This window comes from Oncorhynchus masou, chromosome 32 (genome assembly GCF_036934945.1).
Source record: "Oncorhynchus masou masou isolate Uvic2021 chromosome 32, UVic_Omas_1.1, whole genome shotgun sequence".
NCBI lineage: Eukaryota > Metazoa > Chordata > Actinopteri > Salmoniformes > Salmonidae > Oncorhynchus > Oncorhynchus masou.
Window position 1 is genome coordinate 95,010,522 of NC_088243.1, and position 72,089 is coordinate 95,082,610.

The 72,089-nt window shown below is 45.5% G+C and overlaps 1 protein-coding gene and 1 pseudogene across 2 annotated transcripts in view; one reads left to right on the plus strand and one right to left on the minus strand.

Annotated features, from left to right (window-relative positions):
• The window catches only part of gpr174 (G protein-coupled receptor 174), an 88,357-nt gene extending 75,546 nt beyond the window's left edge, over nt 1-12,811 (plus strand). For both annotated transcript variants that reach the window (XM_064955497.1, XM_064955496.1), the window contains exon 3: nt 9,769-12,811. In XM_064955497.1, the coding sequence (XP_064811569.1) occupies nt 9,769-10,707 (939 nt within the window). In that variant the 3' untranslated portion in view covers nt 10,708-12,811. The remainder of the gene's footprint in view (nt 1-9,768) is intronic.
• A 19,350-nt stretch (nt 12,812-32,161) lies between these two features.
• On the minus strand, nt 32,162-57,073 carry LOC135527148 (integral membrane protein 2A-like; annotated as a pseudogene).
• Nucleotides 57,074-72,089: the final 15,016 nt, after the last annotated feature.

Consider the following 72,089-nt stretch of genomic DNA (forward strand, 5'->3'; position numbering starts at 1 on the left):
GCATATCCAGCAGTCTATTGTCTAGCTTGGTCATGTAGGGTACATATCCAGCAGTCTATGGTCTAGCTAGGCCATGTAGGGTACATGTCCAGCAGTCTATAGTCTAGAATGGCCATGTAGAGTACATATCCAGCAGTCTATAGTCTAGAATAGCCATGTAGGGTACATATCCAGCAGTCTATGGTCTACAATAGTCATGTTGGATACATATCCGGCAGTCTATGGTCTAGCTTGGCCATGTAGAGTACATATCCAGCAGTCTATAGTCTAGAATAGCAATGTAGGGTAAATACCCAGCAGTCTATAGTCCAGAAAAGCCATGTTGGATACATATCCGGCAGTCTATGGTCTAGCTTGGCCATGTAGGGTACATATCCAGCAGTCTATGGTCTAGAATAGCCAAATAGGGTACATATCCAGCAGTCTATAGTCTAGAATAGCCATGTAGGGTACATATCCAGCAGTCTATGGTCTAGAATAGCCATGTAGGGTACATATCCAGCAGTCTATGGTCTAGAATAGCCATGTAGGATACATTCCCGGCAGTCTATGATCTAGAATAGCCATGTAAGGTACCTACCCAGCAGTCTATGGTCTAGAATAGCCATGTAGGGTACATATCCAGCAGTCTATGGTCTAGCTTGGCCATGTAGAGTACATATCCAGCAGTCTATTGTCTAGAATAGCCATGTAGGGTACATAATCCAGCAGTCTATGGTCTAGAACAGCCATGTAGGGTACATATCCAGCAGTCTATGGTCTAGAATAGCCATGTAGGGTACATATCCAGCAGTCTATTGTCTATCTTGGCCATGTAGGGTACATATCCAGCAGTCTATGGTCTAGAATAGCCATGAAGGGTGCATATCCAGCAGTCTATTGTCTAGCTTGGCCATGTAGGGTACATATCCAGCAGTCTATGGTCTAGAATAGCCATGTAGGGTACATACCCAGCAGTCTATAGTCTAGAATAGCCATGTAGTGTACATATCCAGCAGTCAATGGTCTAGCTTGGCCATGTAGAGTACATAATCCAGCAGTCTATGGTCTAGAACAGCCATGTAGGGTACATATCCAGCAGTCTATGGTCTAGCTTGACCATGTAGGGTACATATCCAGCAGTCTATGGTCTAGAATAGCCATGTAGGGTACATATCCAGCAGTCCATGTAGGGTACATACCCAGCAGTCTACAGTCTAGAATAGTCATGTAGGATACATATCCAGCAGTCTATAGTCTAGAATAGCCATGTAGGGTACATATCCAGCAGTCTATGGTCTAGAATAGCCATGTTGGGTACATATCCAGCAGTCTATTGTCTAGCTTGGCCATGTAGAGTACATATCCAGCAGTCTATGGTCTAGAACAGCCATGTAGGGTACATATCCAGCAGTCTATGGTCTAGCTTGACCATGTAGGGTACATATCCAGCAGTCTATGGTCTAGAATAGCCATGTAGGGTACATATCCAGCAGTCTATTGTCTATCTTGGCCATGTAGGGTACATATCCAGCAGTCTATGGTCTAGAATAGCCATGAAGGGTGCATATCCAGCAGTCTATTGTCTAGCTTGGCCATGTAGGGTACATATCCAGCAGTCTATGGTCCAGCTAGGCCATGTAGGGTACATGTCCAGCAGTCTACGGTCTAGAATAGCCATGTAGGGTACATACCCGGCAGTCTATAGTCTAGAATAGCCATGTAGTGTACATATCCAGCAGTCTATGGTCTAGCTTGGCCATGTAGAGTACATATCCAGCAGTCTATTGTCTAGAATAGCCATGTAGGGTACATAATCCAGCAGTCTATGGTCTAGAACAGCCATGTAGGGTACATATCCAGCAGTCTATGGTCTAGCTTGACCATGTAGGGTACATATCCAGCAGTCTATGGTCTAGAATAGCCATGTAGGGTACATATCCAGCAGTCCATGTAGGGTACATACCCAGAAGTCTACAGTCTAGAATAGTCATGTAGGATACATATCCATCAGTCTATGGTCTAGCTGGCCATGTATGGTACATATCCAGCAGTCTTATAGTCTAGAATAGTCATGTAGGGTTCATACCCAGCAGTCTACGGTCAAGAATAGCCATGTAGGGTACATATCCAGCAGTCTATGGTCTAGAATAGCCATGTAGGGTACATATCCAGCAGTCTATGGTCTAGAATAGCCATGTAGGGTACATATCCAGCAGTCTATGGTCTAGCTTGACCATGTAGAGTACATAACCAGCAGTCTATGGTCTAGAATAGCCATGTAGGGTACATATCCAGCAGTCTATAGTCAAGCGTGGCCATGTAGGGTACATATCCAGAATCTGTAATCTACCTTTATTTTTATTTTTTTATTTCACCTTTATTTAACCAGGTAGGCTAGTTGAGAACAAGTTCTCAGTTACAACTGCGACCTGACCAAGATAAAGCATAGCAGTGTGAACAGACAACACAGAGTTCCACATGGAGTAAACAATTAACAAGTCAATAACACAGTAGACAAAAAAAGGGGAGTCTATATACAAAGGCATGAGGAGGTAGGCGAATAATTACAATATTGCAGATTAACACTGGAGTGATAAATGATCAGATGATCATGTACAGGTGGAGATATTGGTGTGCAAAAGAGCAGAAAAGTAAATAAATAATGTATAGGGTACATACCCAGCAGTCTACAGTCTAGAATAGCCATGTAGTGTATGTACAGCTGCAGCGATCGGTTAGCTGCTCAGATAGCTGATGTTTGAAGTTGGTGAGGGAGATAAAGGTCTCCAACTTCAGCGATTTTTGCAATTCGTTCCAGTCACAGGCAGCAGAGTACTGGAACGAAAGGCGGCCGAATGAGGTGTTGGCTTTAGGGATGATCAGTGAGATACACCTGCTGGAGCGCGTGCTATGGATGGGTGTTGCCATCGTGACCAGTGAACTGAGATAAGGCGGAGCTTTACCTAGCATGGCCTTGTAGATGACCTGGAGCCAGTGGTTCTTGCGATGAATATGTAGCGAGGGCAAGCCGACTAGAGCATACAAGTCGCAGTGGTGGGTAGTATAAGGTGCTTTAGTGACAAAACGGATGGCACTGTGATAAACTGCATCCAGTTTGCTGAGAAGAGTGTTGGAAGCAATTTTGTAGATGACATCGCCAAAGTCGAGGATCGGTAGGATAGTCAGTTTTACTAGGGTAAGCTTGGCAGCGTGAGTGAAGGAGGCTTTGTTACGGAATAGAAAGCCGACTCTTGATTTGATTTTCGATTGGAGATGTTTGATATGGTTCTGGAAGGAGAGTTTGCAGTCTAGCCAGACACCTAGGTACTTATAGGTGTCTACATATTCAAGGTCAGAACCATCCAGTGTGGTGATGCTAGTCGGGCATGCGGGTGTAGGCAGCGATCGGTTGAAAAGCATGCATTTGGTTTTACTAGCGTTTAAGAGCAGTTGGAGGCCACGGAAGGAGTATTGTATGGCATTGAAGCTCGTTTGGAGGTTAGATAGCACAGTGTCCAATGACGGGCCGAAAGTATATAGAATGGTGTCGTCTGCGTAGAGGTGGATCAGGGAATCGCCCGCAGCAAGAGCAACATCATTGATATATACAGAGAAAAGAGTCGGCCCGAGAATTGAACCCTGTGGCACCCCCATAGAGACTGCCAGAGGACCGGACAGCATGCCCTCCGATTTGACACACTGAACTCTGTCTGCAAAGTAATTGTTGAACCAGGCAAGGCAGTCATCCGAAAAACCGAGGCTACTGAGTCTGCCGATAAGAATATGGTGATTGACAGAGTCGAAAGCCTTGGCAAGGTCGATGAAGACAGCTGCACAGTACTGTCTTTTATCGATGGCGGTTATGATGTCGTTTAGTACCTTGAGTGTAGCTGAGGTGCACCCGTGACCGGCTCGGAAACCAGATTGCATAGCGGAGAAGGTACGGTGGGATTCGAGATGGTCAGTGACCTGTTTGTTGACTTGGCTTTCGAAGACCTTAGATAGGCAAGGCAGAATGGATATAGGTCTGTAACAGTTTGGGTCCAGGGTGTCTCCCCCTTTGAAGAGGGGGATGACTGCGGCAGCTTTCCAATCCTTGGGGATCTCAGACGATATGAAAGAGAGGTTGAACAGGCTGGTAATAGGGGTTGCGACAATGGCGGCGGATAGTTTCAGAAATAGAGGGTCCAGATTGTCAAGCCCAGCTGATTTTTACGGGTCCAGGTTTTGCAGCTCTTTCAGAACATCTGCTATCTGGATTTGGGTAAAGGAGAACCTGGAGAGGCTTGGGCGAGGAGCTGCGGGGGGGCCGGAGCTGTTGGCCGAGGTTGGAGTAGCCAGGCGGAAGGCATGGCCAGCCGTTGAGAAATGCTTGTTGAAGTTTTCAATAATCATGGATTTGTCGGTGGTGACCGTGTTCCCTAGCCTCAGTGCAGTGGGCAGCTGGGAGGAGGTGCTCTTGTTCTCCATGGACTTCACAGTGTCCCAGAACTTTTTGGAGTTGGAGCTACAGGATGCAAACTTCTGCCTGAAGAAGCTGGCCTTAGCTTTCCTGACTGACTGTGTGTATTGGTTCCTGACTTCCCTGAACAGTTGCATATCGTGGGGACTGTTCGATGCTATTGCAGTCCGCCACAGGATGTTTTTGTGCTGGTCGAGGGCAGTCAGGTCTGGAGTGAACCAAGGGCTGTATCTGTTCCTAGTTCTGCATTTTTTGAACGGAGCATGCTTATCTAAAATGGTGAGGAAGTTACTCTTAAAGAATGACCAGGCATCCTCAACTGACGGGATGAGGTCAATGTCCTTCCAGGGTACCCGGGCCAGGTCGATTAGAAAGGCCTGCTCACAGAAGTGTTTTAGGGAGCGTTTGACAGTGATGAGGGGTGGTCGTTTGACTGCGGCACCGTAGCGGATACAGGCAATGAGGCAGTGGTCGCTGAGATCCTGATTGAAGATAGCGGAGGTGTATTTGGAGGGCCAGTTGGTCAGGATGACGTCTATGAGGGTGCCCTTGCTTACAGAGTTAGGGTTGTACCTGGTGGGTTCCTTGATGATTTGTGTGAGATTGAGGGCATCTAGCTTAGATTGTAGGACTGCCGGGCTGTTAAGCATATCCCAGTTTAGGTCACCTAACAGAACAAACTCTGAAGCTAGATGGGGGGCAATCAATTCACAAATGGTGTCCAGGGCACAGCTGGGAGCTGAGGGGGGTCGGTAGCAGGCGGCAACAGTGAGCGACTTATTTCTGGAGAGAGTAATTTTCAGAATTTGTAGTTCGAACTGTTTGGGTATGGACCTGGAAAGTATGACATTACTTTGCAGGCTATCTCTGCAGTAGACTGCAACTCCTCCCCCTTTGGCAGTTCTATCTTGACGGAAGATGTTATAGTTGGGTATGGAAATCTCTGAATTTTTGGTGGCCATCCTGAGCCAGGATTCAGACACGGCAAGGACATCAGGGTTAGCAGAGTGTGCTAAAGCAGTGAGTAAAACAAACTTAGGGAGAAGGCTTCTGATGTTGACATGCATGAAACCAAGGCTTTTTCGATCACAGAAGTCAACAAATGAGGGTGCCTGGGGACATGCAGGGCCTGGGTTTACCTCCACATCACCCGCGGAACAGAGAAGGAGTAGTATGAGGGTGCGGCTAAAGGCTATCAAAACTGGTCGCCTAGAGCGTTGGGGACAGAGAATAAGAGGAGCAGGTATCTGGGCATGGTAGAATATATTCAGGGCATAATGCGCAGACAGGGGTATGGTGGGGTGCGAGTACGGCGGAGGTAAGCCCAGGCACTGGGTGATGATGAGAGAGGTTTTATCTCTGGACATGCTGGTTGTAATGGGTGAGGTCACCGCATATGTGGGAGGTGGGACAAAGGAGGTATCAGGGGTATGAGGAGTGGGACAAGGGGCTCCATTGTGAACTAAAACAATGATAACTAACCTGAGCAACAGTATACAAGGCATATTGACAATTGAGAGAGACATACAGGGAGGCATACAGTAATCACAGGTGTTGAACTGGGAAAGCTAGCTAAAACAGTGGGTGAGACAACAGCTAATCAGCTAGCATAACAACAGCAGGTAAAATGGCATTGACTAGGCAACAGGGCCGACAGATAAAACAAACAAGCAGAATGGAGTACCGTGATTAATGGACAGTCCAGCGTGCATCAGCTATGTAGCCAAGTGATCAGAGTCCAGGGGGCAGCGGTGGATGGGGCAGGGGGGCTGGACTGGCGAGTGTTATCCAGGTTAAAAAACTAACAATGACTAAATAGCTTGTAGCTAGTTAGCTGGTTAGCTTCTGGAGGTTCTTGAGTGTGTTCTAAAAATTAAAAATAATAGCGATTCCGTATCACATTGGGTGAGGCAGGTTTCCGGAAGGTATAAACAAATTTTTTAAAAATCGGGAAGAGATAGAAAGTACATATGGGCCACTGCGTGTTTGGGACGCGGCGATGCAGACGGTTAGCAGGCCTGTGCTAACAAGCTAACAGATTAGCAGGCCTGTGCTAACAAGCTAACAGATTAGCAGGCCGGGGTAAACAAGGTAGTAGTTAGCGGACCTGGGCTAAACAAGCTAGCAGTTAGCATGCCGAATTAGCAAGCAAGGAGATAGCGAGGGCTAGAGAGTTAGCCTTTGGAGGATGTCGCGATGGGGTGAGTCTGTTTATTCCTCTTCATGCAGTGACATCGATAGACCGGTCGTGGGGCCGGGTATTGTAGCCCAGGAGTATGCTATGAGCACAGGAGCTCTGGCCGGGCTAGCTTCAAGCTACGTGGGTGGAAACGCTGGCCAGGAGTAATCAACCAGGGTTGCGGTTTAGCTCGATAGCTAGTTGTGAAGATCCAGCTGAAAGATGTTCCGTTTGCGGTGGGAATCCGGGGTTAAAAAAATAAATAGGTCCGTTATGCTCTGGTTAGCGTCGCGTTGTTCGAACTGGCGAGAGCTTTCCGAGCTAAGGGTTAGCTGATGACCGGTTAGCTGAAGACCGCTAGCATAGCAGGTGGTTAGCTGGCTAGCTTCAGTTGAGGGGTTCCGGTTCTGAAGTAAATATAAATACTTTAGGAAAAGTAGCTACATTGGGTGAGGCGGGTTGCAGGAGAGTACTTGGAAGCGAGCAAAAATGTTTTTAAAGATATGCGAAGAAAAATATCTAAAACGAAAAAGAGACGATATTTACAGAGAGACGATACGACAGGACGACTTGGCCATGTAGGGTACATATCCAGCAGTCTATGGTCTAGAATAGCCATGTAGGGTACATATCCAGCAGTCTATGGTCTAGAATAGCCATGTAGGGTACATATCCAGCAGTCTATGGTCTAGAATAGCCATGTAGGGTACATATCCAGCAGTCTATGGTCTAGTCTAGCTACTGGGCTCCCGAGTGGCGCAGTGGTCTAAGACACTTCTTCTCAGTGCAAGAGGTGTAACTACAGTACCTGGTTTGAATCCAGGCTGCATCACATCCGGCTGTGATTCGGAGTCTCATAGGGCAGCACACAATTGGCCCAGTGTCATCCGGGTTTGTCAATGGTAGGCTGTCATTGTAAATAAGAAAATGTCTTCACTGAATTGCCTAGTTACATAAAGGTTACATAAGTAAAGAACAGGACGGTCCACTGTTTATGCTTTTCAACTTGCGTTATTGACTACGTTTCGATTCGAAACCACCACTGCACTGGGGACCAATGAACTCCAACCACAAATTCTGCATGATAGGGTCCGTTGGTAGGGCATGCAAACCATAGTATGTATAGGGATTTTCAGTCTTCCATGACCGTGATCCTTTGAATGCATTGGGGGCGATGAAACAACAAAGCCCCATTTAAGGGAAGCAGATGGGCACAATCGGAGCTAAGATTCTAATATTTGTGTTAACTCTACAAAGGTGTGTTCTGTGAGTGTCACTGAGTAGGCTGACACCCCATTTAATGGGTGCACAATCCATAGGTTAGGCTGTACCGTTTAAGTACAGCATATTCCCAATGCAAATCTAAAGTATATTACATCCACAGTGCAATTTCAACATATTTTTATTGTCTTTTGTTGAATTTATACAACAACATCCCAACCTTGTTTAGCATTATCTAGTCCAAATATGTAATTGTTCCACTATTTGTATCAGTTTGAATCACTTTCAATGGGGGACTTTTATATTCAAAGCGAACCGGAAATTATTGTGGCTACCTTCACACAAGGGTGCACAGCAGAGTTGAAAAATAGCCAACACATGGCAGAGTTGTTAGTTTGGCACTGTTGATCAGCACACATGTCAAGAAGACAAGAGCGTACTGGAATGTATTTAGGTTATTACTATTGAGTTGTTCTGATGCAAGCAAGCATTTGCACCCTGCAGTCATTGAAAAACAGGCCAGAGGCGCTGTTAACGTTAGCGAGCATTTTTTTATTTTTTTTTTGCAGTTTGGGTTGTGTTCTCTCTGACTTGAAATGTGTCTACTGTAGCCTGGACTGTGGAGTAGCTAGCTAGTTTTGCGAAATCCCATTGCATGAATAGTAAGGTAGCAGCATGACAATTTTTTCAACGTTTCGTGATGGTTTTGAACCGATGCACGTTAGCTAACGTGCTAGTTATGTTTTGTGGGAAACTGTAGGACTGGCATGTGGATGTAAACTAACTATTGTTAGCTAGCCTCAGCTGGCTCTAGCTACCTAGTTTCTGAAGTTATATGTGAAACAAACCGTCAATTAACAAATATACCTAGATACCTTTCTTTGCCTGTTCGTTAGCTGACTGATGTTAGCTAGCTAGCTACAGAGGCTAGCTGTTTATCTTTGTACAATCAAACTACCGTTACACAGCTACCTAGCCAATCAAAATATCTGTATGCATTTATAGATTAACCTCAGTTTGAACACCACCATTTCGCTAGCTATCTACAGCAGCCTAGGTTTGTTTACGTTTATAGATTAAAGTCATCTTGAACACCACCATTTCGCTAGCTATCTACAGTAGCCTAGGTTTGTTTACATTTATAGATTAACGTCATCTTGAACACCACCATTTCGCTAGCTATCTACAGTAGCCTAGGTTTGTTTACATTTATAGATTAACGTCATCTTGAACACCACCATTTCGCTAGCTATCTACAGTAGCCTAGGTTTGTTTACATTTATAGATTAACGTCATCTTGAACACCACCATTTCGCTAGCTATATACAGTAGGTTTGTTCACACTTCTTCTGACTGGCAGCCTGAAGTAAGCACCTGTGTTGTTGCCGAGCAACCGACCCGCTGTTAGGACTCTGGGCTTCATCCCGAAACAAAATGGAGCACCTCGTTGTTTCGCAATGGACGTAAATGTTCACATGACAGCGATAAATTATACATTTAATAAAAACTATTGCACCAACAAATTGAGTCAAAACCCTGCAAATTTTAAAGTCCAATGGTCACTTTATGGACGCTATAGTCTCGTTTTAATCTGACGTCTAGAATTTGAGTTTGTTAGACGTAGGTAATCATTTTAAAACTAAATAACAACCCTGTTAAAAAATCTGGTAAGTTTGTTGTATACCTTCAATTGGTTAGCACATTTTAATAGAGATTGGTGTCATATTGGCTTAGAAATGATAACAGGGACATTTGAATTTACTGAGCTTCATCCAATCCCTATATAGACGCGACTGACGTCAGGGTGTATGTTCCTCTCTGTATCTACCTGAACCTCACCTGTTTTAACCTCTCCTAACCTGTACATTGTAATACCTGTTGGATATATATATATTTAACTACCTGTATGTTCTGTCTCCTCCAGGTCCTCTCCCTACCTCTCCGTATCTACTACTACCTGAACCATACCTGGCCATTCGGCCAGCCTCTCTGCATGTTGTGTTTCTACCTGAAATACGTCAACATGTACGCCTCTATATTCTTCCTGGTGTGTGTGAGTGTGCGGCGCTGTGAGCTCATCATGCACCCGCTGAGGTACCGTTCCAACAGACGACGAGGGGACATGTGTGTATGTGCCGCTGGCTGGTTGCTGGTCTGTCTCGGCTGTCTGCCTTTCCCTCTGCTCCGAAACACCAGCCTGACCCCTGACCTCTACACTCACACTGCCCCCTATGACCTTACCCCTAACCCCTATGCCTCCAGTCCTAGCTCATATGCCCCAGCCCCCAACTCTTCCCCAACCCCTACACCTGGCCCTACCTCCCTGGTGGCGGTGTGTTTTGCGGAGCTCCCCATGCGTGAAGTCAGCCCTGCGGCCGGCTGGGCTCTGATGGTGGGGGCGGAGCTGGTTGGCTTCATCCTCCCTCTGATCCTAGTTCTGACCTGCGCCTGTCTGTCAGCCGGCAGCCTGCGAGTCCACAGGGGGGAGGGGGAGGGGGGAGGGGTGAAGGACCATGGGGAGAAGAAGAGGGCGTTGAGGATGGTGTTGAGCTGTGCCGGGGTGTTCCTGCTCTGCTTCTCCCCATACCATGTCACCATGCCACTAGACTTTCTGGCAAAGGCCGATGCCCTGGGGAGCTGTGAGGTCAGAGAGATGGTGCTGCGATGCCATCCTGTCACCCTCTGTCTTGCCAGTCTCAACTCAGGACTGGACCCTCTCATGTATTACTTTACTACAGATGAGTTTAGGAGAAGATTCAGCAGGCCAGAAATACCTGAAAGCTTCAGTCTGGCTCCAAGACTATCCTGTACTAGTGGTGGGGGGGAGAAGGACCTGCCTCTGACACCTGAACCTGACCTATAACCCCTCAGCAGGCCAGCGATACCTGAGCGCTTCAGTCTGGCTCCAATAATCTCCTGTACTAGTGGTGGGGGGAGCAAGGACTTGCCTCTAACCCCTGACCTCTAACCCTGACCCCAAGACTGTCCTGTACTGGTGGAGTCTGTACATATCCAGCAGTCTATGGTCTAGAATAGCCATGTAGGGTACATATCCAGCAGTCTATGGTCTAGAATAGCCATGTAGGGTACATATCCAGCAGTCTATGGTGGAGTAACAACAATATAGATATATATATATATAACATCTAGAGGTCAGGGTTCACCCTGACCTCTAACCCCAAGACTGTCCTGTTCTGCCATGGACAGCAAGGCATGGGGGGAAAGAGAAACAAGGACAAAGACTGAACCCTGACCTCTAACCACAAAATTGTCCTGTTCTGCTGTGGACAGCAAGTCATGGGTGAAGAGGGGAAACAAGGACAAAGGGAACAAGGAGAGCGTTTCAAATGTGAACTAAAGACAGTTTATTACTCCAAATGTGGACATCTGCTGGACTGGTTTTGGAACTGCCGGTCTGTGGTAAAAAATGAGCGTTCATCTCAGCCTAGACTGCCTTTCAGTCCCTAGACTTGTTGGTCCTGGTGGAGATATGGATCACCCCAGTGAACACTGCTACTCCAGTTGCCCTGTCTTTATCTGACTCTCATAGTCCGAGAGCATCTGGTCATCACTGTGGTGGCACAGTGCTACTCATTTCTCATAATGGGAGATTTTCTACTTTCTCCCTCACCTGTCCATCTCCTCATTTGAATTCCATGCTGTCAATGTCACTTGTCAACTAAAGCTTAACATTGTTTTAATCTATCGCCCATCAGGTTCCCTTAGAGAGTTCCTCAATGAGCTTGACACCTTGATAACCTCATTTCGTGACAATGGCTCACCGCAATCTCCTTTTCTTTCTCCCTTTCCTCCAACCATAACCACTCAGCCCCTACCTAGATGGTCATGCACTGTCGTAATCTTTTCTGTCTCTCTCCCACTACTCTCTCCTCTTCTATCCTATCTTCTCTCCCTTCTGCTAAATCCTTCTCCCTCCTGTCTCCATATTCTGCCTCTTCGACCCGACTCTTTTTCTGCATCCTATGACTCTCACTGTCTCCTTTCCACCGGCCGGCTCCCAACCGGCTCAGGCTTCCCTTCCTGCTCCGTGGCTGAGTGACTCATTACGAGCTTACAGAACAGGGCTGCAGACAGCTGAATGACTCATTAGGAGCTTACAGAACAGGGCTGCAGGCAGCTGAATGACTCATTAGGATCTTACAGAACAGGGCTGCAGGCAGCTGAATGACTCATTAGGAGCTTACAGAACAGGGCTGCAGGCTGCTGAATGACTCATTAGGAGCTTACAGAACAGGGCTGCAGGCAGCTGAATGACTCATTAGGAGCTTACAGAACAGGGCTGCAGGCAGCTGAGTGAAAATGGAGGAAAACTAAATCATTATTTTACTCCCTCTTCTCTACCTTCTGTTCCTCTGTATCTGCTGCTAACGCCACTTTCTATCACTCTAAATTTAAGATTCTGCCTCTAACCCTAGGAAACTATTTTCCTCGCCTTAATCCCCCTCCCTCCTTCCTCCTCCCTCTCTGCAGACGACTTTGTCAACCACTTTGAACAGAAGGTTGACAACATCTACTCCTCATTCACTATTGAATCCACTGGTCCCAGAACTACCCTACGCCTGGACTTTTTTTTCGCCAGATGAAATCCTGCGACTAGTGATTTCCGTCCGCCCGACAATCTGCCCGCTCAACCCCACACCCTCCTCCCTTCTCCAGACCATCTCTGGAGACCTTCTCCTATTCGTCATTTCCCTCATCAACTCATCCCTGATCACAGGCTGCATCCCCTCTGACTTCAAAATGGCAGAGTCACTCCCCTCCTCAAGAAACCAACAATTGACATCAGAAACTAGGGAACGATATTCTAGATCCTAACTAGTCAGGCTTCAAGACGGGTCACTCAACCCAGACTGCTCTCCTCTGTGTCACGGATGCTCTCCACACTTCCAAACTGACTCTCTCTCGGTTCTCATCCTCTTAGATCTTTCCGCTGCCTTATCGTGAACCATCAGATCCTCCTCTCAACCCTCTCAGGGCTGAGTGTCTCAGGCTCTGCCTCCTCTCCATCCTCTCAGGGCTGAGTGTCTCAGGCTCTGCCTCCTCTCAACCCTCTCAGGGCTGGGCGTCTCAGGCTCTGCCTCCTCCCCATCATCTCAAGGCTGGGCATCTCAGGCTCTGCCTCCTCTCCATCCTCTCAGGGCTGGGCGTCTCAGGCTCTGCCTCCTCCCCATCATCTCAAAGCTGGGCGTCTCAGGCTCTGCCTCCTCTCAACCCTCTCAGGGCTGGGCGTCTCAGGCTCTGCCTCCTCTCTACCCTCTCAGGGCTGGGCGTCTCAGGCTCTGCCTCCTCCCCATCATCTCAAGGCTGGGCGTCTCAGGCTCTGCCTCCTCTCAACCCTCTCAGGGCTGGGCGTCTCAGGCTCTGCCTCCTCTCCATCATCTCAGGGCTGGGCGTCTCAGGCTCTGACTCCTCTCCATCATCTCAGGGCTGGGCGTCTCAGGCTCTGCCTCCTCTCTACCCTCTCAGGGCTGGGCGTCTCAGGCTCTGCCTCCTCTCCCTCCTCTCAGGGCTGGGCGTCTCAGGCTCTACCTCCTCCCCATCATCTCAAGGCTGGGCGTCTCAGGCTCTGCCTCCTCTCAACCCTCTCAGGGCTGAGTGTCTCAGGCTCTGCCTCCTCTCCATCATCTCAGGGCTGGGCGTCTCAGGCTCTGCCTCCTCTCCATCATCTCAAGGCTGGGCGTATCAGGCTCTGCCTCCTCTCAACCCTCTCAGGGCTGAGTGTCTCAGGCTCTGCCTCCTCTCCATCATCTCAGGGCTGAGTGTCTCAGGCTCTGCCTCCTCTCAACCCTCTCAGGGCTGGGCGTCTCAGGCTCTGCCTCCTCCCCATCATCTCAAGGCTGGGCGTATCAGGCTCTGCCTCCTCTCAACCCTCTCAGGGCTGAGTGTCTCAGGCTCTGCCTCCTCTCCATCATCTCAGGGCTGGGCGTCTCAGGCTCTGCCTCCTCTCCATCATCTCAGGGCTGAGTGTCTCAGGCTCTGCCTCCTTTCTACCCTCTCAGGGCTGGGCGTCTCAGGCTCTGCCTCCTCCCCATCATCTCAAGGCTGGGCGTCTCAGGCTCTGCCTCCTCTCAACCCTCTCAGGGCTGAGTGTCTCAGGCTCTGCCTCCTCTCCATCATCTCAGGGCTGGGCGTCTCAGGCTCTGCCTCCTCTCCATCATCTCAGGGCTGGGCGTCTCAGGCTCTGCCTCCTCTCCATCATCTCAGGGCTGGGCGTCTCAGTCTCTGCCTCCTCTCAACCCTCTCAGGGCTGGGCGTCTCAGGCTCTGCCTCCTCTCCATCATCTCAGGGCTGGGCGTCTCAGGCTCTGACTCCTCTCCATCATCTCAGGGCTGGGCATCTCAGGCTCTGCCTCCTCTCCATCCTCTCAGGGCTGGGCGTCTCAGGCTCTGCCTCCTCCCCATCATCTCAGGGCTGGGCATCTCAGGCTCTGCCTCCTCTCCATCATCTCAGGGCTGGGCGTCTCAGGCTCTGCCTCCTCTCCATCATCTCAGGGCTGGGCGTCTCAGGCTCTGCCTCCTCTCCATCATCTCAGGGCTGGGTGTCTCAGGCTCTGCCTCCTCTCCATCATCTCAAGGCTGGGCGTCTCAGGCTCTGCCTCCTCTCAACCCTCTCAGGGCTGAGTGTCTCAGGCTCTGCCTCCTCTCCATCATCTCAGGGCTGGGCGTCTCAGGCTCTGCCTCCTCTCCATCATCTCAGGGCTGGGCGTCTCAGGTTCTGCACACTACTGAATTGCATACTACCTGGCAGGCTCCTCCTACCATGTGATGTGGAGAGGTTCTGTTTCTGTACCACGCGCTCTCACTACTGGTGTCCCCAGGGTTCGTTGTAGGCCCTCTCCTCTTCTCTCTATAGACCAAGTCACTCAGCCACCCCCTTCGCACACACAGTTGGCAACACGCATCTCTGTGTGCCACCTCAACCTCGACAAGACAGAGCTGCTCTTCCTCCAGCTGGAAGGCCTGCTGCTCCAAGACCTCGCCATCATGATTGACAACATCACAGAGTCTGCCTCCCAGAGTGCAAAGAACCTTGGCATGAATCCAGGCCCTTGTCATCTCCAGTCTGGACTACTGCAACTCGCTGTTGGCTGGGCTCCCCGTTTGTGCCATCAAAGCCCTGAAATGTATCCAGAATGCCGCAGCCCACCTGGTGTTCAACCTTGCCAGGTTCTCCCATGTGACACCACTCCTCCGCACACTCCAATGGCTTCCAGTTGAAGCTTGCATCCACTACAAGACCATGGTACTTGTCTACGGAGCAGCAAGAGTAACTACCACTCCCTACCTCCAGGCTTTGGTCAAACCCTACACCAACCCATCCACTACAAGACCATGGTACTTGTCTACGAAGCAGCAAGATGAACTGCCCCTCCTTACCTTCAGGCTATGCTGAAACCCTACACCCCAACCCAAGCACTCCACTTTTCCACCTCTGGTCTCTTGGCCCTCCCACCCCTATGGCAACTCTCGCTCAGCCCAGTCAAAGCTCTTCTCTGTTCTGGCACCCCAGTGGTGGAACCAGTTCCCCTTGAAGCTAGGACAGCAGTCCCTGCCCATCTTCCCATAACATCTGAAGCCCTACCTCTTCCAAGAGTATCATAAAATTATCCTACACCCCCCCCCCAAATTAAAATAACCATTCGTGAACTAACACTCACAAGTTTTACCCCCCCCCCAAATAACACTGACTTTGCTAATAGCTACATTATTAAGGAATCATCTACTTAGTATGACTGAGCTATATGTTTGTCCCACCTAGCTAACCCTATCCCTATCTTGAGATGATGCACTAACTGTAAGTCACTCTGGATAAGAGCTTAATGACTAAAATGTCGATGTAAATCTGCTGGACACTGAAGTTCAGCTGAATCTGGAGAGAAATGATTCTGTGAATATTAAGCTTGCTAACTGTTAAGTCTCGAAGAAGAGCTTTTAACTGTAAATACTTTGGACCGTGCTGAAATGCCTGAGGTTAATTAAAACATATTTTTTTCGATCCGTTTCTCTTTCATTTCATTAAATGACCCACCTCACCTACAGATGGAACATACAACACCAGATGAAGTGATAGTTTTCTGGAAGATCTTCCAAACTGAAACCTGTCAGTCAGCCAGTCAGTGGAAAAACACAGTCACATCTCGCACTTCTGTCTCTGCATGGTGTCTCTGCCTACTGATGCCTCAGTCTCTGTGAACCAGATAAAAAGCATGGTGGATTATCGGTGACGAGAAGTCAGAGGCTTTCTGTAGGGACACTGAGGAGTACAGTGCATTCGGAAAGTATTCAGACCCCTTCACTTTCTCCACATTTTGTTACGATACAGCCTTGTTCTAAAATGCATAAAATTAAAACATTTCCTCATCAATACCCCATAATGACAAAGCGAAAACAGGTTTTAGACATTTTTGCAAATGTATTAAAATGTAAAAACTTTCTTTACATAAGTATTCAGACCCTTTGCTATGAGACTTGAAATTGAGCTCAGGTGCATCCTGTTTCCATTGATCATCCTTGAGCTGTTTCTACAACTTGATTGGAGTCCACCTGTGATAAATTCAATTGACTGGACATGATGTGGAAATGCACACACCTTTCTATATAAGGTCCCAAAATTGACAGTGCATGTCAGAGCAAAAACCAAGCCATGACGTCGAAGGAATTGTCCGTAGAGCTCCGAGACATGATTGTGTCGAGGCACAGACCTGGGGAAGGGTGCCAAAAAAAATCTGCAGCATTTTAGGTCCCCAAGAACACAGGGGCCACCTTCATTCTTAAATGTAAAAGGTTTGGAAATACTTGGAATGCCAAGTGTCACGTCTGGACGAAACCAGGCACCAGCATGGTGGTGGCAGATCCTTGAAGAAAACCTGCTCCAGAGTGCTCAGGACCTCAGACTGGGGCAAAGGTTCACCTTACAACAGGACAAGTCTCTGAATGCCCTTGGGTGGCCCAGCCAGAGCCCTGACTTCAACCCGATCGAACATCTCTGGAGAGACCTGAAATAGCTGTGCAGCGAAGCTCCCCATCCAACCTGATAGAGCTTGAGAGGATCTGCATAGAATAACGGGACTAACTCCCCAAATACAGGTGTGCCAAGATTGTAGCGTCACACCAAAAAAGACTCGATGCTGAAATCGCTGCCAAAAGTGCTTCAACAAAGTACTGAGTAAAGGGTCTGAAAACTTATGTAAATGTGATATATCTAGTTTTTGTATATATTTGCAAAAATTTCTAAAAACCTGTTTTTGCTTTGTCATTATGGGGTATTGTGTGTAGATTGACGAGGGGAAAAATGTAATCCATTTTAGAACAAGGCTGTAACGTAATAAATACGGAAAAAGTCCAGGGGTCTAAATACTTTCCGAATGTATGCCTGTCAACGTTCTGGTTGGTGTAGGTGTAGAGAAATATCAAACTGTCACACTAGCAAGCTGTGGTTTCCTGTTGCTGATGTTGTTATCGTCGTAAAAACTACAGCTTACCTCAGTCTCATGTAACATCAGTATCTCAGTCTATACTAACTTCAGAATCTCAGTCTGACCTTAACTTCAGAATCTAACACACTAACCCTAACTCCAATATCTAACACATAAACAATAACTCCACTATCTGACTCCAATATCTAACACATAAACACTAACTCCACTATCTGACTCCAATATCTAACACATAAACACTAACTTCAGTATCTGACTCCAGTATCTAAAACAATAACCCTAACTTCATAAACCCTAACATCAGTATCTAACACACTAACCCCAACTTCAGTATCTGACTCCAGTATCTAAGACACTAACCCTAACTTCAGTGTCTGACTCCAGTATCTAAGACACTAACCCTAACTTCAGTGTCTGACTCCAGTATCTAAGACACTAACCCCAACTTCAGTATCTGACTCCAGTATCTAAGACACTAACCCTAACTTCAGTATCTGACTCCAGTATCTAAGACACTAACCCTAACTTCAGTATCTGACTCCAGTATCTAAGACACTAACCCCAGCTTCAGTATCTGACTTCAGTATCTAAGACACTAACCCCAGCTTCAGTATCTGACTTCAGTATCAAAAACACTAACCCCAACTTCAGTATCTGACTCTAGTATCTAAAACACTAACCCTAAATTCAGTGTCTGACTCCAGTATCTAAGACACTAACCCCAACTTCAGTATCTGACTCCAGTATCTAAAACACTAACCCTAACTTCATAAACCCTAACATCAGTATCTAACACACTAACCCCAGCTTCAGTATCTGACTCCAGTATCTAAGACACTAACCCCAACTTCAGTGTCTGACTACAGTATCTAAAACACTAACCCTAAATTCAGTGTCTGACTCCAGTATCTAAGACACTAACCCCAACTTCAGTATCTGACTCCAGTATCTAAAACACTAACCCTAAATTCAGTGTCTGACTCCAGTATCTAAGACACTAACCCCAACTTCAGTATCTGACTCCAGTATCTAAAACACTAACCCTAAATTCAGTGTCTGACTCCAGTATCTAAGACACTAACCCCAACTTCAGTGTCTGACTCCAGTATCTAAGACACTAACCCCAACTTCAGTATCTGACTCCAGTATCTAAAACACTAACCCCAACTTCAGTGTCTGACTTCAGTATCTAAGACACTAACCCCAACTTCAGGATCTGACTCCAGTATCTAAGACACTAACCCTAACTTCAGTATCTGACTCCAGTATATAAAAAACACTAACCCTAACTTCAATATCTGACTCTAGTATCTAAAACACTGACCCTAACTTCAGTTTTTGACTTCAGTATCAACAAAACTAACCCCAACTTCAGTATCTGACTTCAGCATCTAAAACACTAACCCCAGCTTCAGTATCTGACTTCAGTATCTAAGACACTAACCCCAACTTCAGAATCTGACTCCAGTATCTAAGACACTAACCCTAACTTCAGTATCTGACTCCAGTATCTAAGACACTAACCCCAGCTTCAGTATCTGACTCCAGTATCTAACACACTAACCCCAACTTCAGTATATGACTCCAGTATCTGACTTCAGTATCTAAGACACTAACCCCAACTTCAGAATCTGACTTCAGTATCTGACTTCAGTATCTAAGACACTAACCCCAACTTCAGGATCTGACTCCAGTATCTGACTCGAGTATCTAAAACACTAACCCCAACTTCAATATCTGACTTCAGTATCTAAGACACTAACCCTAACTTCAGTATCTGACTCCAGTATATAAAAAACACTAACCCTAACTTCAATATCTGACTTCAGTATCTAAAACACTAACCCTAACTTCAGTATTTGACTTCAGTATCAAAAACACTAACCCCAACTTCAGTATCTGACTCTAGTATCTAAAACACTGACCCTAACTTCAGTTTTTGACTTCAGTATCAACAAAACTAACCCCAACTTCAGTATCTGACTTCAGCATCTAAAACACTAACCCCAGCTTCAGTATCTGACTTCAGTATCTAAGACACTAACCCCAACTTCAGAATCTGACTCCAGTATCTAAGACACTAACCCTAACTTCAGTATCTGACTCCAGTATCTAAGACACTAACCCCAGCTTCAGTATCTGACTCCAGTATCTAACACACTAACCCCAACTTCAGTATATGACTCCAGTATCTGACTTCAGTATCTAAGACACTAACCCCAACTTCAGAATCTGACTCCAGTATCTGACTTCAGTATCTAAGACACTAACCCCAACTTCAGAATCTGACTTCAGTATCTGACTTCAGTATCTAAGACACTAACCCCAACTTCAGTATCTGACTTCAGTATCTAACTTCAGTATATGACTCCAGTATCTGACTTCAGTATCTAAGACACTATCCCTAACTTAAGTATCTGACTCCAGTATCTAAGACACTAACCCTAACTTCAGTATCTAACTTCAGTATATGACTCCAGTATCTGACTTCAGTATCTAAGACACTATCCCTAACTTCAGTATCTGACTCACTGACAGTTAATTTGTTCATGGATATTTCCAATTTCCTTTAATCTTGACAAGTCCAAACAAGGAAATAAATAGTTTTATAATTATTCTAGTTGAAAATCGTAACTAAAATTGGTTAAACTCATTTTCTTCTTTATGGTTTCCAAATTGGGCCTAACCCTAAACAACAACTGAACAAAGTTGGCTTGCACTACCTGCCTAGCTAGCATTAGCCTGCTAAACTTATTGCTGACTAGCTAGCAAGCTGGCTGACTAACGAGCTACCTAGCCCTACCTGGCTACTGTCTATAGTCATTCTAGCTAGTGAAAGTAAGTTAGTCCCTCATGCTAGCTAGTAGTAGCTAGCTAGTGGAAGCAAGTTAACGTTAGTCCCTCAACCTGCTACAAGATGAAGTGGCCCAGCCAGAGGAATCCCCGAGCTGACAAGGTAAAAATCTGTCGTTCTGCCCGGGAACAAGGCAGTTAACCCACTGTTCCTATGCCATCATTGTAAACAAGAATTTGCTCTTCACTGACTTGCCTATTTAAACAAAGGTAAAAAATAAAATTAAAAATGAATTAAAAAAAACAGCTGCAGAAAGGTACGATTTCTACATTCGTTTCTGTATCTAACGTTGCTAGATCTTCTGTCTGGTTGGTGCTTATTGAATCTGTAGGCTAATAAAGAGCTGCAATTACTGTAATTAGTATTTGATTCTTTGCATAGCTATTTCTTACACATTCAATACAACAATATCCGGTTACACTTCACACAATTCTGATATTGTGTGTGGGGGGGGGGGGGGTTCAGAATGTGCATGGAAAATGAGGTACATCAGCCAATAGAGAAAGTTAATCATACTTTTTATTGATGTGGGTATAAGTCCCAACCTCATTTCATGCTTACTGAAAGGCAGATGTAGAAAAGGCATAATGGTGAGGATATTACATGAATTGCTACGGCAACTGGCCTACTTTTCTGAATGTATACCTACCACCTTGTGAATGTTGACCTTTAAAAAGGTTAACATTCACAAGGTCGTGGGGCCAGACGGATTACCAGGACGTGTACTCTGAGCATGCACTGACCAACTGGCAAGTGTCTTCACTGACATTTCCAACCTCTTCCTGTCTGAGTCTGTGATACCAACATGTTTCAAGCAGACTAACATAGTCCCTGTGCCCAAGAACACTAAGGTAACCTGCCAAAATGAATACGACCCAGTGCACTCAGGTCTGTAGCCATGAAGTGCTTTGAAAGGCTGACATGGCTCACATCAACCATTATCCCTGAAACCCTAGACCCACTCCAATTTGCATACTGCCCCAACAGATCCACAGATTATGCAAGCTCTATTGCACTCCACACTGCCCTTTCACACCTGGACAAAAGGAACACCTATGTGAGAATGTTATTCATTGACTACAGTTCAGTGTTGAACACCATAGTGCCCTCATCACTAAGCTAAAGACCCTGGGACTAAACACCTCCCTCTGCAACTGGATCCTGGACTTCCTGATGGGCCGTCCCCGGGTGGTAAGGGTAGGTAACAACACATCCGCCACGCTGATCCTCAACACGGGGGCCCCCGGCGGTGTGTGCTCAGTGCCCTCCTGTACTCCCTGTTGACCCACGACTGCATGGCCAAACATGACTCCAACATGATCATCAAGACTGGGGCCCCACAAGGGTGCGTTCTGAGCCCTCTCCTGTACTCCCTGTTCACCCACGACTGCGTGGCCACGCACGCCTCCAACTCAATCATCAAGTTTGCGGACGACACAACAGTGGTAGGCTTGATTACCAACAACGACGAGACGGCCTACAGGGAGGAGGTGAGGGCCCTCGGAGTGTGGTGTCAGGAAAATAACCTCACACTCAACGTCAACAAAACTAAGGAGATGATTGTGGACTTCAGGAAACAGCAGAGGGAACACCCCCCTATCCACATCGATGGAACAGTAGTGGAGAGAGTAGCAAGTTTTAAGTTCCTCGGCATACACATCACAGACAAACTGAATTGGTCCACTCACACAGACAGCATCGTGAAGAAGGCGCAGCAGTGCCTCTTCAACCTCAGGAGGCTGAAGAAATTCGGCTTGTCACCAAAAGCACTCACAAACTTCTACAGATGCACAATCGAGAGCATCCTGGCGGGCTGTATCACCGCCTGGTACGGCAACTGCTCCGCCCTCAACCGCAAGGCTCTCCAGAGGGTAGTGAGGTCTGCACAACGCATCACCGGGGGCAAACTACCTGCCCTCCAGGACACCTACACCACCCGATGTTACAGGAAGGCCATAAAGATCATCAAGGACATCAACCACCCGAGCCACTGCCTGTTCACCCCGCTATCATCCAGAAGGCGAGGTCAGTACAGGTGCATCAAAGCTGGGACCGAGAGACTGAAAAACAGCTTCTATCTCAAGGCCATCAGACTGTTAAACAGCCACCACTAACATTGAGTGGCTGCTGCCAACACACTGACACTGACTCAACTCCAGCCACTTTAATAATGGGAATTGATGGGAAATGATGTAAATATATCACTAGCCACTTTAAACAATGCTACGTTATATAATGTTACTTACCCTACATTATTCATCTCATATGCATACGTATATACTGTATTCTATATCATCGACTGCATCCTTATGTAATACATGTATCACTAGCCACTTTAACTATGCCACTTTGTTTACATACTCATCTCATATGTATATACTGTACTCGATACCATCTACTGTATCTTGCCTATGCGGCTCTGTACCATCACTCATTCATATATCCTTATGTACATATTCTTTATCCCCTTACACTGTGTATAAGACAGTAGTTTTGGAATTGTTAGTTAGATTACTTGTTGGTTATTACTGCATTGTCGGAACTAGAAGCACAAGCATTTCGCTACACTCGCATTAACATCTGCTAACCATGTGTATGTGACAAATAAATTTGATTTGATTTGAAGTTTGCAGACGACACAACAGTGGTAGGCCTGATCACCAGCAACGATGAGACAGCCTACAAGGAGGAGGTCAGAGACCTGGCCTGGTGGTGCTAGAATAACAACCTCTCCCTCAACGTAACTTAGACTTAGGAGATGATTGAAGACTTCAGAGGAAGGCCCTAAAAATTAGTAAAATTGTTTTACCCCCAAGCCATAAGACTCCTGAACAGGTAATCAAATGGCTACCCGGACTATTTGCATTGTGTGACCCCCCAACCCCTCTTTTACACTGCTGCTACTCTCTGTTTATCATATATGCATAGTCACTTTAACTATACATTCATGTACATACTACCTCAATTGGGCAACCAACCAGTGCTCCTGCAGTTGGCTAACTGGGCTATCTGCATTGTGTTCCACCCACCACCTGCCAAACACTCTTTTACGCTACTGCTACTCTCTGTTCATCATATATGCAGAGTCACTATAACCACATCTACATGTACATACTTCTTCAAGGACGTGTATATATTACCTCAATCAGCCTGACTAACCAGTGCCTGTATTTAGCTTCACTCCTGTATATAGCCTCTCTAATGTATATAGCCTCACTACTGTTATTTTTCACTGTCTTTTTACTGTTGTTTTTATTTCTTTACTTACCTATTGTTCACCTAATTCCTTTTTTGCACTGCTGTTTAGAGCCTGTAAGTAAGCATTTTACTGTAAGGTCTACACCTGCTGTATTCGGAGCACGTGACAAATAAACTGATTTGATTTGATCATTAAGTTTGCCGATGACACAACAGTGGTAGGCCTGATCACCGACAACGATGATAAGGAGGAGGTCAGAGACCTGGCCTGGTGGTGCCAGGACAAAAACATATCCTTCAATGTGATAAGACAAAGGAGATGATGGTGGACTACAGGAAAAGGAGGACCGAGCTCCCATTCTCCTAAACAGGGCTGTAGTGGAGAGGAATGAGAGTTTCAAGTTCCTTGGTGTCCACAACACAACCCTAAAAATTGGCCGACTCTAAAAATGGTCAAATACTCCAGCCACCCTAGTCATAGACTGTTCTCTCTGCTACCACACGGGCAGTGGTACCGGAGCACCAAGTCTAGGTCCAAGAGGCTTCTAAACAACTTCAAACCCCAAGACTCTTGAACATCTAATCAAATGGCTACCCAGACTATTTGCATTGCCCCCCTCTTTTACACTGCCGCTACTCTCTGTTTATTATCAATGCAAAGTCAATTTAATAACTCTACCTAGATGTACATATTACCTCGACTAACCGTGCCCACACTCCTCTTTCTATTCTGGTTAGAGCCAGTTTGCGCTGTTCTGTGAAAGGAGTTTTACACAGCGTTGTATGAGATCTTCAGTTTCTTGTCAATTTCTCACATAGAATAGCCTTCATTTCTCAGAACAAGAATAGACTGACGAGAATCAGAAGAAAGAACAGAAGAAAGTTCTTTGTTTCTGGCCATTTTGAGCCTGTACTCAACTAGTCTAAAGAAGGCCAGTTTATTGCTTCATTAATCAGTATAACAGTTTCAAGTTGTTTTAACATAATTGCGAAAGGGTTTTCTAATTGGCCTTTTAAAATGATGAACTTGGATTAGCTAACAACGTGCCATTGGAACACAGGAGTGATGGTTGCTGATAATGGGCCTCTGTACGCCTATGTAGATTTTCCATAAAAAAATCTGCCGTTTCCAGCTACAAAAGTCATTTACAACATTAACAATGTTTACACTGTATTTCTGATGTAATGTTATGGTATTTTAATGGACAAAAAATGTGCCTTTCTTTCAAAAACAAGAACATTTCTAAGTGACCCAAAAAGTGTGAACGGTAGTGTACATATTCACACAACTAACCAGTGCCCTGCACATAGACTCTGTACCGGTGACCCCCTGTATATAGTCTCATTACTAACCGATACCCCCTGTATAAAGTCTCCACATTGATATAGTATATATCTCCACATTGACTCTGGAACCCCCTGTATATAGTCTCCCCCTTGTATGTAGTCTCATTGACTTGTACCGTAACACCCTGTATATATCCTCCACATTGACTCTGTACCGGTACCCCCTGTATATAGTCTCCACATTGACTCTGACTCTAGTCTCCACATTGACTCTGTACTGGTACCCCCTGTATATAGTCTCCACATTGACTCTGTACTGGTACCCCCTGTATATAGTCTCCACATTGACTCTGTACTGGTACTGTATATATCCTCCCCCTGTGTATGTAGTCTCCACATTGACTCTGTACCGTAACACCCTGTATATATCCTCCACATTGACTCTGTACCGGTACCCCCTGTATATAGTCTCCACATTGACTCTGACTCTGTATATGTCTCCACATTGACTCTGTACCCCCTGTATATAGTCTCCACATTGACTCTGTACTGGTACCCCCTGTCTCCACATTGGTACCCCCTGTATATATCCTCCACATTGACTCTGTACCGGTACCCCCTCTCCACATTGACTCTGTACCCCCTGTATATAGCCTCCACATTGACTCTGTACCGGTACCCCCTGTATATAGTCTCCACATTGACTCTGAACTGTAACAACCTGTATATTGCCTCCACATTGACTCTGTACCGGTACCCCCTGTATATAGTCTCCACATTCACTCTGTACCGTAACACCCTGTATATAGTCTCCACATTGACTCTGTACCGTAACACCCTGTATAAAGTCTCCACATTGACTCTGTACTGGTACCCCCTGTATATAGTCTCCACATTGACTCTGTACCGTAACACCCTGTATATAGTCTCCAGTGACTCCACCCCCTGTATATAGTCTCCACATTCACTCTGTACCGTAACACCCTGTATATAGTCTCCACATTGACTCTGTACCGTAACACCCTGTATATAGCCTCCACATTGACTCTGTACCGTAACACCCTGTATATAGCCTCCACATTGACCCTGTACTGGTACTCCCTGTATATAGTCTCCACATTGACTCTGTACCGTAACACCCTGTATATAGCCTGCACATTCTGTTTTCTCCCCCTGTTCTCTGCCATTGGTAATTGGTCATCTGTTTTGTTACTAAAGCACCTTATACCACCCACCACTGCGACTTGTATGCTCTAGTCGGCTGGCCCTCGCTACATATTCATCGCCAGACCCACTGGCTCCAGGTCATCTAAAAGTCCATGCTAGGTAAAGCTCCGCCTTATCTCAGTTCACTGGTCACGATGGCAACACCCACCCATAGCACGCGCTCCAGCAGGTGTATCTCACTGATCATCCCTAAAGCCAACACCTCATTTGGCCTTTCCTTCCAGTTCTCTGCTGCCTGTGACTGGAAGGAATTGCAAAAATTGCTGAAGTTGGAGACTTTTATCTCCCTCACCAACTTTAAACATCTGCTATCTGAGCAGCTAACTGATCTCTGCAGCTGTTCATTGTCCATCGGTAAATAGCCCACCCAATTTTCCTACCTCATCCCCATACTGTTTTTATTTATTTACTTTTCTGCTCTTTTGCACACCAGTATCTCTACCTGCACATGACCATCTGATCATTTATCACTCCAGTGTTAATCTGCAAAATTGTAGTTATTCGCCTACCTCTTCCGCCTTTTGCACACAATTTATATAGACTTGTTTTTTCTTTTTTTCTACTGTGTTATTGACTTGTTTATTGTTTACGCCATGTGTAACTCTGTGTTGTTGTCTGTTCACACTGCTATGCTTTATCTTGGCCAGGTCGCAGTTGTAAATGAGAACTTGTTCTCAACTAGCCTACCTGGTTAAATAAATAAATAATAAATAAAATTGGTCTGCTCAGTCACTGAAGGTGCATTACTGCCACCTGCTGGATCACAAAAATACTGCCACTGTAATTCATTACATTACCCCTCTTACATTCCTACTGTTGATCTCAACCTTCAAAGAAACAATGCAAATTAAGGGCATTTAATTAAGTTGGACATTAAGGGTGTCATTTCTAATGCTATCAAGTTGCCAACACTGATAGGAAGGTGAGTGTTGAGCCAATATCTTCTCTGTATCTACCTGCAGACTCAGAGGGATCAGGTAGTAGCTCCTCTGTTATCCTGGTCAAATGAATTGTAGAAAATTCCTATGACATTCTGAATCACAATCTAGCTTTATTGTGGCCATTTGGGTCAAAATAGTGCCCAGCAAAATTCTACAAAAACCATACGAGAGCTTTTTACACCTAAGTCTTACTTCCAGCTTTGTAATTGCTTTTGTAATTACTATGCTATGGGGAGAAGCCACAACATTTTGGATACTGAAGTTGAAAATACTAAAAAGAAAAGTGACGGAGTTTCTAGACCAAGGGCACGATTTACTACAAAAAATACCACATTGGTACAAATTGTTGAAATTAGGACAGACTGGTGTGTTTTACTAAGCCAAAACCAACTGGAAAATGGGCTTTATGCTCAAGTTACCCTCTAAAACGTAGAGTTCCAAGTGTTATCTGTCAACTTTCAGTGAAAAAAAGCACACTTGAAGCAAATGTCAATATTTAATGAAACCAATTTAATCAAAGAGCAGTTGAACAAGAGGAAGCAAAGTTTGAGAAAAGGGGGATAAAGTGGGTGATGTTTGCCAGCGTGGGATTGGTGCCAACAGCAAAGCAACTTCCCCTAATCAAATCAAACTTTATTTGTCACATGCGCTGAATAGAACAAGTGTAGACTTCACCGTGAAATGCTTCATTACAAGCCCTTAACAACAGTGCAGTTCAAGAAGAAGAAAATATTTACCAAGTAGACTAAAATAAAAAGTAACACAATAAGAATAACAATAACGAGGCTATATACAGGGGGCAGGGGTACAGGCTAGTTGAGGTAATCTGTACATGTAGGTGGGGGCGAAGTGACTATGCATAGACAACAAACAACAGCAAGTAGCAGCAGTGTACAAAAGGAGAGGGGGGTCAATGTAAATTGTTCGGTGGCAATTTTATGAATTGTTCAGCAGTCTTACGGCTTGGGGTAATAAGCTGTTGAAGAGCCTTTTGGTCCTAGATTTGGTACTCCGGTACCGCTTGCCGTGCAGTAGCAGAGAAAACAGTCTATAAATTGGGTGACTGGAGTCTCTGACAACTATATGGGCTTTCCTCTGACACCGCCTATTTTATAGGTCCTGGATGGCAGGAAGCTTGGCCCCAGTGATGTACTGGGCTGTTCGCACTACCCTCTGTAGCGCCTTACGGTCAGATGCCGAGCAGTTGCCATACCAGGCGCTGATGCAACCGGTGGTGCAGCTGTAGAACCTTTTGAGGATCTGAGGACCCATGCCAAATCTTTTAGTTTCCTTAGGGGGAAAAGGTTTTTTCGTGCCCTCTTCACGACTGTCTTGGTATGTTTGGACCATAATAGTTTGTTGGTGATGTGAACCCCAAGGAACTTGAAACTCTTGAACCGCTCCACTACAGCCCCATCAACGTTATGTTCGCCCTGCCTTTTCCTATAGTCCACAATCATCTCCTTAGTCTTGCTCACATTGAGGGAGAGATTGTTGTCCATGCACCACACGGCCAGTACTTGTTGGTGATCAGGCCTACCACTGTTGTGTCATCAGCAAACTGAATGATGGTGTTGGAGTCGTGTTTGGCCACACAGTCGTGGGTGAACAGGCAATACAGAAGGGGACTAAGTACACACCCCTGAGGGGCCCCAGTATTAAGGATCAGCGTGGCAGACGTGTTGTTGCCTACTCTTACCACCTGGGAGCGGCCCGTCAGGAAATCCAGGAACCAGTTGCAGAGGGAGGTGTTTAGTCCCAGAGTCCATAGCTTAGTGATGAGCTTCGTGGGCACTATGGTGTTCAACGCTGAGCTGTAATCAATGCACAGCATTCTCACATAGGTGTTCCTTTTGTCCAGGTGAGAAAGAGCATTGTGGAGTGTGAGATTGATTGCGTCATCTGTAGATCTGTTGGGACGGTATGTGAATTGGAGTGGGTCTAGGGTGTCCGGGAGGATGCTGTTGATGTGAGCCATGAGCCAGCCTTTCCAAGCACGTCATGGCTGCTGACGTGAGTACCACGGGGTGGTAATTATTTAGGCAGGTTACTTTCGCTTCCCTGGGCACAGGGACTATGGTGGTCTGCTTGAAACATGTAGGTATTACAGACTCGGTCAGGGAGAGGTTGAAAATGTCAGTGAAGACACTTGACAGTTGGTCCACCCATGCTTTGAGTCCATGTCCTGGTAATCCGTCTGGCCCCACTGATTTGTGGATGTTGACCTGTTGAAAGGTTTTGTTTCATCGGCTACTGAGAGCATTATAACACAGCTGGTGCTCTCATGTATGCTTCAGTTTGCTTGCCTTGAAGTGAGCATAACAGGCATTTAGCTTGTCTGGTACGGCTCACGTCACTGGGCAGCTCGCATCTGGGTTTCCCTTTGTAGTCCATAATAGTTTTCAAGCCCTGCCACATCCGACAAGCATAGTAGGATTCAATCTTAATCCTGTGGTGAAGCTTGTTTGATGGTTTGTCTGATGGCATAGCAGTATTTCTTATAAGCGTCCGGATTAGTCACATGCTCCTTGAAAGCAGCAGCTCTAGCCTTTAGCTCGATGCGCATGTTGCTGTAATCCATCGCTTCTGGTTGGAATATGTACGTACATTCACTGTGGGGACGATGTCATCGATGTTGTTGAAAATGTCAGTAAAGACACCTGCCAGTTAGTCAGCACATGCCCGGAGCACACGTCCTGGTAATCCATCTGGCCCCACAGCCTTGTGTATGTTGACCTGTTTAAAGGTCTTACTCGCGTTGGCTACGGAGATCGTGATCACACAGTCGTCCGGAACAGCTGATGCTCTCATGCATGCCTCAGTGTTGCTTCCCTCGAAGCGAGCATGGAAGTGATTTAGCTCGTCTGGTGGGCTCATGTCACTGGGCAGCTCACAGCTGTGCTTTCCTTAGTAGTCTGTAATAGTTTGCAAGCCCTGCCACATAAGACGAGCGTCGGGGCCCGTGTAGTATGATTCGATCTTAGCCCTGTATTGACGCTTTACCTGTTTGATGGTTCGTCGCAGGGCATAGCAGGATTTCTTGTAAGCTTCCGTGTTAAAGTCCTGCATCTTGAAAGCGGCAGCTCTAGCCTTTAGTTCAAGTGCGAATGTTGCCTGTAATCCATGGCTTCTGGTTGGGATATGTACGTACACTCACTGTGGGGACGACGTCATCGATGCACTTTTTGATGAAGCCGATGACTGAGGTGGTTTATTCCTCAATTCCATTGGATGAATCCCGGAACATATTCCAGTCTCTGCTAGCCAAACAGTCCTGTAGTGTAGCATCCGCATCATCTGACCACTTCTGTATTAAGATGTGCTTCCTGCTTTAGTTTTTATTGAAAGTGGGAATCAGGAGGATAGAATTATAGTCAGATTTGCCAAATGGAGGGCGGGGGAGAGCTTGTATGCATCTCTGTGTGTGGAGTGGTCTAGGATTTATTTTTCCCTGGTTGTCCGAGAAATTATTTTTGGTCATAAGAGACGGTAGCAGCAACATTATGTACAGATTAAGTTATGTACAGATTAAGTTACACAAAATGCATTTTGTTTTTTTACAGTATAGCACAATTGGTTGGGAGAATATAAAACGTCAGCGATGTTCTTCGGCGTCATCTTCAAAATGTATGTATCCTGGAGAGAAAGAGAACAGATGGCAGGAGGGATCATTCAAATGATGTGAAAGGGATGCAGTATTGGCAGGAGGGATCATTCAAATGATGTGAAAGGGCAGTATTCTAACACACAGGTAACCTGTAAATAGCCTGATGTGGACACCAATTAAGAAGCAAACTATGTCAGTGTCTAGGAGTCATCTATAGGTAACGCCACATGAGAAAGCAAACCTACAGTCATGGGGTCAGTCATGGTGCTTCTTGCCGTGTAGGACCTTGAGAGCTTCTGGATAGGACTGGACTGTGTGAATTGTCTGGATAGGGCTGAGTGACTGGGCTGTGTGAATGGTCTGGATAGGGCTGAGTGACTGGACTGTGTGAATGGTCTGGATAGGGCTGAGTGACTGGGCTGTGTGAATGGTCTGGATAGGGCTGAGTGACTGGACAGGGTGAATGGTCTGGATAGGGCTGAGTGACTGGGCTGTGTGAATGGTCTGGATAGGGCTGAGTGACTGGGCTGTGTGAATGGTCTGGATAGGGCTGAGTGACTGGACTGTGTGAATGGTCTGGACGGGCTGTGACTGGGTGAACGGCACCGCAGTACTGTGTGAATGGTCTGGATAGGGCTGAGTGACTGGACAAGGGTGAATGGTCTGGATCCAGTGACTGGGCTGTGTGAATCCCTGGATGAGGAAGTGAATGGTCTGTATAGGGCTGAGTGACTGGACTGTGTGAATGGTCTGGATAGGGCTGGAGTGACTGGGCTGTGTGAATGGTCTGGATAGGGCTGAGTGACTGGACAGGGTGAATGGTCTGGATAGGGCTGAGTGACTGGGCTGTGTGAATGGTCTGGATAGGGCTGAGTGACTGGGCTGTGTGAATGGTCTGGATAGGACTGAGTGAATGGTCTGTATAGGGCTGAGTGACTGGACTGTGTGAATGGTCTGGAAGGGCTGAGTGACTGGGCTGTGTGAATGGTCTGGATAGGGCTGAGTGACTGGATAGGGTGAATGGTCTGGATAGGGCTGAGTGACTTAAATGTAAATGGTCTGGATAGGGCTGAGTGATTGGACTGTGTGAATGGTCTGGATAGGGCTGAGTGACTGGGCTGTGTGAATGGTCTGGATAGGACTGAGTGAATGGTCTGGATAGGGCTGAGTGACTGGACTGTGTGAATGGTCTGGATAGGGCTGAGTGACTGGGCTGTGTGAATGGTCTGGATAGGGCTGAGTGACTGGACAGGGTGAATGGTCTGGATAGGGCTGAGTGACTGGGCTGTGTGAATGGTCTGGATAGGGCTGAGTGATTGGACTGTGTGAATGGTCTGGATAGGGCTGAGTGACTGGACTGTGTGAATGGTCTGGATAGGACTGAGTGAATGGTCTGGATAGGGCTGAGTGACTGGACTGTGTGAATGGTCTGGATAGGGCTGAGTGACTGGGCTGTGTGAATGGTCTGGATAGGGCTGAGTGACTGGACTTGGTGAATGGTCTGGATAGGACTGAGTGAATGGTCTCCAGCAGCTATGATGCTCAACACTGAACTATACCACTACAACAATCTACATGAGCGGCATGGGTGTCAGTTATGACAGATCCCGGACGAGCCCCCACTTATGTTACGAATCCCTTTTGGCCCGACAGTCTAGGGGGATGGTAATGAGACCCGTAACATAACTCATACAAATTCTAATAGTGACAAAGTAAAAGTGAGAACGAAATAACTACGACAACTGAAATCTACACACGGTAATGGGGGGAGCAGGAAAAGGGGCTGAGCTGGACCCAAGGAAATAAATAATAATATTCAAAAACACCCCTGGGCTAGACTAGCCTACTTTAACAACAGCTAACTAACTAACCAAAAATACAGTGGGTGGTCCGCCCAGTTCTAACTAGTGTATTTAACAAAGTTTACCTACGGGTAGTGTATGCCCATGGGCGACTTGTCTTGGTTCCCCCTTTTCCCACCAGCAAACAAACAAACACCATAACCAAAACAATACTCGCAGGTGATGACAAAGTGCTATGGAGATGCTCAAACAAAAGAGAGGTCAAAACACAAAGAGAGAGTGAAACAGAGAGACCTACAGACATGGCATTTACAGAGAGATTGAGCTCCACAGCAAACAACTGACAGGGTTTTTAAACAAAGGGAAAGGAATGGTGATTGGGTAGGAAACAGGAGGAGGTGTGTTTTCTGTTTGATGATTGGTGACTGATTGGGGAGTGATGATTTTCACCTGTGAGGGGAGAAGGAGAGAAAAGAATCACACACACACACAGGATACACACACAGGATACTTGTATCCGTAACACGGACCGAGAAACAACCTCGTACATTTGCAATAACTTCAATTCATTTTAGCATCACGAAAATGCCGACATTTAGAAATGTCCCAGAGTCGCAAGACTAGGTGCATTGCGACCACCTCGGACCATATAGACGGACCCCAATGTTTCTGTCCGATAGCTCATTCAAGGACCCCGTAGCAAGGCATGGAAAGAAGTGGATTTTCAGCATCAATAAGGGTCTTGCTCGGGCACCAAATGACCTATCGAGCCGAAACTTGGAATTCCAGTTCGCCTCAAATAGGCCTACACATAACATCAGAACTGGACCCGCAGCTAGAACGTAACTACGTGTTTTACGTTTTTATTATGGTTTGAACAGAAGGCGTTATGAATTTTGGGCCAGCTCTGAAGTATGTGATATTTGGCTACTAAACAAGTTGGAAAAAGTGGGTTTGGTGTCAGTTTGGTGTCAGAATGATATCTAATTGACTGATGGACGGTGACTTGCTGGTGACTATTGTTCATTTGCAATATGTTTAAACAGTGAGGTACCATCACCAAAGTGACATTCTGAAATCAACCCAGACTCCCTAAATTGTATCAGCATATCGATTGCGCCACCAGGGCTGGCAAAACCTTGGATCATTGTTATTCTAACTTCCGCGACGCATATAAGGCCCTGCCCCGCCCTCCTTTCGGAAAAGCTGACCACGACTCCATTTTGCTGATCCCTGCCTACAGACAGAAACTAAAACAAGAAGCTCCCACGCTGAGGTCTGCCCAACGCTGGTCCGACCAAGCTGATTCCACACTCCAAGACTGCTTCCATCACGTGGACTGGGACATGTTTCATATTGCGTCAGACAATAACATTGACGAATATGCTTATTCGTAGTGCTAGTTCATTAGAACGTGCGTTGAAGATGTCGTTCCCATAACAACGATTAAAACATTCCCTAACCAGAAACCGTGGATTGATGGCAGCATTCGTGTGAAACTGAAAGCGCGAACCACTGCTTTTAATCAGGGCAAGGTAACTGGTAACATGACTGAATACAAACAGTGCAGCTATTCCCTCAGCAAGGCTATCAAACAAACTTAGCGTCAGTATAGAGACAAAGTAGAATCTCAATTCAACGGCTCAGACACAAGAGGTATGTGGCAGGGTCTACAGTCAATCACGGACTACAAGAAGAAATCCAGCAAAGTCACGGACCAGGATGTCTTGCTCCCAGGCAGACTAAATAACTTTTTTGCCTGCTTTGAGGACAATACAGTGCCACTGACACGGCCTGCAACGAAAACATGCGGTCTCTCCTTCACTGCAGCCGAGGTGAGTAAAACATTTAAACGTGTTAACCCTCACAAGGCTGCAGGCCCAGACGGCATCCCCAGCCGCGCCCTCAGAGCATGCGCAGACCAGCTGGCTGGTGTGTTTACGGACATATTCAATCAATCCCTATACCAGTCTGCTGTTCCCACATGCTTCAAGAGGGCCAGCATTGTTCCTGTTCCCAAGAAAGCTAAGGTAACTGAGCTAAACGACTACCACCCCGTAGCACTCACTTCCGTCATCATGAAGTGCTTTGAGAGAATAGTCAAGGACCATATCACCTCCACCCTACCTGACACCCTAGACCCACTCCAATTTGCTTATCGCCCAAATAGGTCGACAGACGACGCAATCTCAACCACACTGCACACTGCCCTAACCCATCTGGTGTCAGGACAATAACCTCACACTCAACGTCAACAAAATTAAGGAGATGATTGTGGACTTCAGGAAACAGCAGAGGGAACACCCCCTATCCACATCGACTATTACACTCAACGACTCGATTAGTTTAGTGTTAGCTAGCTACATAGTTGTCTTTGCTGTCTTCGTATCCAAGGTAATTGTGTAGTTTAGAGTGTGTAGACTTAGAGTGATTATCTTAATTTACCGAGGTTAGCTAGCCAGCTATTTGTCGTCCTTAACGTAGGAGTCACTGCTAGCTAGCTAGCCAACAGCTAGAATAGAAGATAGGACCAGAACAGTCATCTAATCTTTTAGAACAGAGGACAAGGACAGTAGTCTGTTAAAGAAGAGGACCAGAACAGTAGTCTGTTATCCAGAACAGTAGTCTGTTATAGAAGAGGACCAGAACAGTAGTTGAATGTTATAGAAGAGAGGACCAGAACAGTAGTCTGTTATAGAAGAGAGGACCAGAACAGTAGTCTGTTATAGAAGAGGACCAGAACAGTAGTCTGTTAAAGAAGAGGACCAGAACAGTAGTCTGTTATAGAAGAGAGGACCAGAACAGTAGTCTGTTATAGAAGAGGACCAGAACAGTAGTCTGTTATAGAAGAGAGGACCAGAACAGTAGTCTGTTAAAGAAGAGGACCAGAACAGTAGTCTGTTATAGAAAGAGGACCAGAACAGTAGTCTGTTATAGAGAGGACCAGAACAGTAGTCTGTTATAGAAGAGAGGACCAGAACAGTAGTCTAATGTTATAGAAGAGAGGACCAGAACAGTAGTCTGTTATAGAAGAGAGGACCAGAACAGTAGTCTGTTATAGATGAGAGGAACAGAACAGTAGTCTGTTATAGAGAGGACCAGAACAGTAGTTGACTGTTATAGAAGAGAGGACCAGAACAGTAGTCTGTTATAGAAGAGAGGACCAGAACAGTAGTCTGTTATAGAAGAGAGGACCAGAACAGTAGTCTGTTATAGAAGAGAGGACCAGAACAGTAGTCTGTTATAGAAGAGAGGAACAGAACAGTAGTCTGTTATAGAAGAGAGGACCAGAACAGTAGTCTGTTATAGAAGAGAGGACCAGAACAGTAGTCTGTTATAGAAGAGAGGACCAGAACAGTAGTCTGTTATAGAAGAGAGGAACAGAACAGTCGTCTAATGTTATAGAAGAGAGGACCAGAACAGTAGTCGGTTATAGAAGAGAGGAACAGAACAGTAGTCTGTTATAGAAGAGAGGACCAGAACAGTAGTCTGTTATAGAAGAGAGGACCAGAACAGTAGTCTGTTATAGAAGAGAGGACCAGAACAGTAGTCTGTTATAGAAGAGAGGAACAGAACAGTCAGTCTAATGTTATAGAAGAGAGGACCAGAACAGTAGTCGGTTATAGAAGAGTGGACCAGAAGATTAGTCTAATGTTCCAGTAGAGAGGACCAGAACAGTAGTCTGTTAAGGAAGAGAGGACCAGAACAGTAGTCTAATGTTATAGAAGAGAGGACCAGAACAGTAGTCTGGTATAGAAGAGAGGACCAGAACAGAAGTATAATGTTCATAAAAGAGAGGACCAGAACAGTAGTCTGTCATAGAAGAGAGGACCAGAACAGTAGTCTAGTGTTATAGAAGAGAGGACCAGAACAGTAGTCTGGTATAGAAGAGAGGACCAGAACAGAAGTATAATGTTCATAAAAGAGAGGACCAGAACAGTAGTCTGTCATAGAAGAGAGGACCAGAACAGTAGTCTAGTGTTATAGAAGAGAGGACCAGAACAGTAGTCTGTTATAGAAGAGAGGACGAGCACAGTAGTCTAATGTTATAGAACAGAGGACCAGAAGAGTCGTCTAATGTTATAGAAGAGAGTACCAGAACAGTAATCTAAGGTTCTAGAAGAGAGGACCAGAAGAGTAGTCTGATGTTCCAGTAGAGAGGAACAGAACAGTTGTCTAATGTTATAGAAGAGAGGACTATAACACTAGTCTGTTATAGAAGAGAGGACCAGAACAGTAGTCTGGTATAGAAGAGAGGACCAGAACAGAAGTCTGGTATAGAGGAGAGGACCAGAACAGTAATCTGGCATAGAAGAGATGACCATAACAGTAGTCTGTTCTAGAAGAGAGGACCAGAACAGTAGTCTGGTATAGAAGAGAGGACCAGAACAGTAGTCAAATGTTATAGAAGAGAGGACCAGAACAGTAATCTAATGTTATAGAAGAGATGACCAGAACAGTAGTCTAATGTTATAGAAGAGAGGACCAGAACAGTAGTCTGATATAGAAGAGAGGACCAGAACAGTAGTCTAATGTTCTAGTAGAGAGGACCAGAAGAGTAGTCAAATGGAATAGAAGAGAGGACTAGAACAGTAGTCTAATGTTATAGAAGAGAGGTCCAGAACAGTAGTCTAATGTTATAGAAGAGATGAACAGAACAGAAGTCTAATGTTATAGAAGAGAGGACCAGAACAGTAGTCTGGTATAGAAGAGAGGACCAGAACAGTAGTCTGGTATAGAAGAGAGGACCAGAACAGTAGTCTGGTATAGAAGAGAGGACCAGAACAGAAGTCTAATGTTCAGGAAGAGAGGATCAGAACAGTAGTCTTTCATAGAAGAGAGGACCAGAACAGTAGTCTAATGTTATAGAAGAGAGGACGAGCACAGTAGTCTAATGTTATAGAACAGAGGACCAGAAGAGTCGTCTAATGTTATAGAAGAGAGTACCAGAACAGTAATCTAAGGTTCTAGAAGAGAGGACCAGAAGAGTAGTCTGATGTTCCAGTAGAGAGGAACAGAACAGTTGTCTAATGTTATAGAAGAGAGGACTATAACACTAGTCTGTTATAGACGAGAGGACCAGAACAGTAGTCTAATGTTATAGAAGAGAGGACCAGAACAGTAGTCTAATACAGAAGAGAGGACCAGAAAATTAGTCTAATTTTACAGAAGAGAGGACCAGAACAGTAGTCTAATATTCAAGTAGAGAGGACCAGAACAGTAGTCTGTTATAGAAGAGAGGACCAGAACAGTTGTCTGATATAGAAGAGAGGACCAGAACAGTAGTCTAATGTTATAGAAGAGAGGACCAGAACAGTAATCTAATGTTCTAGAAGAGAGGACCAGAACAGTAGTCTGGTATAGAAGAGAGGACCAGAACAGTAGTCTAATACAGAAGAGAGGACCAGAAAATTAGTCTAATTTTACAGAAGAGAGGACCAGAACAGTAGTCTAATATTCAAGTAGAGAGGACCAGAACAGTAGTCTGTTATAGAAGAGAGGACCAGAACAGTTGTCTGATATAGAAGAGAGGACCAGAACAGTAGTCTAATGTTATAGAAGAGAGGACCAGAACAGTAATCTAATGTTCTAGAAGAGAGGACCAGAACAGTAGTCTAATGTTATAGAAGAGAGGACCAGAAAAGTTTTCTGATATAGAAGAGAGGACCAGAACAGTAATCTAATGTTCTAGTAGAGAGGACCAGAAGAGTAGTCAAATGGAATAGAAGAGAGGCCTAGAACAGTAGTCTAATGTGAAAGAAGAGAGGACCAGAACAGTAGTCTAATGTTATTGGAGAGAGGACCAGAACAGTAGTCTAATATAGAAGAGAGGACCAGAACAGTAGTCTAATTTTATAGAAGAGAGGACCAGAACAGTAGTCTGGTGGAGAAAGAGAACCAGAACAGTAGTCTGATATAGAAGACAGAACCAGAACAGTAGTCTGTTATAGAAGAGAGGACCAGAACAGTAGTCTAATGTTATAGAAGAGGACCAGAACAGTAATCTAATGTTCTAGAAGAGAGGACCAGAACAGTAGTCTGGTATAGAAGACAGAACCAGAACAGTAGTCTGTTATAGAAGAGAGGACCAGAACAGTAGTCTAATGTTATAGAAGAGAGGACCAGAACAGTAATCTAATGTTATAGAAGAGAGGACCAGAACAGTAATCTAATGTTCTAGAAGAGAGGACCAGAACAGTAGTCTAATGTTATAGAAGAGAGGACCAGAACAGTTGTCTGGTATAGAAGAGAGGACCAGAACAGAAGTCAAATGTTCAGGAAGAGAGGACCAGAACAGTAGTCTGTCATAGAAGAGAGGACCAGAACAGTAGTCTAGTGTTATAGAAGAGAGGACCAGAACAGTAGTCTGTTATAGAAGAGAGGACCAGAACAGTAGTCTAATGTTATAGAAAGCACAGTAGTCTAATGTTATAGAAGAGAGGACCAGAACAGTAGTCTAATGTTATAGAAGAGAGGACCAAAACAGTAGTCTAATGTTAATGTTTTCCGGTTCCGGGTTGGAGCGAATCTACACTTCGGTCCGCAGGTAGTATAACTTTTCATTACATTTCATTATAGTACAACGGTTTGATTTGTCTAATCTTAGCAATTTCTTCTTAGCTAGCTACATAGCCCTCTTTGTATCAAAGATAATTGCGTAATTATCGTATTTCGTCGTCCTAACGTAGTCTACACTGCTTTCTGCCCAGCAGCTAGCTAACGTCCACTAGCACAGCAGCTAGCTAACGTCCACTAGCACTGTAGAAACTATTACACTCAACGACTCGATTAGTGTAGTTTTAGCTAGCTACATAGTTGTCTTTGCTGTCTTCGTATCCAAGGTAATTGTGTAGTTTAGAGTGTGTAGACTTAGAGTGATTATCTTAATTTACCGAGGTTAGCTAGCCAGCTATTTGTCGTCCTTAACGTAGGAGTCACTGCTAGCTAGCTAGCCAACAGCTAGCCAACGTCTTCCGAATTAAACTTCAACAACCCGGTCAACATTCCGCTTCGATCCACAGGTAGTATCACATTCTCATTTCACTTCATTACAGTACAACGGTTTGATTTGTTTGATCGTAGCTAGCTAGCTACATAGGCGTCTGTGTATCTAAGACAATTGTGTAGTCTGGAGCGATTTTCTAGGTTAGCTAGCCAGCTATTGTCGTTCTTTTAACGTAACGTTACGTAATCAACACTGCTAGCTAGCCAGCTAGCCCCGAATAGCAGCACTGTAGAAACTATTACACTCGACGGAACGACTTGATTAGTGTAGTGTCAACAACGTAGCCACTGCCAGCTAGCCTACTCCAGCAGTACTGTATCATTTCAATCATTTTAGTCAATAAGATTCTTGCTACGTAAGCTTAACGTTCTGAACATTCGATAAGTGTAGTCCACTTGTCATTCCAATCTCCTTTGCATTAGCGTAGCCTCTTCTGTAGCCTGTCAACTATGTGTCTATCTATCCCTGTTCTCTCCTCTCTGCACAGACCATACAAACGCTCCACACCGCGTGGCCGCGGCCACCCTAATCTGGTGGTCCCAGCGCGCACGACCCACGTGGAGTTCCAGGTCTCCGGTAGCCTCTGGAACTGCCGATCTGCGGCCAACAAGGCAGAGTTCATCTCAGCCTATGCCTCCCTCCAGTCCCTCAACTTCTTGGCACTGACGGAAACATGGATCACCACAGACAACACTGCTACTCCTACTGCTCTCTCTTCGTCCGCCCACGTGTTCTCGCACACCCGAGAGCTTCTGGTCAGCGGGGTGGTGGCACCGGGATCCTCATCTCTCCCAAGTGGTCATTCTCTCTTTCTCCCCTTACCCATCTGTCTATTGCCTCCTTTGAATTCCATGCTGTCACAGTTACCAGCCCTTTCAAGCTTAACATCCTTATCATTTATCGCCCTCCAGGTTCCTCGTAGAGTTCATCAATGAGCTTGATGCCTTGATAAGCTCCTTTCCTGAGGACGGCTCACCTCTCACAGTCCTGGGCGACTTTAACCTCCCCACGTCTACCTTTGACTCATTCCTCTCTGCCTCCTTCTTTCCACTCCTCTCCTCTTTTGACCTCACCCTCTCACCTTCCCCCCTACTCACAAGGCAGGCAATACGCTCGGACCTCATCTTTACTAGATGCTGTTCTTCCACTAACCTCATTGCAACTCCCTCCAAGTCTCCGACCACTACCTTGTATCCTTTTCCTCTCGCTCTCATCCAACACTTCCCACACTGCCCCTACTCGGATGGTATCGCGCCGTCCCAACCTTCGCTCTCTCTCCCCCGCTACTCTCTCCTCTTCCATCCTATCATCTCTTCCCTCTGCTCATACCTTCTCCAACCTATCTCCTGATTCTGCCTCCTCAACCCTCCTCTCTTCCCTTTCTGCATCCTTTGACTCTCTATGTCCCCTATCCTCCAGGCCGGCTCGGTCCTCCCCTCCCGCTCCGTGGCTCGACGACTCATTGCGAGCTCACAGAACAGTGCTCCGGGCAGCCGAGCGGAAATGGAGGAAAACTCGCCTCCCCTGCGGACCTGGCATCCTTTCACTCCCTCCTCTCTACATTTTCCTCCTCTGTCTCTGCTGCTAAAGCCACGTTCTTCCACTCTAAATTCCAAGCATCTGCCTCTAACCCTAGGAAGCTCTTTGCCACCTTCTCCTCTCTCCTGAATCCTCCTCCCCCTCCCCCCTCCTCCCTCTCTGCAGATGACTTCGTCAACCATTTTGAAAAGAAGGTCGACGACATCCGATCCTCGTTTGCTAAGTCAAACGACACCGCTGGTTCTGCTCACACTGCCCTACCCTGTGCTCTGACCTCTTTCTCCCTCTCTCTCCAGATGAAATCTCGCTTCTTGTGACGGCCGGCCGCCCAACAACCTGCCCACTTGTCCCTATCCCCTCCTCTCTTCTCCAGACCATTTCCGGAGACCTTCTCCCTTACCTCACCTCGCTCATCAACTCATCCCTGACCGCTGGCTACGTCCCTTCCGTCTTCAAGAGAGCGAGAGTTGCACCCCTTCTGAAAAAACCTACACTCGATCCCTCCGATGTCAACAACTACAGACCAGTATCCCTTCTTTCTTTTCTCTCCAAAACTCTTGAACGTGCTGTCCTTGGCCAGCTCTCCCGCTATCTCTCTCAGAATGACCTTCTTGATCCAAATCAGTCAGGTTTCAAGACTAGTCATTCAACTGAGACTGCTCTTCTCTGTATCACGGAGGCGCTCCTCACTGCTAAAGCTAACTCTCTCTCCTCTGCTCTCATCCTTCTAGACCTATCGGCTGCCTTCGACACTGTGAACCATCAGATCCTCCTCTCCACCCTCTCCGAGTTGGGCATCTCCGGTGCGGCCCACGCTTGGATTGCGTCCTACCTGACAGGTCGCTCCTACCTGACAGGTCGCTCCTACCAGGTGGCGTGGCGAGAATCTGTCTCCTCGCCACGCGCTCTCACCACTGGTGTCCCCAGGGCTCTGTTCTAGGCCCTCTCCTATTCTCGCTATACACCAAGTCACTTGGCTCTGTCATAACCTCACATGGTCTCTCCTATCATTGCTATGCAGACGACACACAATTAATCTTCTCCTTTCCCCCTTCTGATGACCAGGTGGCGAATCGCATCTCTGCATGTCTGGCAGACATATCAGTGTGGATGACGGATCACCACCTCAAGCTGAACCTCGGCAAGACGGAGCTGCTCTTCCTCCCAGGGAAGGACTGCCCGTTCCATGATCTCGCCATCACGGTTGACAACTCCATTGTTTCCTCCTCCCAGAGCGCTAATAACCTTGGCGTGATCCTGGACAACACCCTGTCGTTCTCAACTAACATCAAGGCGGTGGCCCGTTCCTGTAGGTTCATGCTCTACAACATCCGCAGATACGCCCCTGCCTCACACAGGAAGCGGCGCAGGTCCTAATCCAGGCACTTGTCATCTCCCGTCTGGATTACTGCAACTCGCTGTTGGCTGGGCTCCCTGGCTGTGCCATTAAACCCCTACAACTCATCCAGAACGCCGCAGCCCGTCTGGTGTTCAACCTTCCCAAGTTCTCTCACGTCACCCCGCTCCTCCGCTCTCTCCACTGGCTTCCAGTTGAAGCTCGCATCCGCTACAAGACCATGGTGCTTGCCTACGGAGCTGTGAGGGGAACGGCACCGCAGTACCTCCAGGCTCTGATCAGGCCCTACACCCAAACAAGGGCACTGCGTTCATCCACCTCTGGCCTGCTCGCCTCCCTACCACTGATGAAGTACAGTTCCCACTCAGCCCAGTCAAAACTGTTCGCTGCTCTGGCCCCCCAATGGTGGAACAAACTCCCTCACGACGCCAGGACAGCGGAGTCAATCACCACCTTCCGGAGACACCTGAAACCCCACCTCTTCAAGGAATACCTAGGATAGGATAAAGCAATCCTTCTCACCCCCCCCCCCCTTAAATGATTTAGATGCACTATTGTAAAGTGGCTGTTCCACTGATGTCAGAAGGTGAATTCACCAATTTGTAAGTCGCTCTGGATAAGAGCGTCTGCTAAATGACTTAAATGTAATGTAAATGATGGAACAATAGTGGAGAGGGTAGTAAGTTTTAAGTTCCTTGGCATACACATCACAGACAAACTGAATTGGTCCACTCACACAGACAGCATCGGGAAGAAGGCGCAGCAGCGCCTCTTCAACCTCAGGAGGCTGAAGAAATTCGGCTTGTCACCAAAAGCACTCACAAACTTCTACAGATGCACAATCGAGAGCACCCTGGCGGGCTGTATCACCGCCTGGTACGGCAACTGCTCCGCCCACAACCGTAAGGCTCTCCAGAGGGTAGTGAGGTCTGCACAACGCATCACCGGGGGCAAACTACCTGCCCTCCAGGACACCTACACCACCCGATGTTACAGGAAGGCCATAAAGATCATCAAGGACAACAACCACCCGAGCCACTGCCTGTTCACCCCGTTATCATCCAGAAGGCGAGGTCAGTACAGGTGCATCAAAGCTGGGACCGAGAGACTGAAAAACAGCTTCTATCTCAAGGCCATCAGACTGTTACAGCAACCACTAACATTGAGTGGCTGCTGCCAACACACTGACTCAACTCCAGCCACTTTAATAATGGGAATTGATGGGAAATGATGTAAAATATATCACTAGCCACTTTAAACAATGCTACCTAATATAATGTTTACATTCCCTACATTATTCATCTCATATGTATATGTATATACTGTACTCTATATCATCTACTGCATCCTTATGTAATACATGTATCACAAGCCACTTTAACTATGCCACTTTGTTTACATACTCATCTCATATGTATATACTGTACTCAATACCATCTACTGTATCTTGCCTATGCGGCTCTGCACCATCACTCATTCATATCTTTATGTACATATTATTTATCCCCTTACACTGTGTATAAGAAATTAGTTTTGGAATTGTTAGTTAGATTACTTGTTGGTTATTACTGCATTGTCGGAACTAGAAGCACAAGCATTTCGCTACGCCCCCATTAACATCTGCTAACCATGTGTATGTGTCAAATAAATTTGATTTGATTTGATTTGACAAGCAATGGAAAGGAACAACTATCACTGCACAGTCATCCCGAGTTCATCGGGCCAGTCAATTTTGCTTTCCTGCAGGAATTTTGAGCATGCCAAATTCGTGATGGTAAATGCCCATTGAAACATATTGCAAATGCACGTACACTTGCAATATGATTCAACAGTGAAAAAAATATAACCAGATGGACATGATGAAATCAATACAACGAGCGATGGAAAGGAACAACTATCACTGCCCGGCCATCCTGTATTCATCAGGCCAGTCAATTTTGCATTTCTACAGTATTTTTGAGCATGTCAAATTCGTGATAATACATTTTTACAAAAGTATAGTCATACAGTTCTTACATATGATTAATTGACCAAAAATTTTTGAAAGAATTTCGAAAAACAGTCCAGAAAGCACTTTTTACGAGGGTGACAAGTTTTTGAAATAAAGTTCACTTCCTATGAAATCATATTGCAAATGGACAAAACTTATACCTTATGCACAAGTTATTTTTATTTTTTTAATGATGAAAATAAAATATGACTAAAGTATGTTGATACATGTCTTATACATGTGTAATTGACAAAAAAAATGAAAGAATTTCGAAAAACGGTCCAGAAAACACTTTTTTAACCTCTAGTGACTCCCAAACCAGCACGCGGGAGCGTAATCATTGCCTGAAACTAATTAGCATAACGTAACGGACATAAATATCCCTAGAAAATATTCCTATTCATGAAAATCACAAATGAAATATATTGAGACACGGCTTAGCCTTTTGTTAATCACCCTGTCATCTCAGATTTTCAAAATATGCTTTACAGCCAACACTAGACAAGCATTTATGTAAGTTTATCGATAGCCTAGCATAGCCTAATGCCTTGCTAGCAGCAGGCAAGCTTGTCACGGAAATCAGAAAAGCTATCAAATTAAAGTGTTTACCTTTGATGAACTTCAGATGTGTTCACTCACGAGACTCCCAGGTAGATAGCCAAAGTTAATTTTTTCCCAAAAGATTATTTGGGTTGTGCCATGGCGGAGATCTTTGTGGGCTATACTCAGCCTTGTCTCAGGATGGTAAGTTGGTGGTTTAAGATATCCCTCTAGTGGTGTGGGGGCTGTGCTTTGGCAAAGTGGGTGGGGTTATACCCTTCCTGTTTGGCCCTGTCCGGGAGTGTCCTCGGATGGGGCCACAGTGTCTCCTGACCCCTCCTGTCTCAGCCTCCAGTATTTATGCTGCAGTAGTTTATGTGTCGGGGGGCTAGGGTCAGTTTGTTATATCTGGAGTACTTCTCCTGTCCAATTCGGTGTCCTGTGTGAATCTAAGTGTGCGTTCTCTAATTCTCTCCTTCACTCGCTCTTTCTCTCTCTCGGAGGACCTGAGCCCTAGGACCATGCCCCAGGACTACCTGACATGATGACTCCTTGCTGTCCCCAGTCCACCTGGCCGTGCTGCTGCTCCACTTTCAACTGTTCTGCCTTATTATTATTCAACCATGCTGGTCATTTATGAACATTTGAACATCTTGGCCATGTTCTGTTATAATCTCCACCCGGCACAGCCAGAAGAGGACTGGCCACCCCACATATGCAGGTAGGTTCATGCTCTACAACATTTACGACCCTGCCTCACACAGGAAGCGGCGCAGGTCTAATCCAGGCACTTGTCATCTCCCGTCTGGATTACTGCAACTCGCTGTTGGCTGGGCTCTGCTGAGGACCTGAGCCCTAGGACCATGCCCCAGGACTACCTGACAGGATGACCCTGCCTGTGCCATTAAACCCCTACAACTCATCCAGAACGCCGCAGCCATGTCTGGTGTTCAACCTTCCCAAGTTCTCTGTCACCCTGTCCTGTTATCTCTCCACTGGCTTCCAGTTGAAGCTCGCCATCCGCACAAGACCATGGTGCTTGCCTACGGAGCTTGAGGGGGTTTTGGCACTTTCGCAGTTTTCCAGGCACTGTGCCCTACACCCAAACAGGGCACTGCGTTCATGGGGTTCTGGCCTGCTCGCCTCCCTACCACTGAGGAATCAGTTCCCGCTCAGCCCAGTCAAAACTGTTCGATTTGCTTTGGCCCCCCAATGGTGGAACAAACTCCCTCACGTTTGACGCCAGGACAGCGGAGTCAATCACCACCTTCCGGAGACACCTGAAACCCCATATCTTCAAGGAATACCTAGGATAGGATAAAGTAATCCATCTCACCCCCCTTAAATGATTTAGATGCACTATTGTAAAGTGGCTGTTCCACTGGGTGTCAGAAGGTGAATTCACTCAATTTGTAAGAATCGCTCTGGATAAGAGCAATGTCTGCTAAATGACTTAAATGTAAATGTAATATGCTCTCTCTAATTCTCTTTCTTTCTCTCTCTCGGAGGACCTGGGCCCTAGGACCATGCCCCAGGACTACCTGACATGATGACTCCTTGCTGTCCCCAGTCCACATCAGGTTGCTGCTGCTCCAGCTTCAACTGTTCTGCCTTATTATTATTCGACCATGCTGGTCATTTATGAACATTTGAACATCTTGGCCATGTTCTGTTATAATCTCCACCCGGCACAGCCAGAAGAGGACTGGCCACCCCACATAGCCTGGTTCCTCTCTAGGTTTCTTCCTAGGCTTTGGCCTTTCTAGGGATTTTCCTAGCCACTGTGCTTCTACACCTGCATTTTTGCTGTTTGGGGTTTTAGGCTGGGTTTCTGTACAGCACTTTGAGATATCAGCTGATGTACGAAGGGCTATATAAATAAATTTGATTTGATTTTGATTTGATTTTTGTGGCGAAAGAGCTCCGTTTGTTCTTCACGTTTGGCTGAGAAATTAACGGAAATTGATGTCACCACATCGACTTTACTGTTAAAAATATTCCAAATTAGCTCCATAATAATGGATAGAAACATGGCAAACATTGTTTAGAATCCATCCTCAAGGTGTTTTTCTAATATCTATTCGATAATATATCCGTCTGGACATTTCGTGACTTTTTTAATAGGACCGGTTGGAATAATGGCAACCTCTGTGATTTTACTGTTAATAAGAATCTCTCTCGGAGCCACCATGTGACCACTTATGCAATGTGGCCCCTCGGACTTTCTTTACAGAAATGGATAAAACTACGAAACAATGCTGTAGACACCTTGGGAATACGTTAATAAGCTGTTGATGGTACATTCACAGCCAAATATGGAGTCATTGGAACTGTTAATAATGCGCTTTCAAAACCTGGGGCAATTCCGGATTGGACTTTTTTCTCAGGCTTTCGCCTGCAACATCAGTTCTGTTAATTTATACTCACAGACAATATCTTTACAGTTTTGGAAACGTTAGAGTGTTTTATTAACTGAAACATGATATTATAGCATCTTTTTCTGACAAAATATCCTGTTTAAAATGGACGTGTTTTTTCCAAAAATGAAAATACTGCCCCTAGCACCAAGAGGTTTTAACTGAAACATGATGTTATGTAGCCTTTTGGACTTTACTGTTAATAATGGATATTAACTGAAAAACATGATGTTATGTAGCCACCTGTTGGACTTTTTTAAAGTGTTACACCTGGCATTTGTCATATGGCATTTGCATATATATGTTATGTCTGTGACTTTAGCTGAAACCTCTGAAACATGATGTTATGACTGTTAATAATGGATATTAACTGAAACATGATGTTATGTAGCCCTCTGTGACTTTACTGTTAATAATGGATATTAACTGAAACATGATGTTATGTAGCCCTCTGTGACTTTACTGTTAATAATGGATATTACTGTTAATAATGGATATTAACTGAAACATGATGTTATGTAGCCCTCTGTGACTTTACTGTTAATAATGGATATTAACTGAAACATGATGTTATGTAGCCCTCTGTGACTTTACTGTTAATAATGGATATTAACTGAAACATGATGTTATGTAGCCCTCTGTGACTTTACTGTTAATAATGGATATTAACTGAAACATGATGTTATGTAGCCCTCTGTGACTTTACTGTTAATAATGGATATTAACTGAAACATGATGTTATGTAGCCCTCTGTGACTTTACTGTTAATAATGGATATTAACTGAAACATGATGTTATGTAGCCCTCTGTGACTTTACTGTTAATAATGGATATTAACTGAAACATGATGTTATGTAGCCCTCTGTGACTTTACTGTTAATAATGGATATTAACTGAAACATGATGTTATGTAGCCCTCTGTGCCATTAAATAATATTTATAATATGATTCCTAAAATATGCATCTGGAGATTGTGTCAGATTTGTCAAATCCAAAATTAATCAGGAATCCGTGTGTGTCTCGGTGTGTGTGTACCTTTTGGAAGTCGTGCAGGATATATGCGGGGTCTCCTTGGGCAAAGCGAGGGGGTGGAACCTTGATGGTGGCCATGTTGTCAGAGATCTCTACTTCCTCCTCCACACAGGGCAGATAGTAGGGCTGTCTCTCGACCGCCACCCCGCTGGACACCTCACTGAACTGCATGGCCCCGTGGTACAGCCTCTACAGAGGGAGATCAGCAGGGGGGAAACTCAGTCAATCAAAATGTAAGGTCCCAGAGAGGGGGTAACGTAATAAACATACACAAGAGTCCATCCAAAGGATTCAGTACCTTGGGTGTGTAGTATCGGTAGAGGCAAGCTGCCCCTACTATAGCCCCAGTCTGGATGAATGACAATCCCAGTAGCGTGAGGACACATTTTCCTGTAGCGCCTTGATTACTGCTGCTAAGGTCACCCATAGCTGCCTCGGGATCCTAGACACACACACAGAGACACACAGAGACACACAGACACACACACAGACAGAAAATGTAGCAACATGTAATCCCATCAATTGGGTATTATCAATCAGTACAGTGCAACAATGTTTCATATAGAAAAAAAACGGTGTCAAATTGTGCAACAATGTTGAATGCAGTAAAATAATATGTTTAATCTGACGGAAATTTCACCAATAACTGACAACTGTCAACATTCTAAAATGGGAAGTCCCAGATCATGGCGCATCTCATAATAAACTGAGGGATGCATCTATTCTACTTTTATTTAACTAGGCAAGTCAGTTAAAACCTGTTAAGAGATCGGGCTACTTTTTTCAACATTCTGTTAAAAATCGCGCAAAATTTCAACGTCCTGCTACTCATGCCAGGAATATAGTATATGCATATGATTAGTATGTGTATAGAAAACACTCTGAAGTTTCTAAAACTGGTTCAATGATGTCTGTGACTATAACAGAACGTGTTCCGTGGTCAAAATCGCAAGGAAACCTGATCACAAAATCGACGAAGAAAAAATCAATCCGCCAGTCTCTGTATTGTCTATTGCAAGGCATAATAGTTAAGGATGGGATTACAGTTCCTACAGCTTTCACACGATGTCGCCAGTGTTGTGATTTCGATGCAACTACATCCTTGGTCAGATGAGTAATAGGCACATCCTGTCTTCGGGCACACAGCTGGAAAAAATGGAAGGGGAAAAGTGGAGTACGTTTTCCAAACTTGTTGCTATTGAATACAGATCGCTCCGTGATCAATTTGATCGTTTATTAACGTTTACTAATACCTAAAGTTGGATTACAGAAGTAGTTTGAAGTGTTTTGTCAAAGTTTATAGGCAACTTTTTTAATTAAAAAAATAACGTTGCGTTTAAAAACTGTGTTTTTCCTGGATCTGACGGTCTTCATAAATGGACATTTTGGGTATACAAGGACCGATTTAATCTAAAAAAAAGACCCAATTGTGATGTTTATGGGACATATAGGAGTGCCAACAAAGAAGCTTGTCAAAGGTAATGAATGTTTTATATTTTATTTCTGCGTTTTGTGTAGCGCCGGCTACGCTAATTCTTTTGTTTACGTCCCCTTCTGGTATTTCGGGGTGTTGCATGCTATCAGATAATAGCTTCTCATGCTTTCGCCGAAAAGCATTTTAAAAATCTGACTTGTTGGCTAGATTCACAACGAGTGTAGCTTCAATTGAGTACCCTGTATGTGAGTTTTAATGAACGTTTGAGTTTCAACGAGTGCTATTAGCACTTGGCGTAGCGTATTTGCATTTATTGTTGGCAAGGTGGGACGCTTGCGTGTTGGGTTGCCCAGAGAGGTTAAGAACAAATTCCTATTTACAATGACAGCCTACCCTGGCCAAACCCTAACCCGGATGATGCTGGGCCAATTGTGCGCTGCCCTCCCAATCACGGCCGGTTGTGATACAGCCTGGAATCAAACCAGGGTCTGTAGTGACGCCTCTAGCACTGAGATTCAGCCTTAGACAGCTGTGCCACTCAGAAGCAGCGATTGAACCACAGTATATGTGCTCTAGAGACCTCTAACGCACAAATACTGGTTCATTCTGCCATGTGCTTCTATTATATTCTATTCTTCTAGTCTACCCGGGCTCTGAGTGGTGCTGTAGCCGGGGGGAGGCCTCTTCTGTCCCGCTGCAGTGCCATCAGACCAACTCTGATGTCCATACAGAGAAACGTACCTTCTCCGAGGCCAGCCCAGCCCCCTTCCCTTGCAGGGCTTTCTGCGCCAGAGCAGAGTTGAACTATCTTCACCATGATACGACAGAACTTTGAGGATTATTTATCCCCGGGTATAATAGCGTGCGCTAGATCTCTCCTGTGCACCGAGTGATTCCGTGGCGCACTTTGAATTAACGGAGAGGGAGCTTGATCGCGATTTGTTCTGGACTGGTCGCATGTTTGTAGATGTCATTTGTGATTAAAGGGAGGCGCATATAATGAGGATAGATCCTGAACTACTGGGCTACAACAAAATTATAAACACAACATGTAAAGTGTTGGTCCCATGTTTCATGAGCTGAAACAAAAGATTCAGCTATGGTCAGTGTCATTTTAAATTACTGTAATGACTGAGAGGGAAAAGGGGTGAAGAGGTATTTATGACTGTCATAAACCTACCCACCAGGCCAAAGTCATGACAGTCATAAATACCTCTTCCATCCTATTTCCTCTCTCTACCCTTTTGATGTTATATTTGAAAACCCCTTGGTTAACAGAGAGATTCTTGGAACATCAGAAGGTGGGGGGAAATGAACTATATTCTGGTAATCCGACCAATGGAACATATGCGGTGGTAATTAATGAATATGATGTCAGTTCGGTTGTCATCTGAGACATTCTCATCAATGATAAGATGACATAAACTCTACAGTGGAAAGTCTACACATCAAAGTTATCAGATTCACATGGAATTGTTGTTCAACTTAAATGTTTGAATATGAAATTATTCGTGATGGGATGAAATGTGATTTTAGCTTCTAAAATGTGAGATTTGGGTTTTCATAAGGTAGGGCTCTGCTCTATCAGTGGCCCGCCCCTGTGAAGGGACATGGGCTATAAAACCTTTCAAACACGCCCTCCTCTCCCTTCCTATATAAAGCCTTGACTACAATATAACCATCTGTTCCGAGGATGTGAGGACGACGGTCCGATGTCAGAATGGTTCAGATAATAACTACAGAACGAAGCCAACATCAGCGTGAGCTTTGGTGGCGAATGGTATGAACTTTGAACTCTTATTCATTACAGAAGTGATACCTCCTAGCCGATGAGTTAGCAACAGCAGCTGCAAACGCAGGTTAGGAAGGAACAGACAAAGTATACCATCTACCACCACACAACAACGTTACTACAACGTATCCAATTTACCAGCAGAGACATTCTTCAAAGGACAAAGGACTCGGTTGGGCAACACGGCCTTCCATCTACCACCAACCTACTGAAGCGCAGCTCAGAGTAAATATTTATTGCATTTTCCTTTTCCAAATGGGCGGTAATTTAGAATGCATAAGATACTGTATTTACGATAGCACAGCTTCTCCCTGTGTCCCTCAGTCTTCCCGCTCTTTCACTCAAACCCAGCCCCTTTTCTTTTGTGAAACCAGCTGTCATATCTGTTCCGCCCGCTAGGGACGTTTTCCTTAATGACGTAATTTGTAATCAAGGTATGATTAATTATGTGTATGTGTAATTCTGTGTAATTAGTAAGGTATTTAGCAAATAAATAATTAAACCCAATGTTGTATTGCTTATTCAACTTGTTAGCCAGGGTTCGTGCAGATAACCAAGAATGTACAACTTTCAGAGAGAATGAATTAAGGTGAGGATTATTATTGACTGCTATTGATGTAAAATATTACTAGCTCTTTAAGAGTTTATTCGGAAGATAACAGCTCTATAAATATTATTTTGTGGTGCCCTGACTCTCTAGTTAATTACATTTACATGATGAGCTCAATCAGGTAATATTAATTACGGAGAAATTATTTTATAGAATAGCATGTCATATCACTTAATCCGGCATAACCAAAGACACGACACCGTCTACGGAGCCTAACCAGAAGACTGCGGAGCCTAACCACACCTTCTGCGGCACCATTGTTTTGGGTCGCCTACTGGGATCCAATCCATTGTCCTGGGTGGTGGTCCAAAGATGGTGCCAGAGAACAAGGCTGACGTTTTACGTGTTCCTATACAATTGTGTTTTTTTGTTTGTTTCTTTGCAATGTTAACTTATTTTTTTACATCATGTTGCTGCTACTTTCTCTTATGACCGAAAATAACTTCTGGACATCAGAACTGCAAACTACTCACCACGGACCGGCAGAATCTTTTTTTTCCTTTAACGAGCCCGACGTGAATGACATACTGCTTTCCCAGGAACGGGCCTAGATCCCCGTCATTTCCGTAAAGAGAAGGTGGAGAAAAAGGGTCCGGAGGGCAGGCTTCAGAGAATTCTGAGAATTCGTAGGCAATCGAATAAACCCACACTTCCTTCCATTCTGCTAGTAAAGGTGCAATATTTGGAAAATAAAATCAATGATCAATTTATTGGCATGATAGAACAGGGACAGCGGACTATGTATTTTTGTAAATAACAGCAGGTGTACGATATCTAAGGAAGTCTCGAGGTTTTGCTCGCCTGAGATAGAGTATCTTATGATAATGTCACGACTTCCGCCGAAGTCGGCCCCTTTCCTTGTTCGGGCGGAGTTCAGCGGTTGACGTCACCAGCTTTCTAGCCATCACCGCTCCATTTTTCATTCATCCATTTGTTTTGTCTTGTTCCCTGCACACCTGGTTTTAATTCCTCAATCACACTACATGTATTTATTCCTCTGTTCCCCCTCATGTCTTTGTGTGAGATTGTTTTGTGTGACGTGTTTTATGTTGACGCGCTTTACTGGTATGCGTTTATTCCGTGTTTTATTTCACGAGGTATGTTATTGTGTTTATTCAATATTATTGTGACTGTTTGCACATTTTAACCTTTGCATTGGCTGGAGGTTGACACAGTGGCGTCCGTCCGTCTGTTAGGGTTAACCCTAACCCTATATCCAGGAAAGCCAAAGTTCCAAAAGCTGGGCCTAAAATAATGCATAAGACATCATACATAACATTTTCCTGTGACTCTTATGTGGCGGATGTTAAAAATATTTGTTGGTCTGATGTGATTAATAAGGAGTGTCCAAACGCTGCACTTGATTCATTTATGAAATTGCTTCTATCAATTATTGATAAACATACACCTGTTAAGAAACTGGCTATTAGAAGTGGTATTAATGAGGAATGTAAAAACTGTATGGCTGAAAGAGATGGGCAGAATGAGTGCCTAATAAGTCTGACTGCACATCTGACTGGCTGACTTAATGCAAATGGAGAAATTATGTGTCTAAACTCAACAAAAACATATACAAAATAACTGTATTATGAAGCCAAGATGAATTATATAAATTATATAAAACTTTGGAATACTTTAAATGAAATGATGAGCGTAAAGACAAATTCAACTCCATCTTCCATCGAATCAGATGGCTTATTCATCACAAAACTATTTGATGTTGCCAATTATTTTAATGATTACTTCATTGGCAAAGTGGGAAAACTTAGGCAGGAATTGCCACCAACGAACAGTGAGCCATTGTACTAATGTAAAAAAAAAAAAAATGAAAGAAAGAAAATTGCAAGTTTGAATTTCGTAAAGTTAGTGTGGAGAGGTGGAAAAAATATTGTTATCTATCAATAATGACAAACCTCCTGGCATTGATTACTGCTGAAGATGGTAGCTGACTCTATAGCCACTCCTATCTGTCATATCTTTAATCTGAACCTAGAGAAAAGTTTTTGTCCTCAGGCCTGGAGGGAAGCCAAAGTAATTCTGCTACCTAAGAGCGGTAAAGCGGTCTTTACAGGTTCTAACAGCAGACCTATCAGCTTGCTGCCAGCTCAAACTGTTGGAAAAATATATGTTCGGCAAATACAATGCTACTTCTCTGTAAACAATGGGGGCACTCAACATGTACTGCACTGACACAAGTGACTGATGACTGATTGAAAGAAATTGATAATTAGAAGATTGTGGGAGCTGTAATGTTAGATTTCAGTGCAGCCTTTGATATTTGATATTGACCATAACCTGTTGTTGAGAAAACGTACAGTGCCTTGCGAAAGTATTCGGCCCCCTTGAACTTTGCGACCTTTTGCCACATTTCAGGCTTCAAACATAAAGATATAAAACTATATTTTTTTGTAAAGAATCAACAACAAGTGGGACACAATCATGAAGTGGAACGACATTTATTGGATATTTCAAACTTTTTTAACAAATCAAAAACTTAGGCATGTAAAATTGGGCGTGCAAAATTATTCAGCCCCTTTACTTTCAGTGCAGCAAACTCTCTCCAGAAGTTCAGTGAGGATCTCTGAATGATCCAATGTTGACCTAAATGACTAATGATGTTAAATACAATCCACCTGTGTGTAATCAAGTCTCCGTATAAATGCACCTGCACTGTGATAGTCTCAGAAGTCCGTTAAAAGCGCAGAGAGCATCATGAAGAACAAGGAACACACCAGGCAGGTCCGAGATACTGTTGTGAAGAAGTTTAAAGCCGGATTTGGATACAAAAAGATTTCCCAAGCTTTAAACATCCCAAGGAGCACTGTGCAAGCGATAATATTGAAATGGAAGGAGTATCAGACCACTGCAAATCTACCAAGACCTGGCCGTCCCTCTAAACTTTCAGCTCATACAAGGAGAAGACTGATCAGAGATGCAGCCAAGAGGCCCATGATCACTCTGGATGAACTGCAGAGATCTACAGCTAAGGTGGGAGACTCTGTCCATAGGACAACAATCAGTCGTATATTTTGCAAATCTGGCCTTTATGGAAGAGTGGCAAGAAGAAAGCCATTTCTTAAAGATATCCATAAAAAGTGTTGTTTAAAGTTTGCCACAAGCCACCTGGGAGACACACCAAACATGTGGAAGAAGGTGCTCTGGTCAGATGAAACCAAAATTGAACTTTTTGGCAACAATGCAAAACGTTATGTTTGGCGTAAAAGCAACAGAGCTCATCACCCTGAACACCCTATACCCACTGTCAAACATGGTGGTGGCAGCATCATGGTTTGGGCCTGCTTTTCTTCAGCAGGGACAGGGAAGATGGTTAAAATTGATGGGAAGATGGATGGAGCCAAATACAGGACCATTCTGGAAGAAAACCTGATGGAGTCTGCAAAAGACCTGAGACTGGGACGGAGATTTGTCTTCCAACAAGACAATGATCCAAAACATAAAGCAAAAACTACAATGGAATGGTTCAAAAATAAACATATCAAGGTGTTAGAATGGCCAAGTCAAAGTCCAGACCTGAATCCAATCGAGAATCTGTGGAAAGAACTGAAAACTGCTGTTCACAAATGCTCTCCATCCAACCTCACTGAGCTCGAGCTGTTTTGCAAGGAGGGATGGGAAAAAATTTCAGTCTCTCGATGTACAAAACTGATAGAGACATACCCCAAGCGACTTACAGCTGCGACTTACAGAACTTCCGGTTCCGGGTTGGAGCGAGCGGTCGCATCTACACTTCGGTCCGCAGGTAGTATAACTTTTCATTACATTTTCATTACATTTCATTATAGTACAACGGTTTGATTTGTCTAATCTTAGCAATTTCTTCTTAGCTAGCTACATAGCCGTCTTTGTATCAAAGATAATTGCATAATTATCGTATTTCGTCGTCCTAACGTAGTCTACACTGCTATCTGCCCAGCAGCTAGCTAACATCCACCGTCTACTAGCACTGTAGAAACTATTACACTCAAATGAAAGACTCGATTAGTGTAGTGTTAGCTAGCTACATAGTTGTCTTTGCTGTCTTCGTATCCAAGATAATTGTGTAGTTTAGAGTGTGTAGACTTAGAGTGATTATCTTAATTTACCGAGGTTAGCTAGCCAGCTATTTGTCGTCCTTAACGTAGGAGATACTGCTAGCTAGCTAGCCAACAGCTAGCCAACGTCTACCGAATTGAACTTCAACTACCCGGTCAACATTCCGCTTCGCTCCACAGGTAGTATCACATTTTCATTTCACTTCATTACAGTACAACGGTTTGATTTGTTTGATCGTAGCTAGCTAGCTACATAGCCGTCTTTGTATCTAAGACAATTGTGTAGTCTAGAGCGATTTTCTAGGTTAGCTAGCCAGCTATTGTCGTTCTTTTATCGTACGTAACGTAATCAACACTGCTAGCTAGCCAGCTAGCCCCCGAATAGCATCACTGTAGAAACTATTACACTCGACGGAACGACTTGATTAGTGTAGTGTCAACAACGCAGCCACTGCCAGCTAGCCTACAAAGTCAACAACGCAGCCACTGCCAGCTAGCCTACTCCAGCAGTACTGTATCATTTCAATCATTTTAGTCAATAAGATTCTTGCTACGTAAGCTTAACTTTCTGAACATTCGAGACGTGTAGTCCACTTGTCATTCCAATCTCCTTGCATTAGCGTAGCCTCTTCTGTAGCCTGTCAACTATGTGTCTATCTATCCCTGTTCTCTCCTCTCTGCACAGACCATACAAACGCTCCACACCGCGTGGCCGCGGCCACCCTAATCTGGTGGTCCCAGCGCGCACGACCCACGTGGAGTTCCAGGTCTCCGGTAGCCTCTGGAACTGCCGATCTGCGGCCAACAAGGCAGAGTTCATCTCAGCCTATGCCACCCTCCAGTCCCTCGACTTCTTGGCACTGACGGAAACATGGATCACCACAGATAACACTGCTACTCCTACTGCTCTCTCTTCGTGTTCTCGCACACCCCGAGAGCTTCTGGTCAGCGGGGTGGTGGCACCGGGATCCTCATCTCTCCCAAGTGGTCATTCTCTCTTTCTCCCCTTACCCATCTGTCTATCGCCTCCTTTGAATTCCATGCTGTCACAGTTACCAGCCCTTTCAAGCTTAACATCCTTATCATTTATCGCCCTCCAGGTTCCCTCGGAGAGTTCATCAATGAGCTTGATGCCTTGATGAGCTCCTTTCCTGAGGACGGCTCACCTCTCACAGTCCTGGGCGACTTTAACCTCCCCACGTCTACCTTTGACTCATTCCTCTCTGCCTCCTTCTTTCCACTCCTCTCCTCTTTTGACCTCACCCTCTCACCTTCCCCCCCCTACTCACAAGGCAGGTAATACGCTCGACCTCATCTTTACTAGATGCTGTTCTTCCACTAACCTCATTGCAACTCCCCTCCAAGTCTCCGACCACTACCTTGTATCCTTTTCCCTCTCGCTCTCATCCAACACTTCCCACACTGCCCCTACTCGGATGATATCGCGCCGTCCCAACCTTCGCTCTCTCTCCCCCGCTACTCTATCCTCTTCCATCCTATCATCTCTTCCCTCTGCTCATACCTTCTCCAGGAAAGGAGCTCATCTCCTGATTCTGCCTCCTCAACCCTCCTCTCTTCCCTTTCTGCATCCTTTGACTCTCTATGTCCCCTATCCTCCAGGCCGGCTCGGTCCTCCCCTCCCGCTCCATGGCTCGACGACTCATTGCGAGCTCACAGAACAGTGCTCCGGGCAGCCGAGCGGAAATGGAGGAAAACTCGCCTCCCTGCGGACCTGGCATCCTTTCACTCCCTCCTCTCTACATTTTCCTCCTCTGTCTCTGCTGCTAAAGCCACTTTCTTCCACTCTAAATTCCAAGCATCTGCCTCTAACCCTAGGAAGCCCTTTGCCACCTTCTCCTCCCTCCTGAATCCTCCTCCCCCTCCCTCTCTGCAGATGACTTCGTCAACCATTTTGAAAAGAAGGTCAACGACATCCGATCCTCGTTTGCTAAGTCAAACGACACCGCTGGTTCTGCTCACACTGCCCTACCCTGTGCTCTGACCTCTTTCTCCCCTCTCTCTCCAGATGAAATCTCGCTTCTTGTGACGGCCGGCCGCCCAACAACCTGCCCGCTTGACCCTATCCCCTCCTCTCTTCTCCGGACCATTTCCGGAGACCTTCTCCCTTACCTCACCTCGCTCATCAACTCATCCCTGACCGCTGGCTACGTCCCTTCCGTCTTCAAGAGAGCGAGAGTTGCACCCCTTCTGAAAAAACCTACACTCGATCCCTCCGATGTCAACAACTACAGACCAGTATCCCTTCTTTCTTTTCTCTCCAAAACTCTTGAACGTGCCGTCCTTGGCCAGCTCTCCCGCTATCTCTCTCAGAATGACCTTCTTGATCCAAATCAGTCAGGTTTCAAGACTAGTCATTCAACTGAGACTGCTCTTCTCTGTATCACGGAGGCGCTCCGCACTGCTAAAGCTAACTCGCTCTCCTCTGCTCTCATCCTTCTAGACCTATCGGCTGCCTTCGATACTGTGAACCATCAGATCCTCCTCTCCACCCTCTCCGAGTTGGGCATCTCCGGTGCGGCCCACGCTTGGATTGCGTCCTACCTGACAGGTCGCTCCTACCAGGTGGCGTGGCGAGAATCTGTCTCCTCGCCACGCGCTCTCACCACTGGTGTCCCCCAGGGCTCTGTTCTAGGCCCTCTCCTATTCTCGCTATACACCAAGTCACTTGGCTCTGTCATAACCTCACATGGTCTCTCCTATCATTGCTATGCAGACGACACACAATTAACCTCTTGAAACTCCCCATCCCGGATCGGGGATTGTGACTAAGCCTCAGGCTCATTAGCATAACGCAACGTTAACGATTTCTGAAAATCGCAAATAAAATTAAAATAATGCGTTTGCTCTCAAGCTTAGCCTTTTCTTAACAACACTGTCATCTCAGATTTTCAAAATATGCTTTTGAACCATAGAAATTGACTAATTTGTGTAAGAGTATGCAAAGCTAGCATAGCATTTTGTGTAGCATGTAGCACGCAACATTTTCACAAAAGCCAGATAACCAAATAAATAAAATCATTTACCTTTGAAGAGCTTCTGATGTTTTCAATGAGGAGACTCCCAGCCACATACCAAATGCGCAGTGTTTCCTGAAAGCGTCTGTGTGTAGGAGAAATCGTTCCGTTTTCTACATTGCGCCTGGCTACCGAAACGAACCGAAAATGCAGTCACCTACAACGTGAAACTTTTTCCGGATTAACTACATAATATCGACCGAAACATGGCAAACGTTGTTTGGAATCAATCCTCAAGGTGTTTTTTCACATATCTCTTCATTGACATGCAGTTCGTGGAAGCTTGCTTCTCTCTCTGTGCCCCATGGAAAAATACTGGCAGGTGACTTTTGCGCACCAATTTCGGCGCAGGACACCGGGCGGACACGTGGTAAATGTGGTCTCTTATGGTCAATCTTCCAACGATCTGCCTACAAATACGTCACAATGCTGCAGACACCTTGGGGAAACGACAGAAAGGGCAGACTCATTCCTCTTGCGTTCACAGCCATATAAGGAGATCATGAAAGACAGAGCCTCAAAAATCCTTGTCATTTCCTGGATGCCAAGTCATCTTGGTTTTGCCTGAAGCTCACGTTAAAGGGCACGCACAGAGAAGATATTTGTATTTCTGGACACGTCAGAGTGTTTTCTTTCGAACAGTAGCAATTATATGCATAGTCGAGCATCTTTTTGTGACAAAATATCTTGTTTAAAACGGGAACGTTTTTCTTCCAAAAATGAAATAGCGCCACCATAAGTGTAAGAGGTTAATCTTCTCCTTTCACCCTTCTGATGACCAGGTGGCGAATCGCATCTCTGCATGTCTGGCAGACATATCAGTGTGGATGACAGATCACCACCTCAAGCTGAACCTCGGCAAGACGGAGCTGCTCTTCCTCCCGGGGAAGGACTGCCTGTTCCATGATCTCGCCATTACAGTTGACAACTCCATTGTGTCCTCCTCCCAGAGCGCTAAGAACCTTGGCATGATCCTGGACAACACCCTGTCGTTCTCAACTAACATCAAGGCGGTGGCCCGTTCCTGTAGGTTCATGCTCTACAACATCCGCAGAGTACGACCCTGCCTCACACAGGAAGCGGCGCAGGTCCTAATCCAGGCACTTGTCATCTCCCGTCTGGATTACTGCAACTCGCTGCTGGCTGGGCTCCCTGCCTGTGCCATTAAACCCCTACAACTCATCCAGAACGCCGCAGCCCGTCTGGTGTTCAACCTTCCCAAGTTCTCTCACGTCACCCTGCTCCTCCGCTCTCTCCACTGGCTTCCAGTTGAAGCTCGCATCCGCTACAAGACCATTATGAGTCCTGTGTGGCTCAGTCGGTAGAGCATGGCGCTTGCAACGCCAAGCGTCGTGGGTTCGATTCCCACTGGGGCCACCCATATGTAAAAGTAGTGGCCCCAGCTGACTTGTAAGTCGCTTTGGACAAAAGCGTCTGCTAAATGGGATATATTATTATATATTATATTATTACATTTACATTTAAGTCATTTAGCAGACGCTCTTATCCAGAGCGACTTACAAATTGGTGAATTCACCTTCTGACATCCAGTGGAACAGCCACTTTACAATAGTGCATCTAAATCATTAAGGGGGGGTGGTGAGAAGGATTACTTATCCTATCCTAGGTATTCCTTGAAGAGGTGGGGTTTCAGGTGTCTCCGGAAGGTGGTGATTGACTCCGCTGTCCTGGCGTCGTGAGGGAGTTTGTTCCACCATTGGGGGGCCAGAGCAGCGAACAGTTTTGACTGGGCTGAGCGGGAACTGTACTTCCTCAATGGTAGGGAGGCGAGCAGGCCAGAGGTGGATGAACGCAGTGCCCTTGCTTGGGTGTAGGGCCTGATCAGAGCCTGGAGGTACTGCGGTGCCGTTCCCCTCACAGCTCCGTAGGCAAGCACCATGGTCTTGTGGGAAGGCGGATGCGAGCTTCAACTGGTAATCCAACGGGAGATGGGCCACCTGCGCCGCTTCCGCCATGATGTTGGTTGAGAGAACGACAGGGTGTTGTCCAGGATCACGCCAAGGTTCTTAGCGCTCTGGGAGGAGGACACAATGGAGTTGTCAACCGTGATGGCGAGATCATGGAACGGGCAGTCCTTCCCCGGGAGGAAGAGCAGCTCCGTCTTGCCGAGGTTCAGCTTGAGGTGGTGATCCGTCATCCACACTGATATGTCTGCCAGACATGCAGAGATGCGATTCGCCACCTGGTCATCAGAAGGGGGAAAGGAAGATTAATTGTGTGTCGTCTGCATAGCAATGATAGGAGAGACCATGTGAGGTTATGACAGAGCCAAGTGACTTGGTGTATAGCGAGAATAGGAGAGGGCCTAGAACAGAGCCCTGGGGGACACCAGTGGTGAGAGCGCGTGGCGAGGAGACAGATTCTCGCCACGCCACCTGGTAGGAGCGACCTGTCAGGTAGGACGCAATCCAAGCGTGGGCCGCGCCGGAGATGCCCAACTCGGAGAGGGTGGAGAGGAGGATCTGATGGTTCACAGTATCGAAGGCAGCCGATAGGTCTAGAAGGATGAGAGCAGAGGAGAGAGAGTTAGCTTTAGCAGTGCGGAGCGCCTCCGTGATACAGAGAAGAGCAGTCTCAGTTGAATGACTAGTCTTGAAACCTGACTGATTTGGATCAAGAAGGTCATTCTGAGAGAGATAGCGGGAGAGCTGGCCAAGGACGGCACGTTCAAGAGTTTTGGAGAGAAAAGAAAGAAGGGATACTGGTCTGTAGTTGTTGACATCGGAGGGATCGAGTGTAGGTTTTTTCAGAAGGGGTGCAACTCTCGCTCTCTTGAAGACGGAAGGGACGTAGCCAGCGGTCAGGGATGAGTTGATGAGCGAGGTGAGGTACGGGAGAAGGTCCCCGGAAATGGTCTGGAGAAGAGAGGAGGGGATAGGGTCAAGCGGGCAGGTTGTTGGGCGGCCGGCCGTCACAAGAAGCGAGATTTCATCTGGAGAGAGAGGGAGAAAGAGGTCAGAGCACAGGGTAGGGCAGTGTGAGCAGAACCAGCGGTGTCGTTTGACTTAGCAAACGAGGATCGGATGTCGTCGACCTTCTTTTCAAAATGGTTGACGAAGTCATCTGCAGAGAGGGAGGAGGGGGGAGGGGGAGGAGGATTCAGGAGGGAGGAGAAGGTGGCAAAGAGCTTCCTAGGGTTAGAGGCAGATGCTTGGAATTTAGAGTGGTAGAAAGTGGCTTTAGCAGCAGAGACAGAGGAGGAAAATGTAGAGAGGAGGGAGTGAAAGGATGCCAGGTCCGCAGGGAGGCGAGTTTTCCTCCATTTCCGCTCGGCTGCCCGGAGCTCTGTTCTGTGAGCTCGCAATGAGTCATCGAGCCACGGAGCGGGAGGGGAGGACCGAGCCGGCCTGGAGGATAGGGGACATAGAGAGTCAAAGGATGCAGAAAGGGAAGAGAGGAGGGTTGAGGAGGCAGAATCAGGAGAAAGGTTGGAGAAGGTATGAGCAGAGGGAAGAGATGATAGGATGGAAGAGGAGAGAGTAGCGGGGAGAGAGAGCGAAGGTTGGGACGGCGCGATACCATCCGAGTAGGGGCAGTGTGGGAAGTGTTGGATGAGAGCGAGAGGGAAAAGGATACAAGGTAGTGGTCGGAGACTTGGAGGGGAGTTGCAATGAGGTTAGTGGAAGAACAGCATCTAGTAAAGATGAGGTCGAGCGTATTGCCTGCCTTGTGAGTAGGGGGGGAAGGTGAGAGGGTGAGGTCAAAAGAGGAGAGGAGTGGAAAGAAGGAGGCAGAGAGGAATGAGTCAAAGGTAGACGTGGGGAGGTGAAAGTCGCCCAGGACTGTGAGAGGTGAGCCGTCCTCAGGAAAGGAGCTTATCAAGGCATCAAGCTCATTGATGAACTCTCCAAGGGAACCTGGAGGGCGATAAATGATAAGGATGTTAAGCTTGAAAGGGCTGGTAACTGTGACAGCATGGAATTCAAAGGAGGCGATAGATAGATGGGTAAGGGGAGAGAGAGAGAATGACCACTTGGGAGAGATGAGGATCCCGGTGCCACCACCCCGCTGACCAGAAGCTCTCGGGGTGTGCGAGAACACGTGGGGGGACGAAGAGAGAGCAGTAGGAGTAGCAGTGTTATCTGTGGTGATCCATGTTTCCGTCAGTGCCAGGAAGTCGAGGGACTGGAGGGAGGCATAGGCTGCGATGAACTCTGCCTTGTTGGCCGCAGATCGGCAGTTCCAGAGGCTACCGGAGACCAGGAACTCCACGTGGGTCGTGCGCGCTGGGACCACCAGATTAGGGTGGCCGCGGCCACGCGGTGTGGAGCGTTTGTATGGTCTGTGCAGAGAGGAGAGAACAGGGATAGATAGACACATAGTTGACAGGGTACAGAAGAGGCTACGCTAATGCAAAGGAGATTGGAATGACAAGTGGACTACACGTCCCGAATGTTCAGAAAGTTAAGCTTACGTAGCAAGAATCTTATTGACTAAAATGATTGAAATGATACAGTACTGCTGGAGTAGGCTAGCTGGTAGTGGCTGCGATGTTGACACTACACTAATCAAGTCGTTCCGTCGAGTGTAATAGTTTCTACAGTGCTGCTATTCGGGGGCTAGCTGGCTAGCTAGCAGGTTGATTGCGTTACGTTACCTTAAAAGAACGACAATAGCTGGCTAGCTAACCTAGAAAATCGCTCTAGGCTACACAATTGTCTTAGATACAAAGACGGCTATGTAGCTAGCTAGCTACGATCAAACAAAACAAACCGTTGTACTGTAATAGTTACTACAGTGCTGCTATTCGGGGGCTAGCTGGCTAGCTACGTTAAAAGAACGACAATAGCTGGCCAGCTAACCTAGAAAATCGCTCTAGGCTACACAATTGTCTTAGATACAAAGACGGCTATGTAGCTAGCTAGCTACGATCAAACAAAACAAACCGTTGTACTGTAATAGTTACTACAGTGCTGCTATTCGGGGGCTAGCTGGCTAGCTACGTTAAAAGAACGACAATAGCTGGCTAGCTAACCTAGAAAATCGCTCTAGACTACACAATTGTCTTAGATACAAAGACGGCTATGTAGCTGGCTAGCTACGATCAAACAAATCAAACCGTTGTACTGTAATGAAGTGAAATGAAAATGTGATACTACCTGTGGAGCGACGCGGAATGTTGACCGGGTAGTTGGAGTTCAATTAGGTAGAGGTTGGCTAGCTGTTGGCTAGCTAGCTAGCAGCATTTCCTACGTTAAGGACGACAAATAGCTGGCTAGCTAACCTCGGTAAATTAAGATAATCACTCTAAGTCTACACACTCTAAACTGCACAATTATCTTGGATACGAAGACAGCGAAGACAACTATGTAGCTAGCTGACACTACGCTAATCGAGTCGTTCAGTTGAGTGTAATAGTTTCTACAGTGCTAGTGGACAGTGGATGTTAGCTAGCTGCTTAGCTAGCTGCTGCTTAGCTAGCTGCTGGGCAGATACGTTAGGACGACGAAATACGATAATTATGCAATTGTCGTTGATACAAAGACGGCTATGTAGCTAGCTAAGAAGAAATTGCTAAGATTAGACAAATCAAACCGTTGTACTATAACGAAATGTAATGAAAAGTTATACTACCTGCGGACCGAAGTGTAGATGCGACCGCTCGCTCCAACCGGAACCGGAACCATGACCATGGTGCTTGCCTATGGAGCTGTGAGGGGAACGGCACCGCAGTACCTCCAGGCTCTGATCAGGCCCTACACCCAAACAAGGGCACTGCGTTCATCCACCTCTGGCCTGCTCGCCTCCCTACCACTGAGGACGTACAGTTCCCGCTCAGCCCAGTCAAAACTGTTCGCTGCTCTGGCCCCCCAATGGTGGAACAAACTCCCTCACGACGCCAGGACAGCGGAGTCAATCACCACCTTCCGGAGACACCTGAAACCCCACCTCTTCAAGGAATACCTAGGATAGGATAAAGTAATCCTTCTCATCCCCCCCCCCTTAAATGATTTAGATGCACTATTGTAAAGTGGCTGTTCCACTGGATGTCAGAAGGTGAATTCACCAATTTGTAAGTCGCTCTGGATAAGAGCGTCTGCTAAATGATTTAAATGTAAATGTAATCGCAGCAAAAGGTGGCGCTACAAAGTCTTAACATAAGGGGGCTGAATAATTTTGCACGCCCAATTTTTCAGTTTTTGATTTATTAAAACAGTTTGAAATATCCACTAAATGTCGTTCCACATGATGATTGTGTCCCACTTGTTGTTGATTCTTCACAAAAAAAATACAGTTTTATATCTTTATGTTTGAAGCCTGAAATGTGGCAAAAGGTCGCAAAGTTCAAGGGGGCCGAATACTTTCGCAAGGCACTGTATGTGTTATGGCTTTTTATTTTTTATTTCACCTTTATTTAGCCAGGAAGGAAGTTCTCATTTACAACTGCGACCTGGCCAAGAGAAAGCAAAGCACTGCGACAAAAACAACAACACAGATACACATAAACAAACGTACAGTCAATAACAAAAAAGAAAATAAAAAATAGAAGAATCTATGTAGAGTGTGTTCAAATGTAGAGAGGTAGGCAATAAATAGGCCCCAGTGGTGAAAATAATTAATTTAGCATTAATACTGGAGTGATAGATGTGCAGATGATGTGCAAGTAGAGATACTGGGGTGCAAAAGAGCAAGATTGTTTGAAATAATATGGGGATGAGGTAGTTGGGTGTGCTATTTACAGATTGGCTGTGTGCAGGTACGGTGATCGGCAAGCTGCTGTGACAGCTGATATTTAAAGTTAGAGAGGGAGATATAAGACTCTAGCTTCAGAGATTTTTGCAATTCGCTCCAGTCATTAGCAGCAGAGAACTGGAAGGAAAGGCGGCCAAAGGAAGTGTTGGCTTTTGAAGTGACCTTTACAATATACCTGCTGGAGCGTGTGCTATGGGTGGGTGTTGCTATGGTGACCAGTGAGCTGAGATAAGGTGGGACTTTACCAAGCAAAAACTTTTAGATGACCTGGAGTCAGTGGGTTTGGCAACAGATATGTAGTGAGGGCCAGCCACCGAGAGCATACAAGCTGCAGTGGTGGGTAGTACCTGTATATGGGTCTTTGGTGATAAAACGGATGGCACTGTGATAGACTACATCCAGTTTGCTGAGTAGAGTTTTGGGGGCTATTTTATAAATTACATTGCCAGTACGATAGTCAGATTTACGAGGGTATGTTTGGCGGCGTGAGTGAAGGAGGCTTTGTGCGAAATAGGGAGCCGATTCTAGATTTAACTTTGGATTGGAGATGCTTAATGTCAGTCTGGAAGGAGAGTTTATAGTCTAACCAGACACCTAGGTATTTGTAGTTGTTCACATATTCTAAGTCAGAACCGTCCAGAGTACTGATGCTAGTCGGGCGGGAGGGTGTGGGCGGTAATCGGTTGAAGAGCATGCACTTAGTTTTACTAGCACTTAAAACCAGTTGGAGGCTACGGAAGGAATGTTGTATGGCATTGAAGCTCGTTTGGAGGTTTATTAGCACAGTGTCCAAAGTTGGTGCAGGGGGTGATGAGATGTTGGCCAGGTTAGGGGTAGCCAGGTGGAAAGCATGGCCAGCCGTGGAAAAATGCTTATTGAAATGATCAATTATCGTAGATTTATCGGTGGTGACAGTGTTTCCTATCCTCAGTGCAGTGGGCAGCTGGGAGGAGGTGGTCTTATTCTCCATGGACTTTACAGTGTCCCAAAACATTTTGGAATTAGTGCTACAGGAAGCAAATTTCTATTTGAAAAAGCTAGCCTTTGCTTTCCTAAGTGACTAAGTATATTGGTTCCTGACTTCCCTGAAAAGTTGCATATCACGTGAGCTACTGTATTCAATGCTAGTGCAGAACACCACAGTATGTTTTTATGCTGGTCAAGGGCAGACAAGTATGGGGTAAAGCAAGGGCTATATCTGTTCTTAGTTCTACATTTTTTGAATGGGGCATGCTTATTGAAGATGATTAAAGAATAACCAGGCATCCTCTACTGACGGAATGAGGTCCATATCCTTCCGAAAGGCCTGCTCGCTGAAGTGATTTAGGGAGTGTTTGGCAGTGATGAGGGGTGGTTGTTTGACCGCGGACCCAGTATACACACAGGCAATGAGGCAGTGATCACTGAGATCCTGGTTGAAGACAATTGAGGTGTATTTAGAGGGCAGGTTGGTCAGGATGATATCTAAGAGGGGCCCATGTTTACAGATTTAGGGTTTTCAACCTCTGCCATATCGTGGATTCAGAGCTATCTATCTAATAGAACTTGTGGATTCAGAGCTATCTATCTAATAGAACTTGTGGATTCAGAGCTATCTATCTAATAGAACTTGTCGTGGAGAATCGTTACAAAATAGAACACTTACAAGAACTTGTGAATTCAATATAGGCTTTTAATACAAACATATCAGAAGCCTAGATGGTCCGCGGAACACACCCTTTTCCAGAGCACTGGCTCTGATTTATACACATACAACATATGAGTCCATCCCACATGCAAATGAAGTTACTTCCCTCAGTCCATCTGCCACCATTATCTTTCAATCTGTGCTTCCTGCTTGTTCAGTCCAATAACGCCCATATCTGCTTTCAGTTAAATTATAATGGTGGCAGGACCTCTTCATGTCCAAAAATAATACATGCCCATCTTATCCTATGGGCCCCTTATGTTTAGCTTGGTGTGTTCTTTGGTATGTCTGTCCTTATTAGGACTAGTAGACTATGTGTCTCTTCTCTTCCTGTCCTAAAAATATATGTCCTATGTCTATAGTCCATTCGTTGGTCATTTGGCTGACGCCCTACTTTTTGTGTCCCTCGGACCTTGGTATGTCCAGCTGTCCTATGCTCTCATGGCCTTACTTTGGTTTCCTGTCCTATACAATAGACAATTCATTTTACCCTAAACATTTATGCATTTTATGGCTTTGGTTATTACGTCTGTTTTTTCTTGGTTTCCTGTTTTTACCAGAATGGCAAATGCACTCTAAGTGTGTCCTCTTTCTTTGCTCAATAGTATTATGTTTGTCCCTATATGTACATTTTGCTCCCACAAACTCAGAGTATTTTATTTAATGGAAGCTTCTCTAATGTCAAACATGTAAAGTGTGGGGTACCGCAGGGCAGCTCTTTAGGCCCTCTACTCTTTTCTATTTTTACCAATGACCTGCCACTGGCATTAAACAAAGCATGTGTGTCCATGTATGCTGATGATTCAACCATATACGCATCAGCAACCACAGCTAATGAAGTCACTGAATTCCCTAAGAAAGAGTTGGAGTCTGTTTTGGAATGGGTGGCCAGTAAAAAACAGGCCCTGAACATCTCTAAACTAAGATCATTTTATAGATTTTAAAGTTATAGACCTCTGCTGAATCTGGTAATAAATTGTGTGGCTGTTGAACAAGTTGCGTAAGCTAAATTACTTGGTGTTACCTTAGTTTGTAAACTGTCATGGTCAAAACATGTACACTAAATTACCAAAAGTATGTTGACACCTGATCGTCGAACATCTAATTCCAAAATCATGGGCATTAATATGGAGTTGGTCCCTCCTTTGCTGCAATAACAGCCTCCACTTCAGGGAAGGCTTTCCATTACATGTTGGAACATTGCTGCGGTGACTTGCTTCCAATCAGACACAAGAGCATTAGTGATGTTGGGCACTGATGTTGGGCGATGAGGCATGGCTCACAGTCGGCGTTCCAATTAATCCCAAAGCTGTTCAATGGGATTGAGGTCAGAGCTCTGTGCAAGCCAGTCAAGTTCTTCCACACCAATCTCAACAAACCATTACTGTATGGACCTCGCACGGGGGCATTGCCATGCTGAAACAGGAAAGGGCCTTCCCACAAAGTTGGAAGCCCAGAATCGTCTAGAATGTCATTGTATTCTGTAGTGTTAAGATTTCCCTCCACTGGAACTAAGGGGCTCGTTCCATGAAAAACCGCTCCAGACCATTATTCCTCCTCCACAAAACTTTACAGTTGGCACTATGCATTGGGACAGGTGGCGTTCTCCTGGCATCTGCCAAACCCAAATTCGTCCGTTGGACTGCCAGATGGTGAAACGTGATTCATCACTCCAGAGAACGCGTTTCCACTACTCCAGAGTCCAATGGCGGCGAGCTTTACACCACTCCAGCCGATGCTTGGCATTGCACATGGTGATCTTAGGCTTGTGTGCGGCTGCTCGGCCATGGAAACCCAAACTCCCGACAAACAGTTATTGTGCTGACGTTGCTTCCCGAGGCAGTTTGGAAATCGGTAGTGAGTTTTTCATCTGAGGACAGACATTTGAAGAACTGAGATGTTGGAAAGGTGTCATCCACGTTGAAAGTCACCGAGCTCGTCAGTAAGGCCATTCTACTGCCAATGTTTGTCTATGGAGGTTGTATGGCTGTGTGCTTGATTTGATACACCTGTCAGTAACGGTTGTGACTGAAATAGCCAAATCCACTCATTTAAATGGGTGTCCACTAGAGGTCGACCGTTTATGATTTTTTTAACGCCGATACCGATTAAATCAGACAATTTTATATATATTTGTAATGAAGACAATTACAACAATACTTAATGAACACTTATTTTAACTTAATATAATACATAAATAAATAATGAAACATGTTCAATTTGGTTTAAATAATGCAAAAACACAGTGTTGGAGAAGAAAGTAAAAGTGCAATATGTGCTATGCAAGTAAGCTAACGTTTATGTTCCTTGCTCAGAACATGAGAACATATGGAAGCTGGTGGTTCCTTTTAACATGAGTCTTCAATATTCCCAGTTAAGAAGTTTTAGGTTGTAGTTATTATAGGAATTATAGGACTATTTCTCTCTATACCATTTGTATTTCATATATATTTGACTATTGGATGTTCTTATAGGCACTGTAGTATTGCCAGCCTAATCTCTGGAGTTGATAGGCTTGAAGTCATAAACAACCTCTGGTGGGATCATTGTGTGCCTCCCCTCCCGCCTGTGTCAGGGTGCTTCAGAAAAGCTGTTCACACTTGGTTTCTGATTGGCATCTATGAAAGAAGACAGTCTAGTTTGGGTCGATACCGGACGGTAGAATAGAATCCAATCTTTTAGCTAAGACCTTGGCAAGGATTTTCTTGTCAACATTCAATAGGGAAATGAGCCTATAGGGAGAAGGCTCTTCTGGGTCTTTGTTTTCTTTGGGTATTAGTGTAATTGAGAGTCTGATGAGTCAGAGGTAGAGATTGAGACAGTCTGATGAGAGAGGTAGAGATTGAGACAGTCTGATGAGAGAGGTAGAGATTGAGACAGTCTGATGAGAGAGGTAGAGATTGAGACAGTCTGATGAGTCAGAGGTAGAGATTGAGACAGTCTGATGAGAGAGGTAGAGATTGAGACAGTCTGATGAGTCAGAGGTAGAGATTGAGACAGTCTGATGAGTCAGAGGTAGAGATCGAGACAGTCTGATGAGTCAGAGGTAGAGATTGAGACAGTCTGATGAGTCAGAGGTAGAGATTGAGACAGTCTGAGTCTGATGAGTCAGAGGTAGAGATTGAGACAGTCTGATGAGTCAGAGGTAGAGATTGAGACAGTCTGATGAGTCAGAGGTAGAGATTGAGACAGTCTGATGAGTCAGAGGTAGAGATTGAGACAGTCTGATGAGTCAGAGGTAGAGATTGAGACAGTCTGATGAGTCAGAGGTAGAGATTGAGACAGTCTGATGAGAGAGGTAGAGATTGAGACAGTCTGATGAGAGAGGTAGTCTGATGATTGAGACAGTCTGATGAGACAGTCTGATGAGAGAGGTAGAGATTGAGACAGTCTGATGAGAGAGGTAGAGATTGAGACAGTCTGATGAGAGAGGTAGAGATTGAGACAGTCTGATGAGAGAGGTAGAGATTGAGACAGTCTGATGAGTCAGAGGTAGAGATTGAGACAGTCTGATGAGTCAGAGGTAGAGATTGAGACAGTCTGATGAGAGAGGTAGAGATTGAGACAGTCTGATGAGAGAGGTAGAGATTGAGACAGTCTGATGAGAGAGGTAGAGATTGAGACAGTCTGATGAGTCAGAGGTAGAGATTGAGACAGTCTGATGAGAGAGGTAGAGATTGAGACAGTCTGATGAGAGAGGTAGAGATTGAGACAGTCTGATGAGTCAGAGGTAGAGATTGAGACAGTCTGATGAGAGAGGTAGAGATTGAGACAGTCTGATGAGTCAGAGGTAGAGATTGAGACAGTCTGATGAGTCAGAGGTAGAGATTGAGACAGTCTGATGAGTCAGAGGTAGAGATTGAGACAGTCTGATGAGTCAGAGGTAGAGATTGAGACAGTCTGATGAGAGAGGTAGAGATTGAGACAGTCTGATGAGAGAGGTAGAGATTGAGACAGTCTGATGAGAGAGGTAGAGATTGAGACAGTCTGATGAGTCAGACAGTCTGAGGTAGAGATTGAGACAGTCTGATGAGAGAGGTAGAGATTGAGACAGTCTGATGAGAGAGGTAGAGATTGAGACAGTCTGATGAGAGAGGTAGAGATTGAGACAGTCTGATGAGTCAGAGGTAGAGATTGAGACAGTCTGATGAGAGAGGTAGAGATTGAGACAGTCTGATGAGAGAGGTAGAGATTGAGACAGTCTGATGAGAGAGGTAGAGATTGAGACAGTCTGATGAGTCAGAGGTAGAGATTGAGACAGTCTGATGAGAGAGGTAGAGATTGAGACAGTCTGATGAGAGAGGTAGAGATTGAGACAGTCTGATGAGAGAGGTAGAGATTGAGACAGTCTGATGAGTCGGAGGTAGAGATTGCGCTAAGAGTGAGTGAGAATAGATTCTGGTTGGTTATGGGGCAAGGCAGTTTTTAAACACTTTAAATATTTCTGGGGGAAACCCATCCAGCCCTGAAGCGTTTCCAGAGGGTAATTCATCGATTGATTCAGCTACTTCCGTACTAGTCATTGGCATGTTCAGGATTGAGCTGTCATAAACGTGCTGCCAATCTCATTTGAGCAGAAACATTGTTTGCCTAATGCATCTTTAACGCACACAACAGAGTTGTGATTAAGGCAACGACAAATCACATTAGGTAAGAGACATACATC